The 54,566-nt window shown below is 38.1% G+C and overlaps 2 protein-coding genes across 7 annotated transcripts; both read right to left on the reverse strand.

Annotated features, from left to right (window-relative positions):
- Positions 1-25,421: 25,421 nt before the first annotated feature.
- LOC141432401 (uncharacterized) lies at positions 25,422-33,853 on the reverse strand. 6 transcript variants are annotated; one of them, XM_074093940.1, is made up of 6 exons: positions 33,457-33,853; positions 32,008-32,166; positions 31,099-31,241; positions 30,292-30,474; positions 28,844-29,010; positions 25,422-25,653 (listed from the first exon to the last, which is right to left on the reverse strand). In XM_074093940.1, the coding sequence occupies exons 2-6, from the start codon at positions 32,041-32,043 to the stop codon at positions 25,493-25,495; spliced, it is 690 nt and encodes a 229-aa protein (XP_073950041.1). In that variant the 5' UTR covers positions 32,044-32,166; positions 33,457-33,853; the 3' UTR covers positions 25,422-25,492. The 6 variants fall into 6 exon arrangements, with proteins under 6 accessions (XP_073950041.1, XP_073950044.1, XP_073950038.1 ...); XM_074093943.1 differs by lacking the exon at positions 33,457-33,853 and adding an exon at positions 33,254-33,365 and having other exon boundaries at positions 31,099-31,246; XM_074093937.1 differs by lacking the exon at positions 33,457-33,853 and adding an exon at positions 33,254-33,360.
- Positions 33,854-36,498: 2,645 nt separating this feature from the next.
- LOC141432402 (uncharacterized) lies at positions 36,499-44,357 on the reverse strand. The gene is made up of 5 exons (XM_074093944.1): positions 43,865-44,357; positions 41,888-42,056; positions 40,687-40,839; positions 38,926-39,020; positions 36,499-38,391 (listed from the first exon to the last, which is right to left on the reverse strand). The coding sequence occupies exons 1-5, from the start codon at positions 43,905-43,907 to the stop codon at positions 37,280-37,282; spliced, it is 1,572 nt and encodes a 523-aa protein (XP_073950045.1). The 5' UTR covers positions 43,908-44,357; the 3' UTR covers positions 36,499-37,279.
- Positions 44,358-54,566: the final 10,209 nt, after the last annotated feature.

The raw sequence follows: 54,566 nt of genomic DNA on the forward strand, positions 1-54,566 counted from the left end.
TAAGATGTCCTCCATGTCGTGTACGACAAAGGCGAACCTTTAGGCTTGTTTATTATGTGCCCGAATATGGCTGGCAAAGCCAAACTTAGTCTTAAAGGTCCTATTACAGGGCGCGCAATGTAATTGACCACTATCATTATACGTGTAAGTGTAGGAAGGTCTCGGGCGGGTCTTTATAATAAGACGTTTGGCATCCAGGTGTTCCAAGCGATGCGTCCCAAAATTTGCAACAGCCTTATTTAAAGCAGCGTCATTCCAGTTTCTGCTTCGCGAGATCTTCCCAAAATTTAAATTTAAGAAACGGAAAGTTTCAATCCCCATACGAAATTGTGAGAAGTTTCCGAAATTTTCCTATATGAAAAATTACGCAATTTTGTAAAGTTTCCTTTGGTAAATCAGTAATTTTAATATATTTGCTGCTACGAGCTACGCTCAGAACCGGTAGCAGCATTAAATGATATTGACCCAGACAACTCACGTCTTAAATCGGGCTTAGCTCGAGCTCGACATGTTTCGGGCTAATCCGTAGCCCTTCTTCTTAAGAGCAACGCGACTCGGTCGGTTTATTTAGTTTCACCTGTCTGTCTGTTAAATCTTGCAAGTTAAATTTGACCAACTTCCAGCAGTTGCATTGACTTGAAATTTAGTATTTCTTATGTAAATTGCGGTAACAGTTGCAATAATCTGGTAGTGACATTCCTTGGTAGTCGCGTCAGGATCGTCTCCGCAGGGCTGAACTCTTCAACGGTTGACGGCATCGATTTGAAATTTGGTATGAAAATTTTGTGTGACAATACAAGTACAGTCAGTCAGCAAAAAAAAAAACTTCTATTAAAAATGAAATTTTTACAAAAACTTTTTTCATTTTCTTTATCCTTGTGTCGTTTTATTTTTTAAATTGCTTTGTTCTGGAGGCGACCATTACACATAGCGCACATCCTCATATGCAAGTGTTTGGATGAGCGGTCTTTGTAATGCTGTATATGTTGCTCCCATCACTGCGTCAGGATTTATGCTAACGACCCGTGTATTGTTTCACTTTTATGCGCGCTGCGAATGAGGGCGCGAGCGGGAGGGTAGTCGATACGTCGAGAGGGATTTATCGTGTCAGGAAACATTGTTTACAAATAAGTAAAGCGTGTTCGCGGCTACACCTTCAAAGCAAAACCCCTCTATGAGAATATGGCAAAATCTTTACAAATTACGCGCCAGGAACAAATAAGAAGTTATTTTCTATGCTATTGTTCGAAGAAATGTAGGTATATAAATCTTTGGAGTACACAAGAATAGGGTTTATTTCTTTATTTAAATTAACGTACATAATGGAAACAATTACAGTGTCTAAGTACAATACAATTATAATTGCACTCAATATTCATGCACACAATTTTTTAAACTAAATACTAAGAAATACAAAAGAAGTAAATTTGCTAAGTACATTCTTATTGCAACGATATTTTTCGCGTATATGTGGCTATAGTCTATAGTGTTTCATAAAAAATACTTGTACTTGGTTGGTACTGACATGCCGGTAATTATCGGATCGGTTTTTATCAGGCCGGAATTAAAAACCTCACGCAACAGTGCGCCATCTAGTGAGACAAAAAACGATAGCCCTCATTGAGTTAAGTAGGTACTCGTAGATACTCGTGGATCTAGTATTTGGATCTAGTCTTTTTGTGGACGCGTACTCGCAAGACTCAGTCCGCGTTTTGCCTAGTACGTCTCACCTCTATTCAACTCGTGACATTATCCTTCTTGGTTTTTGGACTCCACAGAAAACCAGCGTTACTGCACATAATTGGCATAACACATGCCAAGTGGAGACCCTTTTTGGTATCCTGCCGTGTCACCAAGTAACATAGTTTTAGTGCTAGTTCTAGTCTTAGGTGGTACTTATGGAGCCAAAATTAACCTTTCTCTCTTTCTTCTTTCTTCTTATTATTAGCTCCATGGAAGTATCCATTTCGGTCCTACAGAAAAACATTCCCAGTCATGCGACCACATAAACCTGCAGCGCACAAAACTAATATCGCCTGCTTTATGGTGCCCGCCGGTTCCAGGACGCAGTGCGAATAGCCAATCAGATATCGAGCACTTGTTTATGCCACGCTCGCATGCCATATGTGAATTGTTTTTGCATGTCGAGAAATATCAGTTGGCCTCAGGAAGTACTTACGGCTGGAGGTAACGCGTAAAATCAACGGAGGGTTTCGGGACGGGCGAAATATCCATCCGTTTGACGTTACAGTCTTGCCTGTGATTGGCTCATTTAGCTATACTCAGCAGCACAAATTTGGCCACTCTACATACAAAATTACCTATACTGCATACATTTGAGGGCCAGACTTCTCAGTGTATTTAAGCAATCACAAGCGTGTCCGTTTGACAGGTTTGACATTGGTCAAATTTGTCAAACGGACCTCAGTACAAAATTTGACATTAGTCGAAGGAAATGTCTATCCATTGATTTTTACACACTCCATTATCCAATGGTTATAATTATAAATAATCATTTATAAGCTGGGGGCACGGTATTGCCCCCGCTTAATCGAGCAAGACAATAGCTATTTCTAACCTCTTGTAATTACCCACTCGTATGTTCTTTTTACCCTGAACAGGAAATAAGTTAGTGTAAAAAAAAATCGTTCTGTTAAAACTAGGTTCTCTATAATGATTGTATTTTATTTATTGGACTTAAATTTAAATGTATTCTAATCAAATCAACCACTAAAAATTATGTTAAATTTGACTCCAAAGATCCCCACGTTGTAAACGTTTACCTCTATAGCCTACATATGTCTAGTCCTACGGACAACCGCACAGGCAGGAAGCAGCTTTTGTATCTGGCAGAGTTTGTACCCGATGCGGTGATTCCCGGTGCAAAAGTTGTATCGTTTGGACGGCAAAACTTTAACAGACAGACAGACGGTTTCCACCTAGACGTGTAAATACATAGCAAAGCTTAGATACTTTGACGTTGCGGGAACTAAACGTGAAAATATTTGCAAAAATCAAGTTTAGGGATACCGAGGAGAGTTGTGACGGAGGACAGTAGTGACAACGTCGATTTTTGGAAACTTATTTACTGCTAGCGAGCTCGCAGCAGCACGCGTTTTGACAGTTCGAGACTTGAACTAAGGCACTTGTCTCACCGCCAGCGAGGAAACGATTGGCTATCGACTATTTCTCGCTCAAGAAACGAACAAAAGATAAGATCCTGTGTGAGTAAAGAGACACATTATAATAGTTGATCGCTGGCTGTTCACACTGTCGGCGAGAACTCGCTCTTACATCTTTGGTCGCAGCGACAAGAGCTATAAAACTCGCTGCGCTATAATACTCGCTCAGCGATGTCAGCTTGGCGGCCGCCGCACGAGCGAGTCGAGTGGAGCGAGTAATCGCCCGTCGCACTCGAACACTCGTTACAGCCAGGGACAAAACTACACTCGCTTCTCACTGCTCACCCACTCGTTCTAGTTACTCGCTCTAATGTAGAATCCTTCGCTATATTCTGGATTCAATATACGCCCTCGCCATAAATACACATTTTGCTTCCTGTTACACAAATAACTATTTTTACACCGCTCCTTCAGAAAAGGAACTTTTCCTCCCTGACGAGAGGGAGCAAAGTGCAACTTTTCTGTTCAAGGCTTTCTAAGTGTTTTATTGAAAATGCCATTTTTAAAGTTGATAATTGGAAAGCCACGTCATTTTCTATGCGTTATTCTTTAATAATATGTAGAATTTATTTTTTTCAAGTTTCTTAATGCTCGGTGTGAAAAGTTGTATGAGCGACTCGGGGAGCAAAATTATTTTCATCTTGCCGTTAACACTTGAATCCCTCATTAAGCTCAGGATTCAATGTACGCCCTCGCCGTAAATACACCATTTTGCTCCCTTGTGACACAAAAATAACTATAGTTCATTGATATGGACCACCGCAAAGTGACGCCTGATTCAATAAATTATTTTCAGGAAAAAGTCGTTTGACCATTATGAAACTGTTGGCACATAATCATTTAGGAATTAAATATTTTCAGCAAAGAGCCAGGATCCCGACAGACATAGACTTTCACATTTATAATACTTACATTCTCACATTTATAAAGAACTTGATTCACTTATCTTTTAATTATCATACATTGTAATTCCACATTCGCAAAATTTAGCCAAGAAATGTTAATGTTAGCGTGTAGAGCTAAAGCTACACATATTGAGGTTGGTCTCGTCTAATTTCTAAGATACATAGTTCACGAGTCAACTGAAGTAAGAAAGCAGTTTTATCAAGTAAGTACTTTTAGTTAGCAGGTAAATCGGAACCCGTTCAACGTTATCCAAAGTTGCTAATCATTTTGTATCGATCTATATCGCTGTTCCCCCTCAACGGTTTCATGAGTCACGCCTTTTAACTAGGACGTATCAATCCATCTTAATATCGTCACTTAAAGGTCACCTTATTTACATGACACATGATATATCGTGGGGTTTGCGTTCCATTGCGTAGCTGCCAATCCATGCGCTATTAAGCATCCAATCAACAGTGGTAATGTAACGCATGGAAATGTAAATAAGGTTAAGTGACGCCAAACGCCGTGTTACTCGATTATAAGTCTTATTCCCACGTTTTAAGTTACTAAATTAGTTGCGGCTGCGGATTATATTTCCGAGGCAATCTAAAGAACATTACAAGTCCATTAAGTACGTAATTTCTGACTACTTAAAATGGTTTTTATTTTTAAAACTCCGTCTTCGTTAGGTTTTTTATTTGTTAATCCCTAAGACAGCTTAGTGGATGAAACGGAGAACGGTGGTTGCCGTTTTAAGACTTCTAAAAGTAAAAATAATGCTTTTGTTGCTATCAGGTTTGAATGAAATGTAGGAGAAGATACGCACTCTGAAAGCAATTATATAACGATTGTAGATGTCTTACACTGTGGAGGTGGAAGAACTGCATAAACACACATTTCTTGCATAAACGTAGCTGTCATAAGGTCGCGGGTGAACAAAGTAATTGTTCCAGTTCATAAAAAAGCAATATACTTAGAGTAAGTGGGTCAGTAGTATTAGTGTAGGTACAAAATTTCTGGACAATTGCTTCCCAAAGGAGTTAATTAAATACTTAATATAGTTAAATCCTTATGTGGTATGATTTTTCGGATGGCGAGTCCAGTATTGGCGGGAAACAAGTGAAGTTGACGGTTGAAAAGGAGGTTAGGTTGTTATCCCTGGTTTAGGAGGTTGAGAACTGCAGATTATGTTAAGAACGAATATATTATCTAATTTTAATAAATGAGTACACAACAATTATTATATTGGTATACAAGAAACATTATATTAATTGTTAATACTCGTAAATTACCAGCGAAGTATACAGCGTAGTACTGACAGGTATTCTGAGTTTTACATTACTTGTTTATATTTTCTTGCTTTCAAAGTGAAAATACAGTTTTTACCTCAAGACTAGAAGCCATGAAAATATAGTTTTTACCTCAAGCCTAGAAGCAATAAAAATATAGTTTTTACCTCAAGACTGGAACCGATGAAAATATAGTTTTCACCTCAAGACTAGAAGCCATGAAAATATAGTTATCACCTCAAGACTAGAAGCGATGAAAATATACTTTTTACCTCACGACTAGAAGCCATGAAAATATATTTTTACCTCAGGACTAGAAGCGATGAAAATGTAGTTTTCACCCCACAACTAGAAGCCATGAAAATATAGTTTTCACCTCAAGACTAGAAGCGATGAAAATATAGTTTTCACCTCAAAACTACAAGCCATAAAAATAAAGTTTTCACCTCAAGACTAGAAGCTATAAAAATATAGTTTTCACCTTAAGACTAGAAGCCATAAAAATATAGTTTTCACCGCAAGACTAGAAGCCATAAAAATCCTCGCAGTTTTTAGCTGCCCTCACTGATCAGATTAATCTACGATACTGATAACTTCTTTGACTCATTAGCCACATTTAAATACAAAATATTACCAAAATGTAAATAAAATTAATAAAGAAATTTATTCATGTTTTTGTTTAGAAAAAAATAGTTGGTGTACAATGCTTTGTGCAATTGTAATTGCGTTGTAGGCACTAAATTGTTTTATTTCCTGTTTATTCTACAATGCTGTTGTTTACAATATGTAATTGTACCAAAGTAATATAAATAAATTTGTAATGGCTCTTATTAGTCCCACGGCATATTATATACTTACTATTAATTTCTTTTAAACGTAAGACAACCGTGCCGTTGCAAATAACAAAAGCAATCTATTTCACACCATGCTTAATCATAATCTTGTCTAATTTAGCAATCCTTTAATCACCGACCGAAGGGTCCCCAAATCGAAGGACGGAACCCGTGTTCTCTTTCTGATTAATTGGGGAAGGATCCAGCGCTTAGTGATCTTCGCAAGAGGTTGTGGAAGGTTAATGGGGTTTTGCCGTTTATTTTTAGGAAATTGCGCGGTTGGGCCAAGATTAACGCATAGATGGTGACACAAGTAAATATAAATACAACGTGTGTAATGCTTTCGTTATCCGTTGCGGGAGAAAAGTTCTTGAGTGGTGACCGTAATCGAAGACGAAGCGTTGGCAGGCCTCCCACCAGGTGGACTGACGACATTTATTTGGCAAGCGTGCTCCATCTTAATCACTCTTCGCTTGCCATTAGGCGTAATTGTGGCTAAACGTAAGCCTATTGCTGTGTATGCTGTGTACAAAAATACGCAGTGTTGTAGACAGGCAACTAACTCTATTTAATAACTAGTTTAAAATTGGAACTGTCTTTGAAAAAGAATACATCTATGTCAGTTATCTTTTCAGGTGGTAGGACCTTGTGCAACGTCCGCCCGGATTGCTACCACCATCTTGCTCGTTAATCCTGCCGTGAAGCAGCAGTGCTTGCACTGTTGTGTTTCGGCGTGGAGAGTAAGACAGCCGGTGAAATTACTGGCACTTGAGGTATCCCATCTTAGGCCTCTAGGTGGCAACGCATCTGCAATCCCCCTGGTGTTGCAGGTGGTGATCTCTTACCATCAGGAGACCCACCTGCTCGTTTGCCATCCAATCGAATAAAAAAAAAAAAAGTTATGCAATAATCTGTAAAATTTGTACAAGAAAATGTAAGTCTTGAACTCTACGAGTCACGCTGATTCCTTTTCTAGTAAGTAACCAGTACAAATGTTACCATACTAAATACAAAGTGTTAGTTAAATAACAGGAAATCACAAAGTAGTTTGCTTAGAATCGAGAGCAGAACCGATTAAACTATGTTTTAAATATGTGTTTGTGTTTTTAAATATCCCTTTTCATTGTGCCCAGTCTAAAAGTTACAGATGTAACATGCTTGAAATAGTTTACATCAGATCAGGCCGCTTAGCTGTCGGTTATTTTTTTTTCTAAAAACGATGGAAGCGTATCTGACAAATACATTGCAAATTATGAGATTTATGAGCCCCGCCAAGACAAGCTTACTGACTTAACACACGAATATTTTTTGAAATACTGAAGGTATTCGAAAATGAAAACAATAAAGTAACTTAAAACGAAAAATATTCTTGAGGCGTCTGAGGTTTTCAGTTATTAAATTAACACCTTGTAACTATACGAAACCATACACTTCTGACGCGTGGCACGACCCGTCAAACCTATATAAATCTAGCTTTAGTCAAAATTACTTTTTCTCCAGTATTTGCTACGAAGACCCATACACGTGAACGTAAAAATCATATCTCCTCATCAGCCATAAACTCCCGCTCTGCCCGAGTTCTATCTCAATAAAATACTTTCGGAGTTACGATACTTTGCCAAGCACGGTTTAACTGCTATGGTAGAAAAGTTGCTATTTCATTCTGAATAATCGTTTTATACAGCGTGACTCCTAAAGTTGTAAACAGAAATATGCAAAAATCTTATAAGTACAGTCACCAGCATTAATATCTGTTACAGCGGAGCGTGAAAAAATATCTGACACGTCCTTCTGGCTCTAGAAATAGAGTCGTATCAGATATTTATGTACGCTTGTTGTGTCAGATATTGGTGCTGGTGACTGATCTAACGTTTTTGTAATGATTAAAAATATAATTTACGCGATAATATTATACAAGCGCCCCACCCCGGCTTCGCACGGTCACAAATAGTCACAATGAAAAAAAAGTATTTAACCAAGGCCCGCGATTTCGCAAATACTGTCATTAATATTTATTTTATACTTGTTTTATTTTGTGTACTTATAATATGTAATTTGCGAATTAGCGAATAAACGTTTCTATTTCTATTTCTATTTCAGATATAGACCCCACGTTCCGGCCGAGGCTTGTATGGTGCTTTTCTCAAACATGACATGAAATAAAATAAAAAAAAAAAAACAAGAAATCAAGCTGGCGGGACGCTAGTCTGGTCGCCCTGTTGTGTGCGCGCGTGTCGCGCTGGCTGCTGGCGCCGCTGCTGCGGGGCGGGTGCTGCTAGCGGTGGGCGCAGGCCGTGTCGGGCCGTCTACAAGCTTTCATATTGATCCATACAACACTGACGACCGTGCCTACACGCGGCGAATTAACCGTAGATTTTCACGGCGATAAACCGTGTGTGTATACAAGAGGCCTCGCAGAGCGCGCGTTGAAACAAAAGACGGTCGCATTGCCGGCCACCGGCCTACAAAGTTGTATTTCGTTTTACTCTTATGGCAATTTTTTACACCTTGGATTACATTATTGAAATTTGAGTAAGTCTAAACATCTTAATACTTATAAAACGCTCTCTGAATAACAAGACTCTTTATCATGAAAAACAGCAATGTTCCCGGCGCCGAAGTTCCAGGCAGCAACTAGTGATACAGTAAGATCTCAAGACAGTCTATTCACGCAAGTTTTGAAATGCGGCTTTTAGAATAGTGGCAAAATAGTGCAGTTTGTAAAAGAACCAAAAGACGGAACTCAGTAATGGCGGAAGTGAGTTTACAGCCGCATCTCCAGGACAATTCTCCGTGATTTTTTAAGGCTTTTGTTCAGAATCTATTATAAAGTTTTATGAAACTCCTGAAAAGGGAGATTGAGTATAAGAAGGAATTAAGTCAATGTTTTTTTAGCTTATATTTTGTTTCGCGGCTCGGTGAAGAGCTGTTATTGAACCAGTAAGCTTTGGCCTCATCTATACTTAGCAATAGGTGGGGTAGAAGTCAATCATTGGTCATTTAAATAAATAAAAAAAAACCGGCTACCGAATGTTCACTACAAATTTGTAGGTACAATGTGGGGACTGTAACTTGGTAAGAGCTTAGGTAATGGGGGTCTACGCGCGTGACTTTAAACTCAGTTCAAATAAAAATAGTTATTTCTTCAATCATTTATATTTTATTATAGAGCTTATTAATAGTTTTATAAAGATAGTTCCAGCCGCTCAGGCTGTCGGGAGCAATCTGTGTCCCGGCATGTATACCGCTGTCAATCGTCTTTTAAAGTCAAATTCTAGAAACACAATATAAAAATACTACCATTATACATAATAAAGTCAATCTAGCCTGCCAGGTGGTCAGTTTTACCACCTGCCAGCGGTATACAGCCTAGTCCCTACAGTACCTATCTATGAATACCCAGTGTTAGCAGACCCCCTCTCCTAAGCAAAATGGAGCCACTGTGGGATCATTTCAGATGGTTAAGGGCATAAACTGACATAGTTTTTCAAATTGTTCTTATTGGTTGAGCTATATATGAGAGCTACCTTCAAAAGTTTCTAGGACAACCAGAAGTACCTTATACGTTTTTCGGTTACGACAATTTGTATGGAAACGCCTTTTCAATGGTTGTATATTTTGTTGCGTAAACTTTCATTTATCGCTGTTCCATGAAGTACCGGACTTGAGTATCTGGTATTGATTTCAGCTTGAAACCTCCACGCGTTACTGAGAAAAATGGTTTTTACAGACAGACGGATAACAAAGTGATTCTATAAGGGTTTCTGTTGTACCTTTTGAGGCACGGAACCCTAAAAAGACTTAATGACTTTTTTAAAAAAATTAACTGAATTTCAGTACCTAGTTTTGACGCGACAAGCTTGCGACAAACAACTAAAAGCAAACTAACAATCATACCATAAGTTTTCAAGTTCCGGAACACATAATGAGGTAAGTTCTAACATGTTTCTTATTTGGTAGTTGTAGGGTAGAATTGAAACAAGGCGCGCAATTAATGCTCTTGTACTCGGTCCCGCGGGCACAGCAACAAAGGCTCAGCCAAGACCACTACTTATTAGAATGGTTGCTTTGTATAAATGTTTTGTTGATTAATTTTGGCTCAAATTGTTATATGCTAAAGAATGTAGTTTATTTTTATTAACATTCACTTTAATATTTTGTAATAAGGTATCTAAATAGTATAAGTATTATACAGTATGTTAATTAAACAACTGAAAAACGAGTTTGTTCAAAATTGAAAGTAGAGTGGATTACACTACAACATTAAAACCGGGTTGCGTTTTTGTAATGATTTTTTTATACGCCAGTCAAAGGTATGCAATCTATAATATAGATAATTTAATACAGTTTTCTGACAGTTTTTATTTTTTTGAAAAGTGGCGAAGGACAACTGAGAAGTATTCTACTCTTGACTCTGAGTAAACTACTGTCAGGTTTTCATTTATTTAATTAACACCTTGTATAAATACATATCTCGCGTGAGCTGAAAATACATTCAATGTAAACTGTTAGATTATGACATGTATTTTACATTCAATAAAGAGTAATACAATGCAATATACTTAATGGTGCGACCAAACCGCTGCTTAAAAAACGGTAACGGCACAAAATCGCAGTACCGCACCGTATGCGCACCGTTTTTATCGCATGCTCTCCACACCGCTTCTTAAATACGGAATCGCAGTGACGTACCGTAAATGTTAGGTCTTTACCGAAAAGTCGTGTCGCTTACGGCACGTCACTGCGATTCCGCACCGTTTGCGTATTTTAAGCAGCGGCGTGGCCGCTCCTTAATGCAAATCATTATTTTCAATCAAGCGACACATTTCTACCCACACACACGCAAATAACAATGACAACGCTTTACACTATTTACAACAAACCACACATTGAATGTCTCCATTTCCATACACATTCTGCATTCACGAACCAACTCCAACTGTTTACCTTATCAGAGTGTATTACAGTATTTTTTCCCTCGTGTAAGTATCAGCTGTGATTTTCATTAATCACAGGCCGCGAGCGACGGCAGAAAAAGCGACGCGTGCGCGCTTCATCTGTCACTTTTTGCTGACGTCCCAGGGATGATGCAGTTTTGATTTTGTCCGATGAATTGGCGGGTGGTAATTGTAAGACCTTAGGCCGTCTTGCAGGAAAAAATAAATCTAGATTTAGTAGTTAATCCAGGCTTAAGCTTGACAGTTCAATACAATTTGACACTACTAAACCGAGCTTAACGCTAACTCGAGATTTATGTGTTTACTGCAAGTGGGCTTATTCTTAATAAATTTCGGGAGTTAGGTACACAGGTTTTATGTATGAATTGTGTACGTAAAACTGTTGGCTAATTATGTACCTAAGCTTTTAAAGCGTCACTTCATAAACAATAAAAGAAAAGAAAAAACCGCGCGAAATTTTTTTTTTGCTATTTGAATTTTGAAGAGATGGCCTGTAAATTAGTCGCGCGTACGTTTTTAAAAAATATTATTGTAATTTTGAACAGAACACTGTTTTTTTTCCTCGTATTCAAAGTGCAAAGTAGAGTGTTTAACCCGAGACTAACCAACCATAATGCCACTCGAACTATAGCCACATATATAAACATCTCGTGTCATTATGGCTTGTCTTAAACCCTTGTTGAACAATCTACTATTTTCCATCGTATTTTTTTGGAACAGTTCGTATTTGTTTATTTATTTTGCTTTTTCAGTAAGTTTTATTAAACTTCAGTAAGTCGGTTGAGAAAGTAAGATAAATACAAACTTTTGCGACAAAATACGATGTTATTCACTACATATTGTGTAGTAAGTAGGTATAAGTAATTTCAATTAAAAAAAAACCTCAAAATTTTAAACTTAAACTTAAAAATTTTGGACTCCATTTTAAAATAATATGTTACCCTATTGTCACTCCAACGGTTTTATTTTATCGAAAGTAATCATAATCATAAAAAAAAACATCCAGCCGTTTTGGCTTCAGAGAGGACCAAAAAGACTAGCCAGGACTCGAAGTAACTCAAACCTCAACAGTTGGAACTCATTAAATCTGGGAATTTTGAGCTTGAGTCACGATATTGAATGAGCTGGGCTCTGACTATTGAACTTTAAGCTTCACAGAGTTCTAGACAACTAGATTTGTTTTTTCCTAGTATTCATTTAGTTTTTTTAAGGAAGTCGGGTTTTTGATTTTTTTAATTAATTAAAATTATTTTAATGTTCTTCCGTTTCATTTCGTATCTCATTTCCGTGCGAACAAGACATGAATCGCTAGATGTAGAACAAGGGTTGTCGCGTCGTCCGGGGCGCGGACGACGCAGTATCCAATAAACCGATGTTCCGACGCGGGGAAACACGGCAGCCTGTCACACCGGCAAGGCCTAAAAAAAAAGGTACAAGATATTGTTTATGATTTAGATTTAATAATATTTTTGATTTTAACCTTATTTTCAAATACCACAAACGGGACTTATCGCGCTAAAACACATAAGTAATATTTACCTACCTCGACGTTTTGACTATGAGTGAAAATCACGAAAGTTTAAAACATTAACCTTATTTGTAACTTTTTTCCACAACTTTTTCATCATCATCATCCCAGCCTATATACGTCCTACTGCTGGGCACAGGCCTCCTCTCAAAACAAGAGGGCTTGGGCCATAGTTCCCACGCGGGCCCAGTGCGGATTGGAAACTTCACACACACCATTGAATTGCTTCACAGGTTTGTGCAGGTTTCCTCACGATGTGTTACTTCACCGCAAAGCTCGTGGTAAATTTCAAATGTAATGCCGCACATGAATTTCGATAAACTCAGAGGTGCGAGCCGGGGTTTGAACCCACGACCCTCTGCTTGAGAGGCGATAGGTCAAACCACTAGGCCACCACGGCTTTTTTCCACAACTTTGCCAGGGACGAATTCTTTAATCGCAGTCTTTATAACAGGGTTGTTTTAATGTCGGGCAACACAGAGCCTAAAGCACTCCCAAGCATTCCCACGAGATAGCGATTTATACTTTATTTCTATTTCTAGCGGTCTCTTTTGCCACGAACTTGCAAAATCTGGAACAAGCTTCCCGCTGGGGTCTTCCCATCGAGTTACGACCCAATTTTCTGCAGGACCGACAACGCACTGGCATCGCGTAAAGAGCTGCGGATGTCTATGGACATTGGACAGTGGTGATCACTTAACATATCAGCCGTTGTTCTTATAATAAAATTGACATTAATAAACCCGATTCGTATTAACTATTACACGGTTAAATTATAAACAGCAGCGAACAATAATCTTTATAATAATACATTACAGAAAAATAAATGTACCTAAAAGTTAGTGGTAGGTAATTAATGTTGTTAGAATCTCAGCCTGTATTACCATTAACTGTAATCCATTATTGTCACTCGAAAACGATCTCCTCATTCATTAAAAGAATGACACGTGCACTTTAACTAATTGATGGTGTGATAAAATTGTAAAGTATACTATGTGATTTAACTGGGTAATATTAAGATTGAATTCACTAACAACTTTATGTTGTCAGATTGTACCACTTTTTGACTTTCGTTTTCTTTTTACGCGAGTGCATTTTTAATCGCAAAATTAAATATGGAAAAACTATTTATTTACACATTTTAGTCAAAAAAATAACAAGTAAATTAGTAAAAGAAGTTTGTAAAAAGACAAACCAAAACTTAATCAAAACCTCAAAATTCACATTTACATTACAAGATCACCGTTATTGGGCATCTGCCCAACCAGTCATCAATCAGTCAGCCTACAATCTTGTAGGCTGACTGCGTTTTGCCCTACGTTCATCAAATGTCTTATAATTGTCCTTGATTACAGTACTTACCTACGGTGTGAGCGCTGGCCACAGTGATTGATCGCGTTCCGAGCTAATTACAGGACATCGTCAGGGTGAACGGAACATAAATTACTTGGCAGTATCTCGAACTGGAGAGTCTTGTGCTGTCTATGAAGACTGATGATCTTAGGTTTTAGGGAAGATTTTTACATACATTTAAAGAGTTTTGACAATTGTCATGATTAATAATACAATTTACATTTTATTTAAACGTTGATTGCGGGTAAAATGTAAGAAGGTCCCATGCTAGACTTACTGCTAGTGCGGGGTGCTCAAACATGCGTTTTATTTTTAGTGCGGGGGTTGTTTACACTGATCTGCCTAGTAGATGCTAGGCGTATGGGGTTGTTAACACTGATCAGCCTAGTAGATGCTAGGCGTATGGGGTTGTTAACACTGATCAGCCTAGTAGATGCTAGGCGTATGGGGTTGTTAACACTGATCAGCCTAGTAGATGCTAGGCGTATGGGGTTGTTAACAATAATCAGCCTAGTAGATGCTAGGCGTACGGGGTTGTTAACACTGATCAGCCTAGTAGATGCTAGGCGTATGGGGTTGTTAACAATAATCAGCCTAGTAGATGTTAGGCGTATGGGGTTGTTTACACTGATCAGCCTAGTAGATGCTAGGCGTATGGGGTTGTTAACAATGATCAGCCTAGTAGATGCTAGGCGTATAGGGTTGTTAACAATGATCAGCCTAGTAGATGCTAGGCGTATGGGATTGTTTACAATGATCTGCCTAGTAGATGCTAGGCGTATGGGGTTGTTTACACTGATCTGCCTAGTAGATGCTAGGCGTATGGGGCTGTTTACATTGATCTGTCTTGTAGATGCTAGGCGTATGGGCTTGTTAACAATGATCAGCCAAGTAGGTGCTAGGCGTGTGGGGCTGTTTACACTAATCTGCCTAGTAGATGCTAGGCATATTATGACAAAAACACAGATTTATTTATGTTTTTAAAGGCTTTACAATTTAGTACACAAATGATTTAAGGACGAAGTAAGCCTCAATTACACTGAGAGAAGTTTCGGATTGAGGTTTATTTTAATCTTACAAAATTCAAATTTAACCGTCATACAAGATATTAACGCCACGCCCCTGTTTTCCTTGCTTCACCGGTTTATGTTAATTGATATTTATTATATAGGGTGCTGAGATAAGCGTAATAATTAATGATAACTTAATTAATTCGTGAATGCGTTTATCAGAGCAGAACGTCTCCACAATGTCTTAAATACGCTAATTAGGTACATACCGTAATTAAATCTAGGATCCCTAAACATTCTAATTGTATTAAATAATGATTAATTACTGGTAATAGTTAGGTTAACTTAGAACCTAAATTCTAGCAAATAATAGAAAAAGTAAAATGTGACTTGAACTACGTAATATGCAAATGATTGGTAAAATTATTTCATTTTTCGGTTTTGCTTTTTTTCAAATTTTATTTTACCCCGTGTTAACATACACTATCAGTCTCTAGGCTGAGCTGCGTCCGTACGGACAGACGGATAGACGCCCGGACATGGCGAAACTACAAGGGTTCCTTGGAAGACTATGGAACCTTAAAAACTACGAAACTATACTGCTAAATAACGTTTCAAACTTTCGTGATTCTCACTCATAGTCAAAATACCATAAAGGGATTTATCACGCTATTTTTACACGAGTAATATTTACCTCGACGTTTCGGCAACGTTACAGTTACAGTTGCCGAAACTTAAATTAATTGACACTTACTGTTTTCTTTAAGTATTGTTACAAATTAAAATGAAAGTGTTATTTCATCCGCAATCCGCAAGGTAGCACGTCTATCCAACGATGGACGGATGACCTGTTAAAGCTATATGTTTACGATGGCTGCAGACCGCATCTAACCGAAACAACTGGAAGTCTATGAGCAAGGACGCCCAACAGTGGACATTCTACGGTTAATACAATGATTATGATGAGAACATCATTCGGTCCACAAAATGGTCTCAAACAAAGAAAATATACTTGGCATTAGTCAGTCGGAAGCAGTTTTTGATAAGTGCGTAATAGATAACAGTGTATAAACAATGACGGGCGGCGGCGAGTGGTTTGCATAAATTCTACTCGACGAGGCCATTTGTCAGTGCACAGTGGACACTCGGAACAGTAGAGCAAGTTTAGCGGACATTAGGAACGGTTTCCGTCCCTCTGACGCTTATATTATTTAATACGAGAATGAGAATTTTCGAACTTCGGAGTAGGCCTTCAGGAGACCACAGACAAACATCACGCCTGTATTCCCAAATGGTAGGCAGAGCAACACGAAACGTTACGGCTTCGGAGCCACTTCACTTCAGGTCAGGAGACAGGAGAGAGAAAGACAGACATTTATCCCAATAATATTTTAATGCGAAAGTATGTAAGTCTGTTCGTTTTTTGTTTGATTGTTTGTTACCTTTTCACGTCTAAACCACTGAACCAATTTAGATTAAATTCGGCATACAGATAGCTTGAGTCCTAGGGAAGGGCAAAAGCTAGTTTTTATCTCGGAAAATTACATAGTTTCCGCGGGGTAACTATAGACGAGTTCTACGCGGACGGAGTCCCGGGCGACAGCTTGTTTACTCATAATTCATTACTTTATACACTTTGAATGTAATTAAATAACAATAATAACATAATTAAAGCATATCAATTTGAAATATTAAATGTATATAATATTAAAAGACTAAAACATAAACGCAAAGTATCCCTGTCCATGATATATTCATTAATTTTATAATACGCCTCAGATATTAACGTATTTATTGACAATGGATTTTAATTTTGTATCATTTTTGATTTATTTTATGATAATGTATGCAATATCCCAGAAACTATTTCTTGGATTTAGCCAGTTTGTAAGATACAATTTCTTTCCTGTGTTTCTAATAGCCTTTGGCTTATTTTAGTCACATAATAAATAATAGTATAAGTTTAGTTCAGTTCATTTATTTATTCAATATAATCGACGTTAGTGGAAAACTTAGGGATGAAAAATGTCTATTGCCTAAAATTTTTTGCTCAATCGAGAAAACTAGTTTGTAATTTAGTTTCTTTTTTAACATGCTAGTTGTTAGTACTAACCACAGATTTTTTCCTCAAACTTCCTAATAAAAATATGCACTCTGGTCGGAAATAAACATATTTAATTTGTCTGTTCCATTCTCTATCCTATCCCGCTCGCGCTCACCAACCGGCCCTCCCCGGGAATGTGATATTTTTCCTTATAAATAAATAGTAAATCATCCTCTTTGTAAGCAAATGTCTCGCTAACGTATTAAAGCGTAGCGGGCTCTGAAGGCTCGTGAATAATCCGCGAATATTAATACGTCATTTGTGGATTAAAGTGGTCCTGGAGCTTGTTCGACGGCTATCCCTTCTTGGCAGTTCGGGAAAAGAAATTAAAATTTAATGATGTCGTTGTTAGGGTTTCCTACACGAAGGGTGATGCTGTCCATCCCTCTGTCTGTCTGCCTGTTTGTAACAGGGCCGAATGTAAAGAAAACTACGAGTAACACATAGGTAGACAGCTGAAATTTATTTTCGATGCGACTACAATATTTTCGCTGGAAAACGCTGTTTACAATTACAAAAATATACTTAGTCAGTGGCACAAAATTTGGCCCACTTTACATACAAAATTAGCTATTTTTGCATACATTTGAGGGCCAGAATATTTGTCGCTTAGTATATTAAATAAATCCCATACAACTACTACTTAATTTTTGATCTACCTTATCGAATGGGGCATAGGGCATTGTTATTTCCAACTCGTTGAGTATATATATATTGTGTAACTTTTACTTAATTATGAAAACAAAGGAATGAGAAGGCACTAAAGTACCGAAGCTAACTTTTTACAAAATTTTATCCCGAACATTTTTTATTTTCCAATAACCTATAAACCCGCACTTAGGAGGATTTTATTAAATCTATAAACTAAATAAAACCTGAATGTTCCACGTCAACGTTAACGATTCAAACATTTTCCGACTTGTGCCGGGTCGATCTAGAATCACCATCATCACCTTTTCGACTTCCATTTTCCCCCCAAAGTAGATACTAACTAAGAAATTCTTTTGTGCTCATGAAAACTGACAGGATTTTTTATTTTCGCCAATCATCCACCAGGGGCGTCGACTTCGCTAAACATCCCAAGTTGAGTGAACTTTGGAAGTTGGGAAATTCAAGATAGACCTTAGAGAATGAAGCTCTTACAATTACGCTTACCTAATTTGAGATGCCGAGTTTAATCTCACTTTCCATTTGGCTTGAAAGTAGATGTATGTAGTAGATATAGTAAATTGTTGAAAAACATATTAAGTATAAACACTCGCCTGCGGCTCGGTTGGATATAAACGACTCGGGTAAAATGAGTTTTATGAACAAGTTAAGCGCTCTACGCGTAAACAATAACCTAACCTAACCAACTTGGGCATTGTCATTTCAAAGTTCAATATCTCAAAAGCGGCTAAACCGATTTTATTAAACATAGCTAAGAACCACAGCAAAGAAACTCGCTTTTACGTCAAAGAAACCACATCAAAATCGGTTCACTCGTTTGAGAGCTATGACGCTACAGACAGATATACATATTGGCATCAAACTTAAACACCTTTCTGCGTCGAGTGTTAAAATGATTTAGAAAGCCGTTTCCACCAATGATCGTTTGAGAGCTACCGACGATGCTACAGACTAACAGATGACCTCAAAACAACACCCCTCTTTTTGGGTCGGGGGTTAAAAACGTTTCAGAAGGTCGTCCTCAATGATCGTTTCAGCAACGCTCGCATTTGCGTGTCGAGTTACAGGTTTCGCTTAAACCGTACCGTATCATATATGATCGTATCAGGAAAGGAATGTAACGCGATACAACATGTCAATGGCGTGTCATACCCGTGCGGCCATGTATAACGGGTTTAGTGATAGTAATCCACGTATAATCCCCGTAGTATCCGATTAACGCCCGCACTGCACCGCCTGCACGCACGTCTGGCAACTTTTTGGAATGTGAGTGAAGTTAGCACCGCCATTTAGGAAATTCAAAAAGCAAAATATTGTGCTAGGTTGTGCTAGGGTTGTACTAGCTTGTGCTGCAATCCATTTTTAAAAATTCCAATTAGAGGAAAAAATATTTCAAAAAAAATTTTTTGGGGGCTAGCACCGCCACCTTTGTCCAAATTAAAAAAAAGATGGTCTAAGTTGTGCTAGACTTAACGGTTTTCGACGCTCCGTGCATGACGCGCGACGGTGACGGTTGATTAAAAAACGTGTTAGTGGGCTGGGCATAGTCTCATACTTTTCAATACAAAGAATGTATTTTGCGTGAACCGTTCATATTACGGTCATGTTATGATACGGTGTATTGGGTAGAGACCTTTAGAATACCTTCTCTTAATTCGCGAAGGCGGTGGAAAAACCTCAGCTCATTTGCGCTCTAGATAATCCCGGATTACGGCAGATTTAGTGGAATAATGAGATGCTCTCGGGACAGGCCGGGGTGCGTAACAAAGAAAAAAAAATTCGCGACAGTCTGCTTTGAAAAGTTGGGTTTTAAAAGACTTTCGTCGTTAAAAAAATATGGCGGTAAAGGAGGATTTAAAATTTTATACGGCTATCTAGTGAAGTTTGGCTTTGATCTTGATGAGAGCCGGGGAGTACCTACCTTAAACGTGTGGAACATCGTAGATAAGTTATTGAGGGTTCCGGAGTCAAAATGGCAAAAACGGAACCCTTATAGTTTCGCCATGTCTGTCTGTCTGTCTGTCCGTCCGTCCGCGGCTTTGCTCAGGGACTATCAATGCTAGAAAGCTGTAATTTTGCACGGATATATACGTACACTATGCCGACAAAATGGTACAATAAAAAATATTTTTTTTTTAGGGTACCTCCCATAGACGTAAAGTGTGGGTGATTTTTTTTCTCATTAAACTCTATAGTGTGAGGTATCGTTGGATAGGTCTTTTAAAACCAAGAGGTATCGTTGGATAGGTTGTACACGCCCAAAATAGGGTTCCGTAGCCATTACGAAAAAAATAAGTAATATTTTTCTAAGGATTTCGTATTTTATACGGAATCTTCCAAGTTTAGGTATATTTTATACCTTAGGCTGCTATTTACTCATAAACTACTAATAATTCTCAAGCAAACTTAGCTGTTATAGTTTTCCTTGAAAGTTTGATATACTCACTACCATCCTGATTTTTTTCAAATTTTTCCACCCACTGGTTAGACAGACAGACAGACAGACAGACATGGCGAAACTATAAGGGTTCCGTTTTTGCCATTTTGGCTCCGGAACCCTAAAAAACTTTTTATTATATATTTTCATCTTAATGCGTCCGTACTCTGTTCATCTTGCTTTGGCTGACCTAGGTCATGTACTAGCTAGATCATTTTATGAGAAGGTCATGCACAATAACTGACACACGTCAGTGAATGACAACGCTCTACGAAGCAGAAATTAGCCGAGTCCCTTTCCAAAGACCGATGTGCAATCTTTATGGCCGGGTACTGTATATAGGGTTCCGTTCATAGTAAACACGTGGCAATATTCAATACCCTTCAATATCAAGAACATTACCAAGAATCCCTTACGGCTTATTTCTCCCCTCAACAAAAATTAATCGGTTCCATGCACGAGTCAAGGGTTATTTCGAGTTATAACGAGTTGGACAAAACATCCTTTATCCCGTAGTTTTCAATTGAGTTAGAACTTTCTTGATCCGATTTTTAGGGTTCCGGAGCCAAAGTGGCAAAAACGGAACCCTTATAGTTTCGCCATGTCTGTCTGTCTGTCTCTCTGTCTGTCCGTCCGCGGCTTTGCTCAGGGACTATCAATGCAAGAAAGCTGTAATTTTGCACGAATATATATGTAAACTATGCCGACAAAATGGTACAATAAAAATTAAAAAATAATAATTTTAGTTTACCTCCCATAGACGTAAAGTGGGGGTGATTTTTTTCTCATCCAACCCTATAGTGTGGGGTATTGTTGGATAGGTTTTTTAAAACCATTAGGGGTTTGCTAAGACGATTTGTAGAAAGATGTTAAGTTAGTTAGTTAAGTACGTCTTATCGGCTGTCTTACTCTCCACGCCGAAACACAACAGTGCAAGCACTGTTGCTTCACGGCAGGATTAGCGAGCACGATGGTGGTAGCAATCCGGGCGGACCTTGTACAAAGTCCTACCACCCTGCAATGCATGCAGTGAAAGCAGAACACGATGTATGTCTCAAAAATTCTTACTGGAATCTAGTATGCCTTATTTTAATTCGGCTGCCAGATAAATGGTTTACACAAGCGAAGCCGTGGTCGAAAGCTTGTGTTTATTATATTACACTGACAACATAATGTGTAGTTGTAGCACATTAATTACATAGCCACGCTGGACACTAATTAGTAGCTTGTGAAGCAAAACGAATGTGGTCGTATCATCTAAAAACGCAAAAGAGACGGTTTTAAAAAAGCCTGACTTTAATAAATGGGACATGTAGGTACGTGATCAGTGGTGTTTTTTATTTGAGTAAATTAATTTCGTGGCGTTTTTTGATGAACTAGTTGAAACTGGTTAGAAGTTGGATGACCTACACGGAAAAATGTTTTTAAATTTAGTCCTTAAGCGATTCGCGAAGCCACAGCTTATATTTTCAGAAATAACTAATCAATTAGCCGATCAAGAATTACAATGAAAGAAACTGCCATCATGGACAAATAGGTACAAACAACAGTTATTAGTGTTACATAGCTTAATGTGTGCGTGTGTGTGATCTATAAGCACCTAATGAGCGAGTAAATGTGATGGAATGACCCGTCATTCCCATCAGAATGAGGCTATTTTTGTTTTCCTGTTCACAAATACGTGAACAATGGTGTAAGTGTACATTGGCATTATTGATGCGCCATTGGGGTTACCATATATCGCAGCAATCTGCCTAGAGATCTAATAATAAATAAATAATAAATAATAATAAATAAATAATAAATATCACGGGACAATTCACACCAATTGACCTAGTCCCAAAGTAAGCTTAGCAAAGCTTATGTTATGGGCACTAAGCAACGGATAAATATAATTATATAGAAATAGACACATACTTAAATACATATTAAACGCCCAAGACCCGAGAACAAACATTCGTATTTTTCATACAAATATCTGCCCCGACACGGGAATCGAACCCGGGACCTCAAGCTTCGTAGTCAGGTTCTCTAACCACTAGGCCATCTGGTCGTCTAAACCTATCTAATGAAATTTATCTGTGGTATCTAATGGTTTAGGACTTTTCAGGATAGTATTAATGCTGTAGAAAATTAGGTATTAAATATTCGGAAAGTTCTCGAATAGAGACCGCGGATCGGCAAGCGCAGCGTAGGACGGTCCGCAACGAGATGGACGGATAATTTAGTTATAGCCGTGGGTTCGCGGTGAATGCAGGCCGCTTCAAACTGAAGCTACTGGAGGTCTATGGGGGAAGCTAGGCTTATGCCTAGGACGTCCTACGTCTGATGAAATAAGATGATTAATTCTATAAGTAAATTATTTTTTCCATACAATTCAGAATAAGCCGCGGTGGCCGAGTGCGTTTTGCACCCGCTGAGTCCGTCTCAAGCAGAGGGCTCGTTAGTTCAAACATGTCGAGCTACCTCGATTTAAGACGAAATTCATCCGGGTCATTATATTTAAATTTAAATTGTTTTTCTATTTAGTAAATAAATGAAAAAAAAAACTTAACAGTTTACTTTTATTTATGTAACCTTTTTATTTTTCCTTTTTGTACAATAAAGAGTATAAACATACAAACATCGTGAAGAAACCTGCACAAACCTGTGAAACAGTTCAATGGTGTGTGTGATTAAGTTCCCAATCCGCACCGGGCCCGCGTGGGAACTACTGCCCAAGCCATCTCATTCTGAGAGGATGCCTGTGCCCAGCAGTGGGACGTATATCGGCTGGGATGACAATTCAGCATAAAAGCATTTATTTGTTATATAAAACACGTGAATAAATAAACAGGTTCATCCGTTTACAAATTGACACTAGAGGGCTGGTTCCGGGCAATATCCAAAAGTGGAGGAAAGTTCGCCCTAATGAGGTCACGTGGAGATTACTCCCCTTAACATGAGTTATTGAGATAGAAAAGCTCCTTGCGTGAGTCCCTTATGTTTTACTTAACGGAATATTCTTATATTAACCACCGTAAATTGTAAACTCAGGTTTCTATAGTCCCAAGCGTTAGATAGATAGATAGATAGATATAATCTTTATTCTTCAAAACAAAGACATGGCTTAGTGGCTAAAGAGTAATAAAACTATCAATTAAATAAAAACATAAATTAAATAACAATTAAACAGATCAGACACATAAATGAGAAGCCATGTGATGCACTGAAGAACAGGCGCTGGCTCAGCATTGTGCTGCGGTAAGCCGCAGCGCTGGTATTCTGCCAGTACCCATACCGAGTAAGGACGCCGACCAACGTGATAAACTCAGCCCAATCTCGTCATCAAATGAGTTTTATTATTCAGTGGGATCGTAAAGTAGCAAAATTTATTAAAGTATTTATTATTATTATTTAAAATGTCAGAAAAAAAGTGTGAGGTGTGAGGTGTGAGGTGAAGGGGGTTCAGAAAAGTTCAAGATAAGAGTCTCTGGAGAGACAATAAATGCAATCTGAGCTTAATACGAAAGTTTGATTTTGACTCAATGTTTCGGAGTGGTGGGGGGATATTATTCCAGCACTTAGTGGATTGGTATCTGAAACACCCCCTGAAAGCGACAGTCTTGTGTCTGGACACGCATATCACCGCCTTACGCGAATCACGAATTAAACGCCTGGAGGAGGACCAAACGAGTTTTTTATATAAATAGCTGGCGTTAGCTAGGCGTTAATCAATATTCCAAACGGACTTTTTAACATTTCGATCAATTACAGAACTGCTAACGTTTAGGAGGTTCATCGTGCATTTTCTATTGGATTAGGCTGCGATGAACCTCCTAGATGACGTTCATCATCGCAGCCTATATACATCCCACTGCTGGGCACAGGCCTCCTCTCAGAACAAGAGGGCTTGGGCCATAGTTCCCACGCGGGCCCAGTGCGGATTGGGACTTCGCACGCACCATTGAATCGCTTCTCAGGTTTGTGCAGGTTTCCTCACGATGTTTTCCTTCACCGCAAAGCTCGTGGTAAATTTCAAATGTAATTCCGCACATGAATTTCGAAAAACTCAGAAGTGCGAGCCGGGGTTGGAACCCACGACCGTCTGCTTGAGAGGCGATAGGTCAAACCACTAGGCCACCACGGCTAGATGACGTTAGCAGTTCCGTAATTGTTCGAAAGATTAAAAAGTCCGTTTGGACTATTGATGAACGCTGGAACTATAGAAACCTGAGTTTACGGTAGCTTTTGCCCGCGACTGCTTCGGCGAAAAATTCGTTGCAATATTCCGGGATAAAGTCTTATCTATATTGTCTTTTGTCAGGGTGTCAAACAATCAGTCTAAGGAAGATGAACAGATTTGTATTGGCTCTGACCTAGGAACCAATAACGACAAGCCATATTGTAATTGAAAAGGTTTTTTCATATTCTACAACTTTTTGCATGGCGTTCTTTTGCATGACACCGACGACGCTTAGATAAAAAAAATATTACTAGGTACTTATACTAAATTAACTTAGGCTAATTTTGCGGGAAATCAGTATAGTCCCCGCGGGATAGGGATAAACGTATTCTTCGCAGATGAAGTCACGGGCAACAGCTAGGTAGTGCATAATTATTTTTTACTTTTTAGTTGTCTTTTTTGGCGGCGTTTTTTTCCGGCGTTTCTTTATTATTTTTGTGTTTGCTATTGGCAGGAGAAGGTTCTTATAAAAATAATATTTAGAAAATTAAAAAAAAAAAACTTCACTGGGGGCGAAGTCGCGGGCACCAGCTAGTATATATAAACATTAGTTTGAATTTCCCCTTTTGGGGTTGATTTTAGTTACTGAACAAGTACACTTTTACACTTCACACACACACAACACAAACAACACAACGACACACAAGTACACTTTTTGCCTCATCTGAACTTTTCATATGTGAAAAAAAACATAAAGTTTTATTAAATTAGGTATTTTATAATTAGCTAAGAGTTAAAATTCGATAGTCCCTGTCGGGACACGGCGAGATTGCCGCAAAGTCACTATTTGAATTTTTGTAATGATTTTTAACATAAATGTCAACAGCAACTTCTGCCATTTTTGGCATAGAAATATAAAAAAAAAAACATTATAAGCATATTAGTTTAAAAAAATCGAATAAAATTGACATTATGAATCAAATTAAGTAATTTAAATTAAAATAATTAATTATCGAACTTTTATTGTATAAAAATCCATGGAACAATTAATGAATTTGATAGTTTCCTTGCGAGTGTTACCCCCAGCTGACAGTCCTGGAGCTGTACTTGGCCAGGGACCTGCTGACCAGGGTTATCCACCTCTCGGCGCGACTCACGGCATGCCACGACTTCTGGATCGGCTTGTACAATACGTTCTTGTCCCACTCGCATGTCCCCATGTGTATAAAGATCCACTCTGTAAAATAAGTTTTGGTTTTTTGAGCATATGTCTCTTTGGTAGCATCATCAATAAACACAGGAACCGGGCTTGCGAATGATACTTAGCTAATGCTCAAAGTCAAAGTCAAAATATCTTTATTCAATTTATGCTATAACAAGCACTCATTAATAATTAAGTATAACCCTTAAATAACTTTGGACGGTGTTGGAGTAGAGAGTGGAAGAAGCTCGTAGCCTTGGGTTATTAATTGACCACAAACTTCGTTTTTAAATGCACGTAACAGTTCGCAGCTGTTTCTATCGGTTAAAAAATCTTTACAATTTTCGGGACTTTCTCATTGTCAACACTAGAATTAATTTATGCGAATCGCTCATACTATCCAATCTCACTTATTGTCTTACGGTGTACTGGCCCTGTCTCTTAGAACGATCACGCAGGCAACCCCAAAGAGTGCAAAATGCTTGTGCCAGATTTCGTTTCACTATCCCACCGCGTACCCACGTAACGCCATATTGGAACAACGCAGTTATTTTCAAGCTATCTGCTAGATACGAACTTTTATTGTCATGCTTTCTGTTTGATACAATTGAATGGCAAACGAAACGCCCAGCTATTTACATAAAAAACTCGTTTGGTCCTCCTCCAGGCGTTTAATCCGTGATTCGCGTAAGGTGGTGATATGCGTGCCCAAACACAAGACTGTTGCTTTCAGGGGGTGTTTCAGATAACAATCCACTAAGTGCTGGAACAATATCCCCCCACCACTCCGAAACATTGAGTCAAAATCAAACTTTGGTATTAAGCTCAGATTGCACTTATTGTCTCTCCAGAGACTCTTATCTTGAAGTTTTCTGAACCCTCTCACCTCATTTTTTTCTGTCATTTAAAATACTTAATAATAATAAATACTTGAGTTATTTTATCTACATGCATATCATAACTTCCCTATTATATGTTCAGAAATGACTATCAAATGGCCTTTATCAAGAAACCTGGTATCTGCGGGTGCATCTTAATGTTCACATTAAATTACAGTACATCTTAATGTTGACATTAAAGTATCGGTAATACTTTTTTTAACAATGCATATCTGTACATATTGTAGAAAACTTATGACATGCATGTAGATAATAATAATTATTCAAAGTCAAAGTCAAAGTCAAAATACAGGCCATATCTGAACATATTATAGAAAACTTATGATATGCATGTAGATAAAGTTATGTATGCGGCTATACATAATTAGGCATTAAAACACTCGTGTGATCTTATTATGAAACTCGCCTTCGGCTCGTTTCATAAAACCACACTCGTACAGCGTACTTTAATGCCTCTCATTATGCACCAGCCACATAGATAAATAATAAGGTTCATAAATTTTGCTACTTTAGGATCCCACTGAATAATAAAACTCATTTGATTGCGCTGAGCTTATCACGTTGGTCGGCGTCCTTACTCGGTATGGGTACTGGCAGAATACCAGCGCTGCGGCTTACCGCAGCACAATGCTGAGCCAGCGCCTGTTCTTCAGTGCATCACATGGCTTCTCATTTATGTGTCTGATCTGTTTAATTGTTACTTAATTTATGTTTTTATTTGCTATCGTAAGTACCTTGTTTCGGGCATAATTTTAAGTGCTGAATTTTTAGTTTCATTACTCTTTAGTTACTAAGCCATGTCTTTGTTCTGAAGAATAAAGATTATATACAAAATCAAGTGGTTTTTATTGTTTGTATGCTACCCAAGCCGAATTTGGCGCACAGTGAATAACATGTATTATGTACCATCTTGTATGTACCCATTTTCTGCAATAAACTTTATCTTATCTTATCTTAATCTTATTATACATATATAACCTCTAGATAGATAAAACCTCTGTTGAGAAGAATCCGGCAAGAAACTCTGTTGGCAACAACAACAAATAAATATTTTTAATTATGAGTGGCAACACTAGCGCCCTCTCTCTTGCTTCAGCTCCGACTGTGAATTACGTGTTTTACAATTAAATTTATTTTAATTAAAAAAAGCCCTTTTTCCTCGACATAAAATCAGTGCACCACAAACTAAATCTACTCTACAAACTCAACAAGGTAGATTTTTAGGGTTCCGTAGCCAAATGGCAAAAAACGGAACCCTTATGGATTCGTCACATCAACTTTTTTCCGAAACTATAAGAAAACTGGTAAGTATGTATTCTGTGAACCGCATTTAGATTTTCACACAATTTTTTTCCGTAAAGCTCTTGGTTCAAAATATGAAATTTCGTACATGAATTTCGAAAAACTCACTTTAGGTAAAGTCCAAGCAGATTTCATGTATCGCTATCCCGCGGGAACTATGCAATTTTCCGGAATAAAACTTCCCTGGAACTACACTGTACACCGAATTTTATCTAAATCGGTTCAGCGGTTTAGATATTTTTTGAAATAATTAAGATATTTGAAAATGGATACAATAAACTAATTTAAAATAAAAAAAGGCTATTTAGGTGTCTGAGGATTTCAGTTATTTAATTAACACCTTGTAAACGTTTGTTTAATAAAACATTGTTTGTATTCAAAATCACTTTAGATAGTCGTCCCGTTTATAGGTAGAAAAAAATAGTCACTGTCCCTAACTTTTTAGTGCGGGAAATGCCCTAGAGACTACCAGTAGTCTACCAGTAGTCTCTAGGACATTTGTCCCGCATAAAAACGGGTTGAGTATGAAATGCTCGCAGGACTGATGGCCGATGGTGTCAAAAGGTTCTCGAATGGCGTCCGCGGACCGGGAGACGAGCTGTCGGTAGGCCTCCAACAAGATGGAGCGACGACCTGATTAAGATCGCGGTATCGCGGTGGATGCGAAAAGCACAAGACCGGTCTGAGTGGAGCGCCTTGGGGGAGGCCTATGTCCAGCAGTGGACGTCTTCTGGCTGACATGATGATGATGATGAAGTATGAAATTAAGTTGTGGGCAACTGGTGGAAGCAAGTGGCGAGTTGTCGTTCATTATAGGGCCTCCCGCTTTGTTCAGCAGTGTCTTTTGGCTGATGATGATGATGAATGATGTCTACTCGTGACCACGGCCGCTGTAATGTAGTCGAAACGTCGAGGTAAACATTACTCGTATGTATTAGCGTGATAAGTCCCGTTTGTGGTATTTTGACGATGAGTGAAAATCACGAAAGTATAAAACGTTAGATGATGATAAAATGGATACCAACTTTCATTGACTTTGCTGTCGCACTGGTACCGCATGAATTCGCAGTAGTCCTGGAAAGTGGTGAATTGGACAAGTTCGTCGAAGTATATACCGTTGCACTGCTTTTCGGGGCAATACCATTCTCTGATGTAGTCCTCGTTCTGCTTGTGCCCACATACTTTACCCATCCTGAAACGTCAAATTCAATATGAAAATGAAAGTATACCGATGAGAGAGAGAGAAGAGAGAGAGAGAGAGAGAGAGAGAGAGTTTCCATTTTGTATCCATGCTAGGTTATTAACTAAGGCAATTAACAAAAAAGTAAAACCGACTCCAAAAAAATAAAAAAAGGAGGGAATGAAACCCACAGTATGTAGGTAAGGTAGACGACTATTGTTCCACTCCTTCTGGCTCGTGCAGGCACCGACTTTGTGGTAGTAGGTACCTAGAAAAATATTTTCAAGGGTTTTGTAGTCGGTTCCATTTTTTGTAATTTTTTTTATTTTTTTGGAGTCGGTTTTAAGTACTTTTTTGTGAAAAAATTTCTTTATTTCTCACTTTTTTATGATTTGTAGCCAAAGTACATCTCACAACGATTCCATTCAGACCAAACACGGCTTAATTACGTTGTTTTATAACAGAGTTCCGTTGCCTACCTTCTGGCTTCAGCATCAGATCAGTTCGAAAGAATAATTAACTTAACACTTCGCTTATCTAGATATAATAATCATGATCATTTATAGACGAGCGAGCATTACTTAGTTCCATTGGTCATCTAAGGTCTTCTTCATCAGGTCCAGGTTACCAAATGGTACTTTCTGAATGTAAATGCTTATCTTAATGCTAAAAATGCCAAAATCGCCATAGGTATGCCTATAAAATTTGAGGTTTTCCCTCGATTTCCCTAGGTTTTTTCCATCATCAGATATTGACTTGGTGACAATGGAATCATCTGAGAAAATAACTTTCGAATAAAAAAAGAATTTTGAAAATCGGTTCGTAATCGGTTACAAACCATGCCAAAACTAAAGCAAGTGGGACTATATCTACGAATCAGAATTGAGATATGTTGGGGTCACGAATCAGAAATGAGATATATTGGGGTCACAAATCAGAAATGAGATATGTTGGGGTCACGAATCAGAAATGAGATATGTTGGCTATCCAAGCGAATAAGCTCGTTGAAGTGGCAATGGGCAGGCTATATAGCATGGAGAACAGATGGTCGTTGGGATCGGAAGGTTCTCCCGGTGAGACCGCGGATCGGCAAGCACGGCGTAGGACGTCCACCAACGAGATGAACGGATGACTTGGTTAAAGTCGCGGGTTTACGGTGGATGAAGCAAGGTGAAAAGCAGGTGGAGGTCTAACTGGTGGTCCAACAGTGGACATCCTACGGTTAATATGATGATGATGAAGTGGGACTAGGTCAATTGGTGTCAAGTGTCTAATGGTATTTATTATTATTACTTCTTTAACAGGTGGTTACAAGTGGTCCCGCAGAGTTTGGGCTGGGTGGTGGTGCGTTTGGTGGTTCCTTTGGTAGTTCTTTTAATGAATACCCATTCCCCGCCCGGCCAGTACGGCTCGAACCCGCGATTTGGGTCATATTTGTCATTATTAGTCTCTTCTACAATTTCGGCAGGTTGTTCTCTGAAAAAAAAAAGCATCAATTCCTACGCATTAAAATAACCTTGTACTGGGATTCGGACAGAAACAATTGAAATTTAAAGATTTACTTGTCATGATTCTCTATCGTTTGCCCGAATTTCATATGCCCGAATGTATCGTTTTCTAGAATTTTCATTTGCCGTTAAGTAATTTATTTCTGAAATAGTAATTTCTTCAGAGTTGATATTAAACTAAACTAACTTAATGCATTCTGACATGACATTTTAAAAAATCCTGAAAACAGAACGGTTCTATATATTTTATGGCAAACGTTGGTATGGCAAGTAAAATTCGGGCAAATGAAATTCGGGCAAGTAAAGGTAAACGACTTGACATATTAGTACCTAGTCACGGGCCATAACCTTTATTTGTCATAGTATTAGATGTCATAATTGTTTGCTGTTATAATATATAAAAATTAAAAGAAAAAAAAACCTTTTTAAAAACAAGCTTTTATTAGAAAAAAGAAATGAACTAAAAAGGAAAAATAAATTTTAGTTACATTTGTCACATGTATGTAGTAATAATTAATTGATTACAGACGGACAGACAGACAGACAACGGGACAGGTTAAACTAAATAAAAGTTTTTAAAAATAACACTCACGCATCTTGTCTTCGGCTCCGAAGGTGCATGTTCACCCTGATAGGAGCCAGATTCGGTGCCAGCGATTGATCCTTGCCTGGCCCCGGCAGGGAAAGTGAGTGAACGGGTTCTTCTTGTGACTGTGAGTGCGTTCGCGGAAGATACTGTTCTGAAAACACTATGATATTAAATGGGACTTTCAAATTTGTATTAATTGGGGTCCGTGCAGCACTCGACCTTTTTTTGAGAAAGAGAGAAACAGAAAGACACGTTTCATTTTGGTTCCATCAGTACCACCTTACGGTAATAAACTTACAGTAAAACTAACAATCCACTCAGCATTTATGTGCAGCAACTGCTGGTTTTTAGGGTTGCGGAGCCAAAATGGCAACAACGGAACCCTTATAGTTTCGCAATGTCTGTCTGTCTGTCTCTGTCTGTCTGTCTGTCCGTCCGTCCGCGGCTTTGCTTAGGGACTATCAAAGCTAGAAAGCTGTAATTTTGCACGGATATATATGTAGGTAAACTATGCCGACAAAATGGTACAGTATTTTTTACTAAAAAAAATTGTTTAGGGTACATCCCAAAGACGTAAAGTGGGGGTGATTTTTTTTCTTATTCAACCCTATAGTTTGGGCTATCGTTGGATAGGTCTTTTAAAACCATTAGGGTTTGCTAAGACGATTTTTCGATTCAATGATTTTTTTGCGAAATATTCAGCTTTAAGGTGCAAATTTTCATTAAAATCGAGCGTCCCCCCCTCTAAAATCTAAAATATAGGTGGAAAAATTTGAAAAAAATTCAGGATGGTAGTAAGTATATCAAACTTTCCAGGGAAACTATAACGGCTAAGTTTGCTTGAGAATTATTAGTAGTTTTACTCTTAAATAGCAGCCTAAGGTATATTATTATTGAAAAATATGTACTTACGTAAATACATAACAGCAAAAACCGTGCAGCTTCCATACTTTTAATCTTTCTTTGTCATTTAAGATTGACTTAACTAATTAAGGGATGCTGGTCGTCCTCCAATGCACAGCATTCTGCTAGCGTAACTTTTTAGGCTGTTTCTAGTAGCTCAGTTTTGACCTGCAAGAAAACATATGAACGTTGCTTTACATGGTGATGATCGATTGACCACTTCGAAGTCATTCGCTTTACGACCTCAGAATGTAAATTATAATAGTACCTATGTATAAAAAAAAACCTGTCATAAAAAAAACCAAGAAGACGAAAACAACTCTAGTGGGTTAGAACTTTGATACGTCCATAAATTAGAAATTCAAGAGTCGGGACCCATTTCAAATCGTGGACTGCTAAAAATTCTCAATATGGAACCCAACTGTTGAACTTAAAGTTACTAAACAGAGTTCTAATCCAGTCGTTTTAGCGTGAAAGAGTAACAGTTACACACACATACAAATATTAAAGTTACAGGAAGTTTCCAAAAAATTGGAATAGTTCTCGGAAAGTTCTGGAAAATTTCACAAGAAATTTAGGGAATGTAAATTTTCCTAAATTTTCCTATTTGAAAAATTTCGCAGTTTTGGAAAATTTCCTTTACACACACACACACACATATACTCATAAAAATTTACATTTAAGTATTGGTTTTTGGAGTCTTTTTTTTGTATTTTTTTAATTTAAACTCCTAATTTGTTACTTTTACGGTCATCCCGTGAAATCCAACGAAAATACAAACTGAACAGAAAAAGAGACCAGCGCTGGGAATCGAACCCTAGGTCCTCAGCATTCCGTGCTGCGTGCCATACCCTACACCACCACTGGATTGGTTCACATTTATAATCATCATCATCATCATTCCAGCCTATATATTTCCCACTGCTAGGCACAGGCCTCCTCTCTCAATGAGCTTGGGCCGTAGTTCCCACGCGGGCCCAGTGCGGGCTGGGAACTTCACACACACGTCACGTCACACACCATTGAATTGTTTCGCTGGTTTGTGCAGGTTTCCTCACGACGTTTTCCTTCAGCGTAAAGCTCGCGGTAAATTTCAAATGTCATTTCGCACATGAATTTCGCATTTATACCTAATATCAGTAGGATATTCTTTACATTAGGGGCTGGAATTTTTATTCCGTAAAACTGAACACACTGATTTAGTCAGGAAGAAAGAATTCTGCGAAGTAATGACGGGTAAATATCTAAAGTATACTTTGGAATCGCTCAAGCCAGCTTCGCCACGCCAGTGCACAAACTATTTTCTATTTCGGCTCCATCAACTTTTATGACTGATTATTTTTTTTCTATTTATGACGACTCATTTCGTTTTACTCGTTTCAAGTTATTTAAGTTGGGGGAGAATTATTTATCGGATTATTACAATGTTACAATGTTGAAATACAGAGGCGTATTTACCTATAGTGCAGGGTGTGCGTTGCACACGGGCGCAGCGGTGTTAGGGGCGCCGGCCGCGGCACTTTGTACGTATTCCATTTTGACCGCGCGCTTCCTAGATGGCGCTAAACTAATAATTGCACACGGGCGCTACATGGGCTAAAGACGCCGCTGTTGAAATACAAATTAAGCATTTGGTATAATGGAATTACTGGAGGAAGTGAATGACACTCAAATTGTGCTTTATTTTGGCAATGTATGTCATTAGATGTTTCAGAGAATACTTACTTCTTTCACGTAAATAAAGCACGGTTTACTAATGTTTCAGCGAATAACGTTTGGCAACCTGTTTCATTTCGCAACTTTTCATTTCCCAACAGTTTAATATTTCTGAAACTGTAAATATTCCAGGATTTTATAAAACTATCCTAACCTAACCTAAAGGGTTCTACACGATGGCCCTGGAATGAATCCTGAAATATTTACAGTTTTAGAGTTTGCGAAATGAAAAGTTGCGAAATGAAACAGGTTGCCAAACGTTACGTTGCGAAAAGGCAGTACTCGATAAAGCACATTGTAAAATAAATGCCACGGTGTACTGCACGGTGTAAATTTTACTTAGCAAACCAATCTTTTGCCGAAGGTTCATTTTGCAAACCAACCGTTGGCATAACTTGACTTCGCATTTTTCTTATTACAAAATTTTACTTCATCACACTTTTATGTGGCAAATAATTATGTAGCAAATGATTGGCTTAGGCAAATAACTAATTGTCAAATAAAATTTGACCAATTTCTATATTACAAAGTTACTTCAAAATTTGTGCGAGCGAGCGAAGCGAGCGATCATGACGGTTCGGAGCAGAAGCGACTTGGATAGTTTAGGTTCAGAAGGCTAAGGTGGGAGCGAAGGCTTTTTTTATAGCAGCCAGGAAAACTGCCTCTAGGAAAGTAGGTTGGATGCCATTCAATATGTTGCTAGAAGAATGTATGCCAATCAATACATTTTGGTCAAAACATAAATGACATCTTAAAAAAAATCCCAGGTGAATGATTAGTTGGGAAATGATATCAGTGCGAAATGTTGAGTTGGGAAATAACATTTCGCCTAAATAAAAATATGGAATAAATAGTTTGGGAGGTAAAAATTTGCTAAATAATTTTCGCCGAAACATTAGTAAACTAAATGCCACAACTTAAAAAAATATTAAAATTTACGGTATATTTTTTTTTTTTTTTTTAATTATAAACCAAAATGTCCCAGTGTTTGACACGGTCGCCCTAGATGGCCTTCGTTGTTAACGACATAAAATTAAAGATGGGGGATATTTAGTAAATAGTTTTTTTTTAAAGGAAAAACGAAACAGGACAAATTTACACGAAATCGTCCCACTATGATTTTCACTAGATTTTATTCGCGACTGTGTACGAGTAGTAAATACTGGCAGTTAAATTGAAATTCCGAGAAGAATTCCTTGTTTCCCTTTTGATATGGAATCGTCAGAAGGAAATTAAATAACTTTAAACCATGTTTAAGAAATTTATGTTAGAACTTAGGCAGTTGTCTCACCGCCGGCGAGGAAACGATTGGCTATCGACTATTTTCTCGCTCAAGAAACGAACAAAAGATATAAGATCCTGTGTGAATAAAAGAGACACACATATTAATAGTTGATCGCTGGCTGTTCACACTGTCGGCGAGAACTCACTCTTACATCTTTTGTCGCAGCGACAAGAGCTATAAAACTCGCTGAACTATAGATACTTACTCGCTTAGCGATGTCAGCTTGACGGCCGCCCCGCTCGAGCGAGTCGAGTGGAGCGAGTAATCGCCCGTCGCACTCGAGCACTCTTACAGCCAGCGACAAAACTACACTCGCTTCTCGCTGCTCGCTCACTCGTTTCTAATTACTCGCTCTACTCGCTTCTCGCTCATCGTCGGCGGTGGGACAAGTGCCTTAGACACCAACGAAACAAGGAACGCTTTTGTTTTTATTTCAATGCTTTAGGGTATAGTACTTTTCGGATTGGATGGGTACGGTGACACATGCCACTAACCAATAAAGGGTTGTGACAATGTAAATTGGAATCGATTTATTGCGATTCTCGATTAAATATGCTAAGGATGTTTAATCGATTTTATTAGCGATAGTTTATATTTTTAACTAGTTTTTGCCTGCGGCTTCACCCGCGTAGCAAGTGTTTTTGCTTGTCTATCGGTATCTCACAAACCATGCGGTCTTCTTTGGCACTATATCAAAACTAATAACGGTAAAAAAATAACAAAAACCGTAATAACAAAATTGAATAACAAAGTAATAGTTCACACATCAAACAATTATACGAAACACTCGATACAAAGACGCATTTAAGGACATTCGCTCTCGTACTAATTGACAAATGATGCGAGTCAAACGATTTGACAAGATTGTGGAATCGATTCGGTCGATAAGCAAAGTCAAGCTCTATTGAATTTATAGTTCCGTTTTACGCGATGAAAGTTGACGAGATTAAAATTTATCTTTTTAGTTTTAAAACATAATAATATATTTTTAAGGGATTTTTGTTTATTATTACGAAATATTTCAAGCTTTAGAGATATTTATTTTTTTTGTTCTGATTCAAGTATATTTTTTTATAAATTATTGACCTGAAACGTTCATAGCGTGGAATGGAAAAACGCCAGTGTCACCCATCCTATCCGAAATCTACTATAGTTTACAGCGTGTATTACCTCCTGAACTATAGTTAAAATTTATTGGAGTGTACAGAGATTGTGATATGGAAGCTATAAAAAAATTGAATATTTTTAGTGAATACTAAAACCTAGATATCGCAACTTAAAGCCAAAGCGAAGTTGTTTAGTTAAAAAATATGATCGTAAATCTCTTTACTTATTCCTCTACATGGTAGGTACCTACAAAATTATAACCTAACCACCAAAAAGTTGGAAACCCGCCGACTTTGTCACTTCAAAAGTCAATATCTCAAAAACGGCTTAACCGATTTTGATAAACATGTTTAAGAACCATTCCTAGAAATCCTGCTTTCAAATAAAAGAAACCGCATCCAAATCGGTTCTCCCGTTTATGAGCTACGATGCCACATATAGACACACATAGTGGTGAAACTTATAACACCCCTCTTTTTGCGTCGGGGGTTAAATAGGTTAGGCATCAAATAGTAATTACCATAAGTAAAACGTGTTTTAAAGTTATATCTTTTACTGTTAATGAATTTTGTGAAGGGTTTTTTTTACAGTGTGTACAATCTCACACTCTGAGTGCTACTTTAATTTTCTCCACTAGTCCAGTATCCGTTAGCAAAAATGTAATCAGCATTATCAATTAGGTACGTTTTATGCATCATATTTTCGTGCTTTTATGGGGACATAACGATGATATAAGCCATGATCTAGATACTTTCGAATTGCATGGCTCGGATACCGGTTAAATTTCCAAACCGTTATCATGTACTTGGTGCAAAACCTTTTCATTTTGGTTACGTTCGCGAAACCGTTATTTTTAAACCGGTTTTCAAGGGAACATTTCCATAAAGTTCTTGTCAGATTAACCGGTTTAGAACAATAAAAACCGGTTTATTCCGGCGCATGCTAAACGTCGCCGCCCGCCGCCGGCCGGCCGGCCAGCTGTCACTCGTCGAATAAACCGGTTTATTTAAGTTAATACTATTGTTGTGTCTTGTGTTGTGAATAAATGTATTTTCTTTCTTTCTTTCTTAAAAACGTTCGCGTTCTTATGAAAGTTCGGAGTTTAACCGAAATAAACCGGTATTTACCGCTATTTTATAAACCGGTTCCGAGCCTTGTCGACTTGGGTCAATTTTATTTTCGTAGCCCCTTTTGATCAGTACCATTTTCTACTTGCTTTCGCTTTACGATTTTATGGAGACTTAAAATTTTATGACTTTGGTATAAGTCATCTGGCACTTTTCGTCTTTGGATATCTCGACTGATATCGTTTATATCTAAAACTTTTTGATATGGATCAATTTGGCTTGCATTATTGTCAGTTTCAGCATGTCTGGCCGTAATAAGTTGACCTTTTTGAACTGACTCTTTCCTATTTTGGTTACTTCCTTTTTGACTAAAGTTATTTTTAGATTTAGCATGATCTTTATTTCGTAGGTACCGGCTTTTCCGACTTCCTTCTTTTCGGCTTTGATAATTTTGACCTGAATTATTTCGGCCCGTAACTTCTCGATTTGTATCTTTCAGGTTTTTCAAATTGTTATTTGTATATCCAACTATATCACGTTTATATCGACCCAGTTTACGGAAATCTTTTCTATTTTGCCCGTTTTGACCGTCATCGTTCTGCCTTGAATTTTTTCGATTAAGACTTCTTCCATTTAGCACTTCAGTATTTTCACCACGTCGATGTAATTCCTTTTTCTTTTGGCCATTTCGGCCGGCGCCTTTTCGACCAGGAACTTTTTGACTAGGTTCACCTATTCGATTGTTATTGATATGAACCTGAAGATTTCCAGCCATATCTTTCTGTTGTAAACTAGATCCAATTGGCCTTATTAGACTGTGTCCATTTTGCCCACGATCTTTTTGATTCGGACCATTTTGACCACGACCTTTTCGCCCCATGTCATAATGATTACGAACATCCCCGTGTAGTTCACCACGATAAGGACCCTGTCGATTATGTTTATTTCCAACAATGTTTTTAGTGATTTGTCCCCGTTTTGACCTTTGAGCTCCTTTATTACGGCTTTTGCTATCTAGATTTACATCATAATATTCCAAGTTGGATGGACCATATTTTCTCATGTCATCGTAGAAGGCAACACCAGGTGCTGCGGTTGTGGGTGTACGATTGAAGTACTCGGTGATGTATGATGAAATGCGTTTGCGAATGTCCGAGCTCTTCGTTGGATAGGTTCTGACGAACGCGCTGCACTCACCCTTGTATATCGCACGCCAACCTGCAAATGAGACAATCATCATGTTCAATTTTGAAGTGCTTTTAAAGCCCGATACCCGAGATACATACTCGAGCCAATTTAAAAAGAACGCGTTGCTCATTACAAATTAGATCATTTACTAAATTAAATGTGCACTACATAGAAATCTGGAAGAATCAGCAATGTGGACCGTATAGAAATGTGAACGAGGCAACAGTGAGAACCATATATAGGTAGCTGTAAGAATGTGGTCGAGTAAGGAAGATTACAACATACTCAATACTCAATATTTTATTGCTTTTCCACAATGTATGGTTACAGATGTTACATAGGAATGTCGACGAATTGAAACTGTGGACCATGTCAATAGGGACCAGTTTAATGAGGTATCGAGATTCGAATGTGGACAAATGAATAAGAATAGTGAATGAGAGTTCTACACTTTCTACCAACAAACTGCTACGCAGTTTGGCAGAGGTTTATAGTTATAAGTATTTCTGTACTTCTTTTGTTTTTTATTTGAGTAAATAAATAATTTAAAAAAAATAAGCTCACGCATTGAACCAACGCAGTCTTCGTTTCTCATGTCGCAGTAGGATATAAAGCTCTTGTATTCATTGTTCTTATTTATAGCACAGACTGGACCATAACTAAAATTAAAAGAAAGTTCTTTAGCATTCCGTACAACCTACAAAACGGACCCATCTTTTCCAGTGGGTGTCGTTCAGTGGCGTAGCTAGGTAACCAAAGGTAAGTATTATATTGTATTGTGGTCAAAAATATCGGCACATGCACTTTATTATTAAGGTATTAGAGTAATCTACTGGCTAAAATCCAGAGTACGGCCTGCATGGCTATCACAGGGGCGTTCAAAACAACGCCGACATCAGCAATGGAAGTCTTACTGGACCTACCACCATTGCATATTGCTATAGAATCCGAAGCGCGGAAGTCGTTGCACAGAATGAAAATGTACGGCCTGTGGAACGATTCCGCTCCGAGGACGAAGCACACTAAAATGGAACAAAACAAATACCTTGATAGTATAACGGCGATGGGTTGTCACAAAATGCAATCAAAGTACATGTTCCGAAGGAACTTCAAGGTTCATGTTCCCACAAGGGCTGAATGGGCAGAAGGACTGACACTGCCGGAAGGCAGTGAAAACTCATGGTAAAACGGATGGATCTAAAATGAAATCCGGTAGGTACAGGAGCCGGCATTCATGTCAAGGACTTCAACAGTAGCGTAAGCATGGGAAATTATGCAACCGTACGTATGCAATTATCTCTTGTGCACAGGAAAATATAGATAGGAAGGTAAAGGAAAAAACCATCTATGTATATAGCACAGTCAAGCAGCTTTAAAGGCACTCACATCGCCAAAGGTTGACTCAAGACTGATCTATAATGGAGTACAAGCATTAAACAAGCTTGGTAGACGCAACAACGTGAGACTGGTTTGGATCCCAGGACACAAAGGCTTTATCGGAAATTAAAAAGCAGATGAGCTAGCAAAGGAAGGGTCAATGAACAAAAACATAGGGCCCGAACCGTATGTGGGACTTTCACAGGGAACCATAAAGAATGCCATAAACGACCACACCAGACTTAAACACCAACAAGTGGAAAACACTGGAAGGTCTAAAGCATTCAAAACGATTCATCGAAAATGTCAGCACAAGCTGGACTAAAAAACTCTGGACACTCAGTAGGAAACAACTCTGACATATCGTCGGGGCATTTACAGGTAATTTCGATACTAAACACATACTAGTAAAGATGGGACTAGGTACAGGACAATCGCCTTTGTTGTCCTCTCTGTGTATTTGTATTTTTATTTTTATGTGCAATAAAGAGTTTACATACATAAGTACATACATACAATGAAGTTTGTAGAATATGTGGCGAGGAAGACGAAACAATGGAACACATTATGTGTGAATGTGACGCCCTCGCCAGATTAAGAATGAGGCTCTTTGGCGACGGATACCCCGCACCGGGAGACTTAAAGGTACTACCCCTACGTCAAATCATCCATGGACCATTTATGGACGAGGTGATAAAGTCAATAGAGTAAGTGCGAAGGAGGGGTAATTACACAAAAGATCCCTACGGGTCGAAGTGTATCCACAAGGACCCCTAACGATAAGATAAGATAAGGTATTAGAGTTCATGTATCGATATTTTAACCACCTTGGCCGCTTCTAAATAACTGATGCCGACTGTACAAAAAGGAAGTAGATAGGTACCTACAGTATGATCAAAGTTAGTATGTATAACCCCAAGTAGCTCACAAGTGGGTAAAGGTACTTACTTTATATACATAGAAGGGCATATAACACCGCAAACCTTGTAGTCGCGTCGAGTGGTGCCCCTTATGGTGGTCCCCGGCCAATAAGGCTCAAACCCAACGTTGGGACTGTAGCCCATGTCTACTTCGTACGAATTTGGCACGTTTGGGTAAGTGCTGGAAAAAAATACAAGGTCATTAAACCTGATACTAAATTATATTTAAAAAAAAGTTTCTTCTGCAAGTAGCCGCAAAGGCTCTTTTACATGTATTTTTTTTAAACTACTAGCGCTTTTGGAAGGACCATCATTGCATTTCTATCATTTCTACCTAGCACAAACAGCAATCACACATGTTTGTTTTATTGCTGTGAAGTGTTACTACAATGAATTTTAAGTTTAGTTCGAGCGTTTATTGCATATGATTTTAGTGTGCACATTTTTGTTGTCATGGTAGAGGATTCTGTTACAGTTTCCACGTTATCTAGTAAAGTACGGGACGTTTAAAAAATAATGGAAAATTTCATCTAATTCTACAGCCTATCATAAAAAAATGACACCACAAAAATGAAGCAGTTGAAATGTTCGCATAATGACTATCGTTTTTTGTCTTTCTAGATGGCGCCACTGCTGCGTGAGGTTTAAGTGTGGCTTTCAAAGTCTGTTATTACGGGCGTGAAAACAAAAATTAGTTTAAAATCATATTTAATACTCCTTAAAACTGTACCATAAAAATATTGAGCAACCACAGTATTGCGTAGACCCGTTTTGGTCGGAAAAAAAGGTAGGACAAGTTTCCGAAAGACAAAACTGTCTCAAAACACAGACATTCACTGCCCCGTAACACATAATTGCCATAATTAATTTCAGGTAATGCAAAATATTCACAAAATTATTCTAATTGTAAATAAACCCGCGTAACTCGCCCAAAAACTATGAGATTTGACATTTCGGAGACCTCACGCTACACTAGCGCCTCTGGCGGCGAATTCATACGCGATAGCCATCATTAATTTTGAATTTTCTTGGAGCAGCGATGTTCTGCGTACATGTAATTTTACATGAGAGAGTAGTGTACATCTGAGGCATCTGTCACGTCACCAAATGTCCATTATGAATGAGAACAAACTACTGATCATGTTTACAATAAATTACGTCCTGTTTATAATATATGGAAAAATAGTAGTACATATTTTTGTAATAAAACATTATGAAAGTATACGTACAAACCAACGGGTGTGGAGTACATTTGCTTCCGCAGAATCTTCATTCGGTTCTTTGTCGCAGCGTGGATCCCACATTTCGCGAGACTTTGGTTCCCTGACAAACATCCTTCCGTTGTGTTCAGGATTAGTGGCTTCGTTACCCTTGCTGAAGTTTTTGAGGCCAACAACACTACAAGAATTGATAGAAGCATCGGCTTATTAATCAGCAGTTCTCATCGAGTCGCTTACATTTTAACGTGAAGTCAGTCATTACAAGTATGTCAACGCTTTTGTACTAATACTGTTTATTCTTTTTTTTTTATTCGACTGGATGGCAAACGAGCAAGTGGGTCTCCTGATGGTAAGAGATCACCACCGCCCATAAACATCTGCAACACCAGAGGTATTGCAGACGCGTTGCCAACCTAGAGGCCTAAGATGGGATACCTCACGTGCCAGTAATTTCACCGGCTGTCTTACTCTCCACGCCGAAACACAACAGTGCAAGCACTGCTGCTTCACGGCAGGATTAGCGAGCAAGATGGTAGCAATCCGGGCGGACCTTGCACAAGGTCCTACCACCGGCAAAACTGTGTGTTGTATCCAAAGATATGCCTAAATCTCGCTGCTCTCACTATCTCGGTTCATCATCATCATACCCGTCGTAAGACGTCCACTGTTAAACATAGACCTCCCCCAGAGACCTCCAGTAGCTTCGGTTGGAAGCGGTCTGCATTCAACGTAAACCCGTGCCTTAAACCAGGTCATCTGTCCATCTCCTTGGTGGACGTCCTACGCTGCGCTTGCCGATGCGCGGTTACCATTTCCGCCCCAACGGCCATCTGTTCACAGTGCTATATGGCCTGTCTATTGCCACTTCAATGAGCTAATTCACGCGGCTACGTTCCTCGTTCATCTACGTATCTCCTCATTACTGATTTGATCCCGTAGAGAAATTCCGAGCATTGCTGAGCTTATTTCATAAGGCCTATTTGTCTTCTTCTACTTCTCAGTTCAACAGGTAGTTGAACAGATAATATACAGTATACTGGTGACAGCTCACAATAGCTTGTCGTCATATAATGGCGGCACACATTATAATATATTTAAAATCAAATCATCCATATAAAATGCGATAAGGTTTTATATTAATAAAATGACAGATCAAATGTTAGAGCCAATTGTCTACAAATCCTAACTTTTTACAGGTCAAATTGTAAGGATTTATAGTTGTTTCGCAGTGTTAAAGAAAGTTACTGGTCTTTGATATTGTATCTTGCAGTAGTTCTAAGCTTTACAATACAATGAATCTTTAGTTAATATCCATAGTAAGCAATACAGAGAACAGGTGCAGCGAGAAAAAGCTTAAATTAAGCAATTAACGATCTTATCGCTTACATGCAAATTTAACAACGGAATAAAGTAAAGAATAACTAGAAATTATAATAGGGAGTATAGAAAACTATTGAAGAAATAAATTAAATTTTCAAAGATTTTCACTTTCCTAAAACGACGAGGCCGACGAGCCGTGGTGGCCTAGTGGTTTGACCTATCGCCTCTCAAACAGAGGGTCGTGGGTTCAAACCCCGGCTCGCACCTCTGAGTTTTTCGAAATTCATGTGCGGAATTACATTTGAAATTTACCACGAGCTTTGCGGTGAAGTAAAACATCGTGAGGAAACCTGCACAATCCTGAGAAGCAATTCAATGGTGCGTGTGAAGTTCCCAATCCGCACTGGGCCCGCGTGGGAACTATGGCCCAAGCCCTCTTGTTCTGAGAGGAGGCCTGTGCCCAGCAGTGGGACGTATATAGACTGGGATGAAAACGACGAAACATCACAACCTCTGGCCTGTCTGCTGATTTTTGGTAGGCACTTGAAGCCTGGATATACAGTTCGTAGAGTAAGGTTTTGTGAGAGGGCTTAGTCAGTTTTTGGAGGCATTACTCCAATTCGACTTGGAAATACACACAGTGCATTAAACAATTAGTTCACTTACATTCCAGGCTCGCAGTCACAATCCAATAAATGCTGAAACCCATTACTCTGGTCGGCGTCAATGGGAAAATAACAAACGAAAACACATTGTTTTTATCCGAAATGCTGGCAATGCCTAGTATCGCACGTCGCGTGTCGATTAAAAAATATTTTTAATTTGAAAAAAAAAAATACTACCCAAGAATTTCTGCTTTAAATTACAATTATAATTTAAGAAAAAACGTTATGATAAAATGCATAAAAATAATTCAGATTGTATCCTCTAATTCGTCTGTAGCGTTAAGTATACTCTCTCTACCATTCCATTTGAAGAAGGATATGCAGGTATAAACTGTCAAGAAAAAAAATAACAAGATGTGCCTGGCTTGCCCTCCTGTGAGTTATGAGGGGTTACCACCAAAAAATTACCCCCCCCATAAAATACGTCTCATGGGATTCATAACAAAGGTTACATGGAGTAGTTTATTTGATAGTGTTTTAAATTATCATGCCTTCAGAATAAAAGCAAATACAACAGCAAAATTAATTAAAACGAAGCACGGTTAGTTGGAATTTCGATTAACCGTTACTTTGTAATCCAACGCTAAAACAAATTCAGTTAAGTTTTTATTTTTAAAACACTTGTTTTGTTGGCGGTGCCTTATGTAATGTCATCGGATTATATTTCACATAGGTTATAATGTATTATAATTTTAATCCTGAATATTTATAGTAGAGATCGCAGGTACAGATTGTAACTGTAGGAACTTGTTCACAAGAAAGTCGCCATGAAGGTTTATTACCTGATCCTCAGCCAACAACCGCGGCCACCTGTTAGGAGTATAGCGACTTAGGAGAGTGATCTAAAATGAATGAAGTACATCGTATGTTTGTATTTAAACAAGTGTTCCAAATGACATCCATTTTATTGAATAGGTAGGGCAAACCTTGGCTTATCGGAGATATTTGGTAAGTCGGTGATACCTACTACTTTATTATCTTACAAATATCTTACTATGAGAAAATGCATGCCATAACATAGATGGCAGCTGTCAGATTTGATGCTTGCAATCGGGTTGGCAGCGATTTAATTCATCATCATCATCATCATGTCAGCCGAAGACTGCTGGACATAGGCCTCCCCCAAGGCTCTCCACTCCGACCGGTCTTGTGCTTTCCGCATCCGGTCGTCGCTCCATCTTGTTGGAGGCCTACCGACAGCTCGTCTTCCGGTCCGCGATTTAATTGCTTGCATTTAACCATTGTGAGAGCAGTATAACCGAATTGCCAAGTACCGATAAGCCAAGGTTTGCCAAGAACCAAATCGTTTAGGTAACGATGTCTATATAATCGTTTTGTACTCTTGAGTTAAAATTGTCCGTGGTTGTTTTGTTATTTCCTGCCTGTAATATGGAAAAAACCGCGTACGCTTCATCAATTAGGTGTCGGTTTTCAATCATACGTGTCGTCCGTTATTTCCAATGTCATGTTTTTTTTTTGTAAAACAAAAGCTTTATCCATTTCCATCATCGTTAACTAGAGTTGTAATTTTATCTTCATTACTTGCGCGTTGTGAATTCGCTGGCTCTGTTACATTGTTGTTTATGAAGTACTAGATATTGCCCGCGGATTAGATAGTAGATTAGATGATAGTAGATATAGTTACATGTTTAGTTTTAGTTTTTAACCCCCCACGCAAAAAGAGTGTTATAAGTTTAACCGCTATGTGTATCTGTGTGTCTGTCTGTGGCACTGTAGCTCTTAAACGGGTAGACCGATTTGAATGCGGTTTTTATATTTAAAATCAAGCTTTCTAAGATGGATATCTTAGATATGTTTCATCAAAATCGGTTCAGCCGTTTTTGTGACACTGAACTTTGAAGTTTTCCAACTTGTGAGCTTTCATAGTCAAGCAGTACTTAATAATGTAGGTTACAGTTACGAGTAGTTTAAAAAAAATCTTTCTGCCAAGTTTCTTACTGCGCATTCTTCTTGACAATGATGGTATTTCCAAAAACGCTAATACGAAAAAAATACACGTATGTAATCAATCCCTTTGCGGCTCACTTACAGACGTTTTGATTTTGATTTTTTGTTAATCTCAACCATCGGAATCCGCAGGGGGCTGGGAAATATTGACTGCAAATTTAATTTCTTAACGTAACCGCTACAAAGTGTACACAACTTTGCTCTATAACATGTAAGAGAGCGTGTTATAATTACAATAACGTCACACATTACACAATATGTCTTACACCTTGTTATAAACCAGAAGCATTACTCTCGCAAACTTGTTCTGCAAATTCATGGAAGATTTAACCAATAGAGTCCCATTATATTAGCTCTTTAGAGCCGTTGTGACTTAAGTGGTTTTTAACCCTCGACGCAAAAAGAGAGGTGTTATAAGTTTGACCGCTTTGTGTGTCTGTATGTGGCATCGTAGCTCTTAAACGGGTGAACCGATTTGAATGCGGTTTTTTTTATTTGAAAGCAAATTTCTAGCGATGGGTCTTAGACATTTTTTTATCTAAATCGGTTCAGCCGTTTTTGGGGTATTGAACTTTGAAGTGACAATGTCGGGGGTTTTCCAAAGTTTTGTTGGTTAGGTTTTACCTAAAGCCTTTCAAATAGAAAATCGTAGTAGGTTCGACCCCAGAAGCAAATTCGAAAATCAAAGTTCGTATCGTAACATCCCTCTTACTCTGGACCGATTTGAATGCAATATTTCTATTTGATAGCAGGTTTTCTAGCGATGGTTCTTAGGCGTGTTTTATCTAAATCGGTTCAGCCGTTTTTGGGGTATTGAACTTTGAAGTGACAAAGTCGGGGGTTTTCCAACTTTTTGTTGGTTAGGTTAGGTTATTTAAACCAATCGTAGTCATATCCACATTAAGTACGAATAATGTCGAACAATATATATTTCGACTTTATTCGTCCCTTCAGAGACCATAATATATTTTTTTACAACAGGGCAACAGCTAGTATTTTATAATTTTATAAAAGAAATTTCCAGTCTATTAGTAAATTTGTCTATGCATAAAGTACACAAATTAATTTTATCACTGGAGCGTGGGAACAAAATTGTCTCCAGCAACTTGTATATACCGTTGTATACAATACATTATGTTGTATGTAAATTGTACTCAAATATCGTTCACTTATAAGTTGAAAGCTTTTACAAGCGGCTTTCGTTAGCGTGAGCTGTATACAACAATTAACAATACATCTCCTTGCAGTCGGGTAAAAAGAAGCCGCGGTAATCGAGCCAATAAGCAAGCATACAGTTAGACTAGGACCAACGAGTCTTGGCAGTAAAAATGTAAAAAAAAAAAATATCATGGGACACTTGACACCAATTGACCTAGTCCCAAACTAAGCAAAGCTTGTACTATGGACACCAGGCAACGGATAAACAATCTTAGATAGATAAATACATCTTAAACATCCAACTGTTCTCTCGTGAACAAACATTCGTATTATTCATACAAATATCTGCCTCGGCCGAGGATCGAACCCGGGACCTCAAGCTTCGTAGTCAGGTTCTCTAACCACTTGGCCATCCGGTCGTGAAATGTAAAGCAACCCTTGTTTTGGCAACCCTAACAGTCAGTCTAGTCAGAATAAATGTTAATCAAAATTAAATTGTGGCAAATGTAAAGCTGGTCATTCATATTCGCACGCATGTGATTAATATTGCAAATGGTTACAATATATGTATGTATGTAAACTCTTTATTGTACAAAATAAGTAACAAACACAATTGAAAAACATTGAGATATATGTACAAAGGCGAACATTCAAAGTCAAAGTCAAAATATCTTTATTCAATTTAGGCTATAACAAGCACTTATTAATGTAAAAAAAATCTACCACCGGTTCGGGAAAACCTCTGTTGAGAAGAATCCGGCAAGATACTCAACGAGGTATATTTTATCATTGAGATATATGTACAATGTGTTGGTGATTTAAATAAAAAGCAGGGGATTACGATGGTTTTAACTACAGGAAATAAGGCAAAGGAATAAGAAAAGAACGATGTTGGTTAACCAATCTGAATTGATGTGCAGTCGAGTTCGTAAACTGGTGAGCAAAAATTTGATCAAACATATCTGAACTCGCTTCTACGCCGTTAACAATAGAGTCGTGTTCAGATATTTTTGATCAAAGTTTTTCTCACAAGTTTAAGAACTACAGCAACTGATTTGAAGTACCTACTTCTGTCAGACTGATTGCACCGGATTTAAATAATAAAGAATTAAAAATAAACGAAAGAATTAATAACTAAAATAAAAATAATTTGAATTGTAATATTATTCACGTCGTGCGTATATTATTGTATTTATTGGGGCTGATTTTATTGTATTCTCACAATTTTTAAAATAATTCTCTCTGAGCCCTTACGAAATAAACGTAAATAATATTAACAAGGAGGCTTTGCCCCAACCAGTCGCCAACACAACACAATTAAAAGGACAAAATAACAGTTAAGTCCCTAAGAATAAGGAATATAGTGGCTATAAATAAGTAGAAGCCGTGGTGGCTAGTGGTTTGACTTATCGCCTCTCAAGCAGTGGAAAGTGGGTTCAAACCCCGGCTCGCACCTCTGAGTTTTTCCAAATTCATGTGCGAAATTACATTTGAAATTTACTACGAGCTTTACGGTGAAGGAAAACATCGTGAGGAAACCTACACAAACCTGCGAAACAATTCATTGGTCTGTGAAGTTCCCAATCCGCACTGGGCCCGCGTGGAAACTGTGGCCCAAGCCCTCTCATTTTGAGAGGAGGCCTGTGCAGTGGGACGTATAAAGGCTGGGATGACGATGATGATGATGAAATAAGTAAAACAGGTCTTGTAATGCCAAGTATTTTCATATAAGTAGCATCACTTTCTAGCAGCGTTCGTCTAGTTATTCCGTCGCCATCAAATCACCCTAATGTAATTTGGCAACCTCTTAATTCATTAGCAATCCATTCAATATGTCTGAGACGCGATGTAAGGAGCGACATATATATATACTTAAACAATTTATATGTTATTAGGGAATGGCGCAGGGAATAGTTTGTGCGATAAGATACGCATTAGGGGAAAGCATGGAGAATATAATCATCATCATAACAGCCGTAGGACGCCCAATGCTGGACATAGGCAACCCCCATAGACTTCCAGTTGCCTCGGTTGGAAGCGGTTGGGTTAATCGGTCGGTGGCGGCGGCGGATCGGCAAGCGCAGCGTAGGACGTCCACCAACGAGATGGACGGATGACCTGGTTATAATATTGGTTTTTGGGGTCTTTTTCTACTTTTTATTTCAACTCCACTCCTACCATCCTCAAAATTCAAAATGTTATAAGATTGAGAATCCATCTAAACTAATATTATAAATGCGAAAGTGTGTGTGTGTTTGTGTGTATGTTTGTCCGTCTTTCACTCCGTAACGGAGCGACGGATCGACTTGGTTTTTGGCATAGAGATAGTTTATGGGCCTGAGAGTGATATAGGCTACTTTTTATTGCGGAAAAATGCACAGTTCCCGAGGGAACAGCGCGCGATAACCGAATACCACGCGGGCGGAGCCGCGGGCAAAAGCTAGTAGTAATATAAGGTCCAAAATTGATGCGTCTGGACTGTACAGTAAATGGGCACTGACAAAGGTCATAAAACCAAGGGACTCCTAAAGTGCATCATCAACTTTCACACATTACTACATGAATTTTGATGCAGCTTGAAGAGTCCCGAGTATAATTTAATATCTGGAAAATTTAAATATATTCTAAGTATCAACATCGTTTAATCAGTGTACAGCAAGTGTTGTCAGCCTCATTTTTTTTTAATTTGCCGCGGTTTCTCGTGAACAGCTTTCGTTGGAAAGAGTTAACATCTGGTTGTTCCGAACGCGTTAATGCAGGGTGATGGTTGATGGGTTTGTGTCATTTGTGTGAGTTCTTACAGCGTGGAAGTATGGAGGTTGATGGTGTTTCCGAAAACGCTGGTAGTTTTAAAAAGCGACATTTAAAATAACCCTTTGCGGCATTTGCACAATAAACGTTTTGATATTTTTTTTATATACAATGTGTGGCCCAGAACCGGGGATAATGTTAAATACAGAGGCTCTATAGATCACTGGTAATTGGATCATCATGGTCCCACTTAATTTAAATCAAAACTTTATTTTGTTTTTTTTTATAACCAACTCCTTCTTCTTCTTCTTCTCTTTTAAAATATGGCTTTTCTGTCCTAATTAATAGGACAATTTCGCCAGTGTCAAGGTAAACTCTCTTTGAGAGGGACGTTGTACGGTAATTGTAGTTTTTGGAACTTAATAGTAAAATTCCAGAAACCACGTGGAGACCACTTGCGCATTAAAAAATGTTAGACACAAGAGCAATATAGAATTTTGGGATCACTGTTCACTGTTAAGGTTAATCGCCGCATAAAACACTATCAAAATTATACTTCAACTAGCCAAAGAAACAGAAATAGCAAAATTAGATATTGTCTACGTCCGCCATACCAACCATACCAACTTAATCGTAAATTCAATGTACGCCATCCTAGAACCCAACTGACGTCGCCTGTCACGCTACAAATATCAAACATTTTGCTTTACATTGCTTCTTCGAATAAACTTTAGTGTAATAAAAATTAAAAACGAATTATTTTTAAAAGTCGCTGAAGTAATGTTGTTAAGTTTGACGAGTACGATCTACGTTTTAATTATTTGCCTCTGTTATAGGCCACACACGGTATACACTAAACAGTTATAGAAACATACATAGGTAGGTATATAATAACCCGGGTAAAGGCAAGTAAGTATTCCGTATAAATTTGCCATTTTCCTGACCTAATTGGATGGCACAACTAATGTGCTCTAATTGCCTAAGGTAAATACTATTAATGGAATTATTTACCCTCATATCAGACAGTTATACCTCTATTATATTAGTACTTAATTCGGCATAACCACAGAATTATGATACGAGGAATAAAACTGTTAAGTGACCTACAAGTAAAAGCAAGAGGCGTTTCTATGACAAAAAAACTGTGTTTTATTTAGTCTTTCAGCTTAGAATTTAGCAATAGTAGATTGTACAACGAGAGCATAAAACGAGCCATTTTACCCGAGACGTTCATAATAGGATACACGTCGAGGGGAAAATGTTTTTAATGCTCGAGTTTTACACTGTGCTTTTCATTTCGATGTCGAGTGGAAAAATTGCTCATTTACTGTCCCTTTTTTCATAGTAAAAAGTAATTATACATTTTTAGTTTTATTGATGTAATTAGACTGATTCTTAGTATAACATAAATGAAATAATTATAAATGATTATTTAAATATGATTTTTAGTTTAACATAAATTAAAAAATTATAAAAAAAATGTAGAAACATCTTTCGTTGTGGCTGTTGTTGGTCTTAGAAGAAGATTTTAGTTTATGCACTAGAGCATAAAAAGTCATTTTATTTCGCCATCTGACCATCTTAGAAAAGTTGGAAAATCCCGACATTTTTTATATCAAAGTACAATAATCCCAAAAATGGCTGAACGGATTGTAATGAAACATAGGTAATAACCTAATCAACAAAAAGTTGGAAAACCCCCGACTTTGTCATTTCATAGTTCAATATCTCAAAAACGGCTAAGCCAATTTTGATGAAACATGTCTAAGAACTATTGCAAGAAAACCTGACTTCGCAAAAAAACCCGCTTTAAAAAGCGGTCCAGCCGTTTAAGAACTACGGTGCCACTGACAGATACACAGACGTACAGACACACAGACACACATAGCGGTCAAAGTTATAACACCTCTCTTTTTGCGTCCGGGGTTAAAAACCACTGCAAGCAGTAATTTCGCACATAAATTCCGAAAAACGAATACAGCCTAGGTTCGAATCCACGATCCTCTGTTTAAAGGCCGCGGGCTAAACCATATTAGGCTACCACGACTTAAACACTAGAATTACACACATGAAATTCGCAGGTTTTTTATGCAACATAATGGTGCTCCCAGGTTCGCTGTTATAAATGTATAACGTTATAAAACATTTAAATATCAAAAATAAATATCATGGAACACCATGCCAATTGACCTAGTCTCAAACTAAGCAAAGCTTGTACTATTCCTTGAACATCCAAAACCCGAGAACAAACATTCGTATTATTCAAACAAATATCTGCCCCAGCCGGGAATCGAACACGGAACCTCAAGCTTCGTAGTCAGGTTCTCTAACCACTTGGCCATCCGGTCGCCAAATGTTTCATAACATTGTGTAACAAATGTTATACATTGTTTTCATGTTATATAACTTTTATAATGTTTTTTTTTTATATAATGTCACATATTACTAAGTATATATTACTGTACTGACATTTGAAATATAAAATACATTTTTAGAACATCTAACAAGTTATAACAAAAATTATAAAGTTGAAAACAGTGTTATCGTATTTTATAACGTTATTATAACATTTATAACAGCCAATGTGGAAGCACCATAAGTGAAATTTTTGTATATTCCTACTCCCGTGGAAACTTTTGCCAAATCTCGGCATTTAAAATCATTTGCTAGGCCAAATAGTTAACGCGTTTCGTATAACTCTCGTCTGTTTAATTTGACTTCTAAACGAGCGCCTCAAAACGCGACGAATAAAAGAATCCAGTACATAATAACCTTAATTGGATCTCGCCTTGGCAAGTATCAAACGTTTTATTGCAAATAATGAAATTTTAACGTGAAGAAATACTTGAAAGAGATTGTCATCTCCATTTGGTTTTAGGATCTAATGAAGTCGGAGGAAACAGGCCAACTATTTAATAAATTGGCTGGAGTCAGAGCGGTATTAAAAGTCATTTTCTCAAAAATGTCCGTAAAAGTTGACATTATTCTTTACATATCAGAAGGTGAAGTGCATAGTTTATGGTCAGCGAAAAATTAAAAAGGTAAAAAGATTGCAGGCGCGCTAGCTCGACAATAATGAATTTAGCGCGCCAGCAATCAGTCACATTTTTTTTTAAAGTTAAAAAGGCCATGGAAATGTTGGCACAAGTCGTGTACAGCCAAGTCTAATGGCCGGTATCAGATATTTTGTTGGAACTCCGGACTTTTTCTATTGGGTCTGAAATAGCTTGTGGTGTTTTCGGTGGAAATATTACACCTGCAGTTTATTTTTAATGAAAAAAAGGCGGAAAGCATAGAAAAATATTGGAATAAAATAAATTTTATAATATATTTTGAGAAAAAGTTCATTCTATTTCAGAACTATTCACCATTTTTGAGAAAAGCTTTATATTAGTCTCGGCTGGAATAGCAATTGCTGGCTTCGTATTAGTTAAACGGACTCGCAAGCTCGTCCGTTTAATACTCATACTCAGCCAGCAATTGCCTACTTCCAGGCCACGACAATAATCTACTATTAAATTAGTTCTTGGTAAATATGGGACACGAGTAAAACGCAGGACAGCTTCTTGTGTACTCTCTTTTATTAGTTTATTACAGACTAGCGGACCCGGCGAACTTCGACCGAATAACAGGCAATGAATGTCGTGTTAACTTAAAACTAAACTTTTAATGTAGGATTTTATTAATGTAATAAAATGAATAAAGCCATGGTGGCCGAGTGGTATGACCTATGGCTTCTCAAGCAGAGGATCGTGGGTTCAAACCCCGGCTCGCACCTATGAATTTTTCGAAATTCATGTGCGGAATTACATTTGAAATATACCACGAGCTTTACGGTGAAGGAAAACATCGTGAGGAAACCTGCACAACAAACCTGCGAAGCAGTTCAACGGTGTGTGTGAAGTTCCCATCCGCAGTGGGCCCGCGTGGGAACTACTGCCCAAGCCCTCTCATTCTGAGAGGAGGCCTGGGCCCAGCAGTGAGACGTATATAGGCTGGGATGGTGATGAGGAATAACTAAAATATTTTAATGTTTGTCATTGTTATATTACAAATGTCACAGAAAACGTCTTGCGAGAAAATATCTTGAGAGCTTGGCGAAATGCACGATTATTATATTTTATAGTGTAATAATTCGCATTCTCTAATGCACAAAAAAATTCACAGACGCGTGTCTCAAGCGGATGGCACTCGCGCTCACACTGGTCCCAACCGGTCCGAGATATCGTGTCCATGAATAGTGTCTGTGTGTGCGTTTCTCGAGCGCACTTTGTATGTAGATTGATTTCTTTAACATATCTGCTTTGTGACCGAACGCATTACGCTCTACAAACAACACGCCTTACTGTGTACATTTGCAACTTGCAAACAGACTCTAAATTACTCAAACTAATCCTTAGGTTTACATTCGGACTGACCGCCGTCTCGGCGATCCCACCAAAATGGTATTTCTCACACCACGTTATCCAATTGCAACCTTATTAAGCCACGCTACAGCTTGAATTTGAATATGGTGTTGGAGAGTTAGGTTGTTGTGGAATGTTATATGCGATTTGTCTAGCTCGTAGAGAGTGCAACAGCCGCGTATTATTTATCACTAGCTCTGATAAATGCGCCCACTGTTGTCACACTTCTCCTACTTTAAACCAATTTATAGAGGATATTTACGCGATACATTTTTAAATCTTCATTTTTGATTCGAAATTCAGGATTTTCTGCACTGACATTGCAAATGATCAATCGTAATAATAACTAAACGGATGAATATACTTTGCTTTTCTGCAAAATAGTGAGGTTCTTTTCTAAGTCGCTATACTATTAATCTG

Source organism: Choristoneura fumiferana, chromosome 11 (genome assembly GCF_025370935.1).
Source record: "Choristoneura fumiferana chromosome 11, NRCan_CFum_1, whole genome shotgun sequence".
In the NCBI taxonomy this organism is placed as follows: Eukaryota; Metazoa; Arthropoda; class Insecta; order Lepidoptera; family Tortricidae; genus Choristoneura; species Choristoneura fumiferana.

Bases quoted from the DNA above. Each gene is read 5' to 3' on its own strand.
- LOC141432401 (XM_074093940.1), bottom strand. From the start codon at position 32,043: ATGGAAGCTGCACGGTTTTTGCTGTTATGTATTTAC. The intron at 29,011-30,291 runs GTAATAATAATA...TTGACGTTTCAG, and splicing joins TGTAACCACCTGTTAAAGAA to GATGGGTAAAGTATGTGGGC. The intron at 25,654-28,843 runs GTTGGTATCCAT...CTTATTTTACAG, and splicing joins CGACAGCAAAGTCAATGAAA to AGTGGATCTTTATACACATG.
- LOC141432402 (XM_074093944.1), bottom strand. From the start codon at position 43,907: ATGGGTTTCAGCATTTATTGGATTGTGACTGCGAGCCTGGAAT. The intron at 42,057-43,864 runs GTAAGTGAACTA...CAATTCTTGTAG, and splicing joins TGTGACTGCGAGCCTGGAAT to TGTTGTTGGCCTCAAAAACT. The intron at 38,392-38,925 runs GTGAGCTTATTT...TCTCATTTGCAG, and splicing joins AGACTGCGTTGGTTCAATGC to GTTGGCGTGCGATATACAAG.